This window comes from Erpetoichthys calabaricus, chromosome 9 (genome assembly GCF_900747795.2).
Source record: "Erpetoichthys calabaricus chromosome 9, fErpCal1.3, whole genome shotgun sequence".
Classification (NCBI taxonomy): domain Eukaryota; kingdom Metazoa; phylum Chordata; class Cladistia; order Polypteriformes; family Polypteridae; genus Erpetoichthys; species Erpetoichthys calabaricus.
This window is the reverse complement of record NC_041402.2, coordinates 182,897,702-182,958,649: the sequence shown is the minus strand read 5'-3', so window position 1 is coordinate 182,958,649 and position 60,948 is coordinate 182,897,702. Positions and strand designations below refer to the sequence as shown.

The 60,948-nt window shown below is 39.0% G+C and overlaps 1 protein-coding gene across 3 annotated transcripts; it reads right to left on the bottom strand.

Moving 5' to 3' along the window:
* Nucleotides 1–703: 703 nt before the first annotated feature.
* Nucleotides 704–37,694, bottom strand: LOC114656928 (gelsolin-like). 3 transcript variants are annotated; one of them, XM_028808556.2, is made up of 18 exons: nt 37,531–37,694; nt 26,104–26,311; nt 24,566–24,720; nt 24,145–24,306; nt 21,711–21,860; nt 21,376–21,468; nt 21,149–21,281; nt 19,940–20,028; nt 19,154–19,369; nt 18,379–18,512; nt 18,086–18,176; nt 17,836–17,862; nt 10,830–11,000; nt 10,378–10,552; nt 10,076–10,197; nt 9,555–9,632; nt 2,567–2,627; nt 704–1,471 (listed from the first exon to the last, which is right to left on the bottom strand). In XM_028808556.2, exons 2-18 carry the CDS (start codon nt 26,294–26,296, stop codon nt 1,302–1,304), a joined length of 2,220 nt encoding a protein of 739 aa, XP_028664389.1. In that variant the 5' UTR covers nt 26,297–26,311; nt 37,531–37,694; the 3' UTR covers nt 704–1,301. The 3 variants fall into 3 exon arrangements, with proteins under 3 accessions (XP_028664389.1, XP_028664390.1, XP_028664392.1); XM_028808557.2 differs by lacking the exon at nt 37,531–37,694 and adding an exon at nt 37,207–37,368; XM_028808559.2 differs by lacking the exon at nt 17,836–17,862.
* Between the last annotated feature and the right edge of the window lie 23,254 nt (nt 37,695–60,948).

The window sequence follows — 60,948 nt, the reverse complement described above, 5'->3', positions numbered from 1 at the left end:
CAGTCTGTACTACTGTTCTTTTCATTATGGATCCAAGCTCATCTTTGCCAGATGAATGAATTATGCAGGTATTCCTGTAAAATTTGTTAAACTTTTCACCCTGTCAAGTTAAATTCAAGGACTTCTTCCCAATTACCTCAGAGCACTTCAGATGTGTTTGACTGTCACTCCTGGACAACACACACACCTGGTCAAGTTTCATTTTACAAGCGAACAAGATGTTAACAGGCAGCCCTTGTACCCCCAAGAGCACTTGTATTGTTCAATGAACACTCCGACTTCTTTCAGACCATCCATATCCATCTAGCTATAAAATCTACACACCTTTTTAAAAATGTGAAATTCAGCTCGTGTCTACTGGCTTTATACTGCTTAGGGCCGCTAGGCGGCCAACACACAGCAAGTACTGCAGAGTTTTGCACCCTGGCACAGAAACTGCACCTCACCCATTAGCACTTTGTCACCATTTAAAACCACAACCAAGAGTCTGTCAGATCAAAAGCCTTTAAAGACGTTACGCTGATAAAAGGTATCAGTTTGGGCCCCATAGTGGTTAAGGTGTTTAAGACCGTTTAAATCAGCACCACTGTCCCCTCCCAAGAGCACTTTGTAGACATTTAAAGCATTTTATCTAAAGATCCAAACTGCTGGTAACTCGACGCCTCTGAGCAGGTCAAATACAAGACGACACAAATGGCGATGCAATTCAGCACAATATTTTATTGGGTTAAACAAGCTTCACTAGCAAAACTGTGCAAACTTGAGCAGTGAAACAAAGGTGGTCTTGCAGGATAACCTTCTCTGCTATTTAAAGAGTTTACAAGTCGATCAAAGATCATACGTGAAAAATTACTTATATGGCTTTCCTATTTCTTATTAATTGGAAGACTAGTTTTCCTACTCCATGTCTCAAAAACCTGAAGTGTTCAGTGCTTTGTTGGACATTTTTCCATAATTTATAAGAAAAGAATAGTTCTAAGTGCATAGAAAGTAGCTGGCTAAGACATGCCACTGTTTGGAGGTGTACCCCCCCACTCACTGAATAGGTACAAATTTAAAAATCGGCACAATCTAAACTGAATCACAAAAAAGTATTTTTCAGATTTTCAAATGGATTTTTGGGATTATTAACAGAGATGCCCGCCCTTATCCTGTGAAACACTGCTGTGGAAATAATTTAAATCTGTACCACATCCCTCAAAATGGTCTCGGCAGGGTTCAAATTGAAGCTCCAGGGTAAGGCAGCAGGGTGACAAGGAAAAAAAAAAAAAAAGGCAATAGCCATTTGGGGTCCAGAAAAATTACATGTGCAGGTCGGCTACAGCTCTCTCCAGGGGATCAACTGTCCAGTAGTCATAGTCCCAGCCGAGGAACCAGCCAGTAAATGTTGGTGGCTCGAAACCTTGCTGTATCTTCACAACTGGCGTGCGGGGATCTCTGTTGGCTGGGTGAGTCTCAATGTAACGCACAGCTGTCGGGAAATCGAAAGAAAAAATATTGGAACACCACAAAACATCAACTGACCACTCGGCCCAACAAAAAGACTGCTAGTCCTGTATGTGCCAAGTTTACCCTTAACAAGTTTCCATGTTTGTCCTAATGTTCTTGAGCTCATTTTGAATTAACAGCTTACATCCACTGCACTCATTTTTACGATTACAAAACTTAAGTCATGTGACCTATTCATCTCAGATTCCTTCACTCTCCTCAGAGCTCTCAGAATCAGCTCAGTTGCTGTCCTCTGGCTGCTCTACCACCATTAGGTCTTTTGTGGCCTGGACATGAAAACTGCACAGTACTTCAGGTGAGGCCTCAGCAGTGCGTTATAAAGCAGCACCTCCCTCGACTTGTACCACATACATAGTGTTGTAAGACCCAACATTGTTTGTCTTCACAAGGCTTTGGACTCTTACATTATTGTCATAAGGGGGTACTTTCAAGTTCCAGACGTCCTATTCTGTATTTCGATCTGACATGGACTTCCTATGTGTAACGCTGTATTACATTACATTAACTATCCTCTGTATAAATCAGGTCTGTGTGCCATTCAAGTCCATCTAATGATTCAGCAGATTCTACTGTCCGTTATCTGCCATTCCACCTACTTTGGTGTGAAATTTAAACCATGTAATTTATATATGCTCCTTCCCAGATCACTTATTTCTTTTTTATTTAAAATGGCAGCAGCCCCAACTCTGACCCTTAAGGGGCACAAGTTTTATAATATCCATCTCTATATCTTAGATATCTCTATCTTCTCCCTCTCATATGTTTTATCTCTATATAAAAAAAATAACATTCTCCAATTCTATAAGGGCTCCTCGCACCATAACCCTTTGCTTCCTTGTGGTTGAGCCAGTTTTTCCACCCCCATCTATGTATAGCACCCTGAATTCCCAGGAATATGGAGTGCAAAAAGAATCTAAAGATTTAAACAAAAAGGTCATTTGAGTAGGACATTACAATCCAAGATTAGGGGGAAAAAAGACCAGTAAATTTTTTTTTTTTTTTTTTTGGAAGTCTGGGACAAAAAATCTAGCAGAACATTTCCAAGTCAACCGATTACCTGATGCCATGGCCTCTTTCTTTTCTTCTTCCTGGGCTTCATTTCCAATCCACACAAATACCTAAACAGAGGTGAAAAGGAGACTGGGTAAGCCTTTTTTACAGAATCTTTGTAGAGCGCAGGTTCTGCTCCCCCCTCACACAGCAGAGTGTCCCAACATCTTCTGCCAGGTTTCATATTCCAGGCAACACACATTGGAATGCTACAAAGGCCATTATTTCTTTACTTTGAAAAATAGCATTACTAAAACCTAACAACAAACTCTCAAATGGTTTTCATCTAATCAATATTTCTAAACTTGATACTGCAGACCCCTATAGAAAGATTTTTGATAATTGAAATTATAAAAACAAGTAAATGTCTGAAACCTTGATTAAAAATGATAATGTAAATGCAGTCTTAATGAAAAGAATGTACTTGCATTAAAACACAAATCAACATTTGATGCAAGGTTTGTTAGTCCATGTAAGCGTCATATTTAGCGCACTTCAGTTTTTTTTTATTTGGTTTCAGGGACAGTCAAAAATCCACAGTAGTAGTATTTGGAAGCATAGCATAGTAGGAAAAGTCCATATTTATAATAAATTTTAATCCAAAGTTTATCAAGTAGTAAAAATGGTCTAATTTTTCAACTTAATCTCTGCCAACAGATCTTAATTGTTAGATCATTCTTTACTTGTTCATGGAGATGAAGTAGGCCCAGAACTCTTGGGTTCAGATATGATTAGTAAACACACACATACTTTTATTAAGGTGTGTGTTTGTAGTTCAAAAGGATTTTAGGTTCAGGACAGGGGTCTCCTGTGGCTGCAAGATTTTTGTTCTAACCAGTTTCACAATTAACAAATTTTATTGACCTCCATTTAAAAAAAAAAAAAATGTATTTTGCATTCATAAAAGTGCATTATTGGTAGATTTACATTTAAAAAGTGTATTTTTGTCCTTTTTTGGATGCCTAATTTTGTAGTTTTCATGTAAATTCACTTTTTTTGCTCTCTTAAATTGTATTTGAATACAGACAGTTAATGACAAGCATAGCAGGCAGCAAGGCAAGCTACCCAGACTGCTAGTGGGCAGTATTTTAGCGTTACTTGTGCAAGTACAGGTACTCGTCGACATACGACCTATGCAAGTTACGACTGTTCGACTTTACGACGCGATTGACTGTTTCCCCTGCCAGCTGTTGGCAGCGCCAGTTTCCTGCACTCTCAAGTCTCGCTACGCAGCAGTAAAAATATACGCAGCAGTGTTGCCCCACGTGTGTTTGTGTCTTGTTGTTTTGGCAATTTTCGATAATAATATAACCCTAACATATAACCCTATAATATTAGCACTAATAGCAGCTTTCTACTCAAAACGGCAAACTTGAGAAGCTGCCAGCATCAAACCCAGAAGCTCTTGATTGGGCAGTTCTTAGAATTGCACTACGCAAGCAGTCGCATCAACTGCTTACCGCAACCTGCTTTCTTTTTTCTTCTTGAATAAAAGCGCACTTGTTCTGTTATACTTGTACTTGTGAAAGTGTTTATTTGATATTTGGACTTCAGGCTTCACACCAGTCATTCTCAGTCACACACACCACTCACATCCACATCCACAGTTATCCCAGTCTCGTTCATGCACAAGTTTTATATACAATCATCACATTCAAATGTTAACAGTTCCCACACACAACTGCTGACTCCCAATCAAGAGCTTCTGGGTTCGATGCTAGCAGCTTCTCGAGTTTACCGCTTTGAGTAGAGAGCTGCGGTTATTGTTAATATTATACAATAAAAACATACATTTGATTTACGTCTAACCACCATTGTAAATTTATAGTGCTTGTCAAAGTTAGCGTTCACACTCGCCCCGATATGACACTGCTCTTTTCAAATAAAGACGCGCTATAACAGAGGTGAACTCAGATCAGAGAAAACAGAAGCCCTCCCCGCAAGAAATGTCGACTCACAGTGTATGAATGGCGTATGGAAGAAGTGTGTTAAGCGTTATGTAAATACTTTTGCTGGATTTAACAGTGAACAAGAACTTGATGAGATTCGTGAAGAAATAGTGAAACTGTCAAAAGACCTTTCATTGGAATGTGAAATGGAAGATGTCGAGGAGTTGCTAGACCGGGAATCAGGTGAACTTATGAATGAAGAGCTGATAGAATTGGAAGAAGAAAGAGTGGCGGAAGAAGAAACAAGAGAATTGGAGTAAGACGAAGAGGAGGAGGTGCCACAAAGAATGTTCACCACAAAGGGATTGTCAGAAGATTTATCTACTGAATAAACTCCTCGCTCATTTTGAAAAAATGGACCCAAATATTGAACGATTTGCGAGGATTGAACGGATGGCACGCAACACATTTCGTCCTTATTGCGAAATTTATGAAGAGAAAAAAAAAAAACAATTCAGACGAAGCTCACTATGTTTATGAAAAGAGCAACTCCTCCCATCACCCCGTCCGCAGCCTCGCCTGATCTGATGAAGGCGATATCGACAACCCGCAGCCAAGCACCAGTGGTGCCAGGAATTAAATGTACAGTACAGTATTTCTTGTTTTGTACGTTTTCCACATATTAAACAAATTGTACTGTAGTATGCTGTGTTTGTCTTAGAAAGTAAGAAAATGTTGATAAAATATTACTTTAAGATGATTACAATATTATTACCCAGTCTAATATTCTTACCTTAAATTAACATAGGCCGACTTACGTCCAGATCGACTTACAACCAGTCAGTCGGAACCAATCGCGGTCGTAAGTCGACAAGTACCTGTACTAGTAAATAATGCAAAACTAACCAGACAACCAATTAGTAAAAATTCTTTTGCCTCAATTCCTGCCTCATTCACTAAAAAATTCAGAATAGCCAGTCTAACTTCTGGCTTGATTAAAATATAAAGAAAAAAAAAAAAAAAAAAGACGTTTTATTTAACATAGGAGTCCAACTGAAAGAATAAGTTAGGTTGAAGACCTGCAGCCACATGGAGCATCCAGGACTAAACCAGAGGACTGCCAGTCTAGTGAGCGTGCGGTGATTAAAGCAACACTGCAGGTGTGAAACTAAAAAGAGACGTTTAGTAATTACGATGGCAGACAGTACTGCACAAACTTCATAGTGAATGCTGCTCTCCAAATTTTTTTTAAAATATCCGAAATACTGATATAAAAATTACTTTAGCCACGACACGGTGTTAAATGTTTCTTGTAACATAGCACCAAGACATAACTCAATTCTTTCAGCCCACATCAGTTTATACCTACAGTGTATATTCATTACCTGTAACTTAAGGGGATTTTCTCATGAAGTGGTTTATAAATCGAACAATGGCTTTAGGGAAAAAACACACCACATACAACATTCTGAGATCCAGATATGTTCCGGTTATTACTAGAAAATGGCACCACTGCCACATGCTCCAGTTCTTAATCCCTCACTTCTTACTTTCCAGCTTTTCTTTGCACAGGCTACTCTAACGTGACTTTTCAAAGTCATTCTCAAAAGGTGCCCAAAGCCTTCAATCAGTATCGATCTGGTTGGTGCGGAGGTGTTTCACAGAAAAGAAACCAAATTATCACTTGACAAGTGTGGACATGAAGCTCCATGGACTCGCACCCCATTCCCATTTCAAGGCTTTTAATTAATGTAATTGGAATCCAAGGAGGTAGGCATTACTTCTTCTGGAAACAATATGTACCGATACTATTAATAGGAGGATGCAGTTCGAACTATTAGCATTATTGGGTGACTGATCACCATTCAAAAAAAAAAAAAAAAAAATCTGCCATTAAACATGCCCACACCTAAGATGGGGTAAACCAATCCATTTTCAGTTTACAAAGGATATGGTGGTGGTTGGGATAGAGGACCACCTTTCAGGAAGTGTATACAATGAACAGCGGATATGCACCAATTACAACAGATTTTTGAAAGCCGTGACCTCAATATAGGAATTCTAAAACTGGTAAGCAAACAGTTTTCCTGGAGTTTAGGGATTTCATCCTTGAAATGACATGACAGCAATTCCAGGAAATTGATATTTGAGGGGACTTTGCTGTAATGCACTGTACATAACCAGTTTTAAAAATAGTGTTCAAGTCACACTTTGTTCTATCAGAACAAAACTAGCCATTTAGAAAAACCTCCTATTTCCAGCGTCATCAGGTTTAGCTCCTTTATCAATGTTATGGCACCCAGGACATAGGCAGTACTGAGGATGGTAAAGAACTTTTTTTTTTTTTTTTTTTTAGTTTGTAAGCAAAGTAGGAAAAAAGCAAGATGGCCAATTGGCCCTTTGCACAGATTGCTAACAATTAAGAAAACTTAGGATGTCTACAGCCAGACTGCATGCCACTGCCCAGTCCTGCCTGCTTTCATTCACATTGGTTTGGTTAGGTAGCCATGCATGGCCAGCCTGCCCTGTAACGGCTGCATTGATTCCTGGGATAGTAGTTCTTCTCATAGCTCAGTCTCTGGTCCACTCTTTCCTTAAAATTTTCACAAAACCAGCACCAACATTTTTTTCAAAGCTACCACAAAAAAGCACTTTTCACAATCAGTTTTAAAAATGTGGTTTTCCTCCTTTCATTTCTAAACTTTGGATATATTCAAATATGCATTACAGTTACAAATTTCAACTTCCACATATGCCAAGACTTTGAATAACTTGCTTTCATACAGTCATATGAAAAAGTTTGGGACCCCCTCTCAGCCTGCATAATCGACTCTCCTTTCAACAAAAATGATACCAGTGGTCTGTCTTTCATTTCCTAGGAGTACTGCGGTGTTTTCCGAACAAAGATTTTTAGTGAAGCAGTATTTAGTTGTATGAAATTAAATCAGATGTGAAAAACTGGCTGTGCACAAATTTGGGTCCCCTTGTCATTGTGCTGATTTGAATGCCTGTCACTGCTCAATGCTGATTACTTACAACACCAAATTGGTTGGATGAGCTCGTTAAGCCTTGAACTTCATAGACCGGTGTGTCCAATCATGAGATATAAAGGTATTTAAGGTGGTCAATTACAAGTTGTGCTTCCCTTTGATTCTCCTCTGAAGAATGACAGCATGGGATCCTCAAAGCAACTCTCAAAAGATCTGAAAACAATGATTGTTCAGTCTCATGGTTTAGGAGAAGGCTACAAAAAGCCATCTCTGAGGTTTAAACTGTCAGTTTCAACTGTAAGGAATGTCATCAGGAAATGGAAGGCCACAGGCACAGTTGCTGTTAAACCCAGCAGGTCTGGCAGGCCAAAAAAAATACAAGAGAGGTATATGAGCAGGATTGTGAGAATGGTTACAGACAACCCACAGATCACCTCCAAAGACCTGCAAGAACATCTTACTGCAGATGGTGTATCTGTACATCGTTCTACAATTCAGCGCAATTGGAAACAAAGAACATCTGTATGGCAGGGTGATGAGAAAGATGCTCTTTCTGCACTCGCGCCACAAACAGTCGCTTGTTGTATGCAAATGCTCATTTAGACAAGCCAGATTCATTTTGGAACAAAGTGCTTTGGACTGATGAGACAAAAATTGAGTTATTTGGTCAGAACAAAAAGCGCTTTGCATGGCAGAAGAAGAACACCGCATTCCAAGAGAAACACGTGCTACCTACTGTCAGATTTGGTGGAGGTTCCATCATGCTGTGGGGCTGTGTGGCTAGTTCAGGGACTGGGGCCCTTGTTAAAGTCGAGGGTTGGATCAATTCAACCCAATAGCATCAAATTCTTCAGAATAAATGTTCAAGTATCAGTCACAAAGTTGAAGTTTGCGCAGGGGTTGGATATTCCAACAAGACAATAACCCAAAACAGTTCAAAATCTACAAAGGCATTCATGCAGAGGGAGAAGTACAATGTTCTGGAATGGCCGTCACAGTCCCCTGACTTGAATATCATCGAAAATCTATGGGATGATTTGAAGCAAGCTGTCCATCACATTGAACTGGAGAGATTTTGTATGGAATTGTCAGAAATGCCTCCATCCAGAATCCAGACACTCAAAGGCTATAGGAGACATCTAGAGGCTGTAATATTTATAAAAGGAGGCTCAACTAAGTATTGATGTCATATCTCTGTTTAGGTGGCCAAATGTATGCACCTGTCTAATTTTGTTATGATGCATATTGCATATTTTCTGTTAATCCAATAAATTTAATGTCACTGCTGAAATACTACTGTTTCCATAAGGCATGTCATATCAAAAGGAAGTTGCTACTTTGAAAGCTCAGCCAATGATAAACAAAAATCCAAAGAATTAAGAGGGGTTCCCAAACTTTTTCATAGGACTGTTTATTATTCACATGCACACACTTCAAATGAAAAGGTTTGATTTCTAGATTGCTAGTCCATGAATTTCTAGTATCAAAAGCACAATTGGCAGATGTTTAAAGTGTTCTTTACTTAATTTAAGAAGTTCTGAATTCTCCACAAACAAAAGGCAGATGTGATAAAAGAGAAAGTGGAACTCTAAGTATTTTGCTTTTTACACTCGGGGAGTCTAAAATTTAGGTAATACTTGCCCCAATAATACAAAATTGCTTGCGTTTGGTTAAGCACTTAACAGTTTACTTGCATCTCCATTGGTGCTGACAAAATCTAAATTAAAAAAACATTCCCCGTTGTTAAAATAGTTTATCAAGTTTGGGATTTTTTAACCAGCAGGCTGTCGATATCTGAGCATCACAGTCTTCCATTGCACTCTAAGCACTTGACCGTGAGAATTGCAATTTTCAAAATAGGTTAAAATGGCCTTCTTTCCCTTCAAGGTACAAGGTAGCAGAGTCGTCATTTCTAACATTCTACGTTTATTAAGCAGTCACATCAGTATTGCAATGTGTGCCCTCAACTGTTTTGCAGTGCAATTATTACTGGTTAGTGACAAAATTATAAAAAACGGGAAAGCAAGGAAAACCGACGTACAAAAGCCCAAATCTGTCACGGACGTGTGGATTTGCTCAGCTGGGTTTTCTTAGTTAGTTAAAACAGACCACTTACTTGTTCCCAAGTATCGAGAATCATTACATCATCTGTTGCTAGGTCATCTTGTGTCATCTCCCCAGGCACCTCTTCAATCTAATAATCAAATAAAATGAAATCCATTAAGTAAGTCTAAAGCAACCAAGGTAAAAAAAAATCCAATAGTAATCTTTCAGTGTTGATATTTAAACAAATATTCTAAGGTTTTCTAGCGTCAAATACATATGCAGCGGATTATAGCAGGTCTTATGAATGCTGCCCACCCTCCACCACGTTCTTTTTGCCATGGCATATTCCTCAGTGATGGGATTGGCGTTTTACTTCAAACATACTTGCTCTCCAAAGTCTCTGCATGGCACTAAATTTAGCCTGTCTATTCCTACCAAATGCAGACTAGAGTTGTCCAAGCCTTAAAAATCACCAAAGTGGCCACATTGGCAATTGTGACTACTCACAAATGTAAAAAGTGGTCAAGACAAAAATTCAACTGAGACAGGAAGGCAGATTTATAATAAGATAACAAAATACATCACACTCACTATGAAGCGGCCCGTCTTGTTGGAGCAGGCAAACAGACGAGGAGGATGGGTGTCCATTTTGTCCTTCAGTCGTGTGGAGGTACGGTATTCAGCTTTTCCACCCAACACCGCCCAAAACTGATCTGAAAGTAAATAAGTAAATGGGATAAAGTGTAGTGTAGGAATAGAGCACACAGTTTTTTTTATGTCAGATTTAAGAATTGTGCCATAAGACATTCCATGTAGATTTAAAATGACTCAAATCAAACAGTTTTTAAAAGGTTTGCTGGCCTTTGGCTGGTATAAGAAACGAAGACACCTACTAGTCTCTCTACCCTCAGAGAGTTCAGAAGCAGATATTCCTAGAATACTCCGAAGCTGCTGGGTACCATTTCTCTCTGCATCACTGGCACCTTTCCCATACCAGGTAAAGGAGGCATCCGGAGTTACAAGAACAAAGGCATCATTGGAGTTCAAGTTGGAAGCCGTGGAATCCACCTGACATGCACAAAATATATTTTATATTATATATATATATATATATATATATATATATATACACACACACACACACACACGACCGCAAACTGGATTAGAAACCAAAGACCGTGTACCCAACAGGCAATTAAAAAAAAAAATCCATTTACCACATATACACCCCTGCCCCACACACACTTAGAATAGCAAATGTTCTAATCATTCCATTCTATTTTGGGTGAGAATTAAAATACATTAAGTCTGAACAGATCTAAAAAACAAAAAAGGGTATATTCACCTCTACTGCACGAGTAAAGCCAGTAGAGTTTGATCGCACTTGGAAAAGACGGGTCTCAGCTGGGGGAGACTGCCCTCCATCACGGGATGTGCCTCCCTTGTACACCACCATTGGTTTTCCACCAAAGATGCTCATCAGGTGTGCAGGTTCTTTGCCCTGGATCACACGTACCTTTCAGGCGGCATTGGGGGGGGGGAAGAAAGAGGGTAAGATTACTAAAAGTAAAATGACCAAAACATTGTTTACTAAGTGCACCAACAAAACTCCCTTTACTCTAAAAAGAAAAAAAAAAAAATTAAAGCACAAAGAATGTGGAAAAATAGACCGGTGAATGAACTCAGTGCGTCCAAATCATGAAGACAATACCTTGGGTTCTGCAGGAAGCAAGTGACAGTTTCAAATTTGCAGACTTTATCCTTCCAGTTCCAACATGAAGTCAATATTGCATTGTGTTAACAGATATGAGTGTGTTCTTAGCTTACACGCACAGTCTATTATACTAGTATTAACTTTATATATTAATGCCATCAGCTGCAAGATGACTTCTCAAAGTGAAGCCACACAACTGGAGCTTAAAGGTTAGTGAAGGGGAGGACGAGCAATGAGGTGAGGCACAGCTGCGTCTTTATAAAAAGAAGGCCAACCTCACAGAAACATGTGTCGGTGTAATCTCAAGATGCAGATTAATACTTACTCTGCTTGAAAAGTGGAATATCCTTTGTTGGATATTTTTCCACAATTCAAAAGAAAATAGTTCTAAGCGCATAGAAAGTAGTTGGCCAAGACATGCCACTGTTTTGTGATGCAGTTTAGATATTGCCGATTTAAATTTGTGCCTATTTAGTGAGTGGGGGTACATCACAAAAGTCTTCTGTTTTTCAGATCTTCAAATGGATTTTTGGGATTATTAAAACAAATGTCCACTCTTATCCCGAGAAAAACACTGCTGTGGAAATTTAAATCTGTACCACCTCCCTCAACTGGATTAACCTTTATTAATGGCAGCTTTTCATAAATTAATGTATTCTTCAGAAGAAAATTAAATGCAGATGCTGACAGCCAAGCTCACATGATGCAAAGCTGCACTAAAAATGTGCTAACCCCTCATAACAAAGCTACCAACATGTGGCAATTGAAATCTTCCAAATAGAAACACTACTGTGGTCGCTGCCATTTTTATATAGTAACACAGAGTCTGTTCTAACTCTGGTTTAAGTCAGACAGACAGGGTTTTTAGGTAAAACAGAAGTTGGGATACCAGTGCAAAACTGTTTGCTTCAACTTGCAAGACTTAATTTACTTTAATTGCTGCAGAACATCTGTGGGTTGTAACCTATTAGTTGTTCCCTGAAGAAGGCCCATTTGGAAATAACGGAAAACTACTTTTTCAGTTTTTGCTCACCTAAAAAAACAGTTTAAAACTACAAGCAGTTTACTGCTCATCTTTGCTCCATTTTAGGTTATTCATTGCATTTCAAACTGATTAAAACATGAAAACTGAAGTGTATATATACACACACACATATATACATACACACACTAGACAAGTCAGTGGGAGCGCTGGATGCCATTGAGGGAGCATACATACTGTGAGACCATCTCATTCAAAATGACTGAGCGAATACAGCAACGAATCTGCATCAAAATTTTGTATTAAGCTTGAACATTCGTCTGCAGAAATTCGGACGATTCAAAGGCCCACTCATGCATCATGTCTCGTGCAGTTTTTTGGAGAAACTGCAAATCACCCAGGTGATTTGGCCCCCGCCCCCCAACTTCTAGCTTTTCCCAAAATTTCAGACAGTCCTGGAAATTCAGGAACACAACAAGGCAGCTGATTGCAAATTCCTTTGTTGGAATCGCCGAGTGTTTTGAAAGGTGGAAGAGACGCTGGGAGAACTGTGCAGGGTACCAAGGTGCCTACATTAAAAGGGGACCAAGGCATTGTTTTATGGGCAATGTTTTGTGCATCTACTTCAATACATTTATCCATTTTTCATACTACATGGCTGGACACTTTCTGGACAGACCTCATACATATATGTATACACACACACACACACACGTATATAAAATTGTATTTTCCTTAAATATTAGGCAGTAAAGGCTAGTAGAGGAGACATTAAGAAACAAGGTTGTAGGACTAAGTCTTCAAAAATATTTGCTTTGTTGATAAACCATTGATAACCATTACCATCTAAACTCTGCTATCCAGCACACAAGGTCACCTGAAGCCCAATCCTATACCAGCATCATATTAGGCACAAAATAGAAAACCATCTAGTCTCCTGTAACTCTCTCTCCCACTCAACCCTCACCGTTGTTAAAGCTATCTGCATTTGTTGGAATGCCCTGTGTACTTCCACTAATGGACACTGGTCTCTTTCCAATGCCACACTGACAACACAAAAGGACTAGCTTGACTGGGAGCAGATAAAGTATGCAACACTCCTGCGTTTATCTGCCAAAAATCCGAGGACATCCAAGATCAGCAGTCAAAACATATGGATTCACGACAGCAGTTCTCATAAAAAGGAAACCCAAATATCGAAAGAGCTCAAATCTTGCCTGGTAAGCAACTACGACCAAGTAGGAAATCCAGGATATTTACAGTGTTTCCTTGCTACCAAGGCAGAGAGAAAATACTTTGTTCTGTAGAAAGGAGCACTCCCTTTGTGAAAGCCACCAAATTCTTGTCCTTGTGTGGACTTTCTATTGAGAGAGAAGACATTTCAGAGGGGAGAAAAGCCACAGTGGGCTTCATTTTAAGGGATGCTTCAGAAGAGAAGATACACCTTAGGGTTTCAAGCACATCCCAAGAACCAATGTGAATGGCTAAATAATGCAATCAAACCACCCTAGTCAGTTTATCCTCTTCACAAAATTCACAGACTGCATTATAGCCAACATGCCATCTGATCACGTACATCTCCAGTCTTTCCAGCAACAACTGCTTTCATCAACCAAGCCCACAGAATAGTAATCCTCACACAGCTTTCATAAGATTTACCCTTCAGCGACAGTGCCACTCATCATTAATACCTCTACTGTACATGCCACACAGCTGTGTGTCCATTTCTTTCACACCTGCTGTCCTTTCACTGCCAATCAACAACATTGGTCCTTCCCTGCAGAGTATTTTGGAATCCAAATTAGCTTTCTATTTCCGGGTGTTGTGCTCTTTCCACTTCACGTCGTCATCAATAAAGAGTTCTCATGACAATCTTTTACATATTTCTCTGGTCACCATCGTCATTCCAATCATGCACAGCAACAAACCCAATACAGATCTCTACTTCAGCTCCATCTTCACCAGACCTTTCACTTTTCCCCATCCACATTCTCATACATGGAGAACACCACTGGATTTTTTTTGGTTTATATTTTACACACCCCCCCCCCCCCCCCCCCAACTTTCTTAATGCCACCCTACGAACACTAGCAGCCTCAGACATCACACACTATGTCATTGTCAATGGTCTAAACTCTCCAACTTGCTTTCTCAACTTTGTTCCTTTTGGATGGTAACAGGGCATTTGAATATGGATAAAAATACTGTTGCAAACTGTATTAAAACCTACTCACATTCACAGAACCTCCTCTACCCAATACCACTCTGTTCAGAGAAGCAAAATGGCAAGTACAGCTCCCACTTTGCGATTTCCCACAAATGTATACACAAAAAAATAAAGTGCTGGCAACCACAGTAATGGTCAATGGGATGCCATATACAAGTCTTACATGGCATCAGAAACACCTCCATGACCATGCTGTTGAAAAACCATGCACAAAATACAGTTAGCTGCCACAAAACGAGTTATTTCTCTTTAAGTTCAACAAGTAAATAAAAATACCTACATAGCAAGCAGGCAAGGAAGGTACTTCTAAACAAATCAGTCAATCAAAATTAAATGGTAAAATTTCAAGTCGGATTCATGCAGTACCCGGACCCTGGGTCCATATATATCGAGCATCATAGGATTACTCCCAAGAACCACATTAAAATCATACCAAAATAAGAATTTGTCCTACCTCAGAGAACAAAGTGTCTCAGCCCTAGTGGGGAGTAGGAGGCCATGTCCGAGAATAACCGACGTCATGACTTTAACACAAGTCACAAAGTGGAAAAGGCTATTGCGTTTTGTCATTTTCCCCTTGATACTAATGCTAAACCATAAGCTAAATATTCAAAGGCAACAGTAGAAGCAGGAACACACAAGACAGGATATTGCACTAAGCAGCATGTAATTGTTGTCAGTTCACTACAACACACACACACACACACACACACACACACACACATACGCACGCTTCAGTGATTTCACCTTATGCTTGCTTGGATAGGCTGCAGCATCCCTGCTAACCTGCTCAGGATAAAGTAGGTTTAAAAAAAATGGACAGATGGGTTATCCAGTTATATTTTCAGATGAATCATCTTCCCGCAGGTTTTGAAGTCTCATTTACTCTTCCATTGTCTCAAAACTTCCATGGTGTGATCCCATTCTTTAATTTTCTGGAAGGTTCTATTTATCCATACTATGGGAACCTCCAGCTTCCTTTCTTTCCAAAGTGTAACACGTTTCAGGGATTCAGGGAATAAAGAGCTCAGTGTACCTGTGTCACATTGTTGTCAGTCACCAATCCTGCCCTGCTTATTATCTTCAGGGTAATATGCTGGCTATATAAATAAAGTCTGCATCTGTGACCACCTGTGTGTGGATATACAGTGATCCCTCGCTATATCGCGCTTCGCAGCTTCACTCTATCGCGGATTTTATATGTAAGCATATTTAAATATATATCGCGGATTTTTTGCTGGTTCGTGGATTTCTGAGGACAATGGGTCTTTTAATTTCTGGTACATGCTTCCTCAGTTGGTTTGCCCAGTTGATTTCATACAAGGGACGCTATTGGCAGATGGCTGAGAAGCTACCCAACTTTCTCTCTCGCGCTGACTTTCTCTGATCCTGACGTAGGGGGTGTGCGCAGGGGGGCTGTTCGCACACCTAGACAATAGGGGCGCTCGTCTAAAAATGCTGAAAGATTATCTTCACGTTGCTACTTTGTGTGCAGCTGCTTCGTGAAGCGACATGCTGCAAGGTGCTTCGCATACTTAAAAGCTCAAAGGGCACGTATTGATTTTTGACTTTGTTTTTCTCTCTCTCCCTGCTCCTGACGCAGGGGGTGTGAGCTGCCGCCTTCAACAGCTTTGTGCCGTGGTGCTTCGCATACTTAAAAGCCAAAGAGCCCTATTGATTTGTTTGCTTTCCTCCGTTTCCTTTGAAGAGGAAGATATGTTTACATTCTTTTAATTGTGAGACAGAACTGTCATCTCGGTCTTGTCATGGAGCACAGTTTAAACTATTGAAAAAGAGACAAATGTTTGTTTGCAGTGTTTGAATAACGTTCCTGTCTCTCTACAACCTCCTGTGTTTCTGCGCAAATGTGTGACCCAAGCATGACAATATAAAAATAACCATATAAACTTATGATTTCTACTTCGCGGATTTTCTTATTTCGTGGGTGGCTCTGGAACGCAACCCCCACGATGGAGGAGGGATTACTGTACAGGGATATTGAATGCAATTAAGATATGCATGCTAATACACACTTGGGGCCATGATCTTGTGTGCCGATTTGTATAATTTAGCTTGCTTTGGGGATGAACCTGCATATTACCACACACATCATCAAGGGCTTTCAAAGTCTGGTGCAAAATTAGAAAAATTGTTTTGACACATACCCAAATAATCACAAATGCAAAGCAGCATTTTACATGTAACACATTCATTTTAACCAACGGCACATGGCTTATCCGTGTAGATAGAGATGAACTAAATCGGTTACACGATTGCTCCGTCAGACTGATAACATTTTATGATTGTTGTCCAGCATTCCTAAAACATTCAGCCTTTCCCAGGATGCAAGGGTGAATCTCTGGCTGAATGGCACCTTCTGGCAGCACCTAGCAAGTTAGGACCACGCACATGCTCTCCTAAATCCTGGTGAACTTAAGTTTTCTAAAAATCAGGCAAAAATGATAAAAATGCTTTTAGTCCTGCTCTCAAAATCAAGACCAAAATTTGTATCACTGACATTTGAGCCAGTTAAGATAGTTTTTCCTACTTGGAGATGCTTGATAAATACAGGCTCTGGTCTTGTTCCACAAGATGTGAACCAAGATGCACCTGCGAGTTTGTGGTGCAGAGAAAAACTTGCATTTTGGTTTTAATTCTGCAATCAAAAAATAAATGCAGTTCAATAATTAGGTTATGTACTGTCCAACTCCTGGTTTTCTCAAAGCCTTCTAGCTTATGTTTGCATTGCATTGTTAATGATAGTAGTGCAAGCTTTGTGTGAAACTTGCCTCTCTAGGTTAGTAACTAAAAAAACGAAATGAGAAACATGTAGGTGATTAATATTATTAAAACAGGCTTTAAAAATACACTTACAAGCTGAAGAAAGTGGTGGGTTAGCTGCATGCAGTGTAGGGAATTCCAAGAAACTTGCCAATGCAGATCTCCACTGTGCATTAGTACAGCTGACCTATTCCATAGTCCCATGTAATGTTCTTTATAAATGGGGGCCTCAATATAAATTATTGCATCAGACAGCAAAGCAGACAAGTAGACAAGGGTGCATCATCACACCCAAAAGGATAATGACATGGTTCTATTAAACACATTTCTAAATCTTATGGGCTTAACCCTAAAGCAGTCACTCTAATGCACAGAAAAGTAACAAAAAATGCAATTGCAAGGCAAGCAGAAACCCAGAAGTCACTTCCACAAAGCCTTATAAAAGATAGTAGGGCTGAAGAACGCAGGCATGGGATCACAGCCCATCAATCAGAACATTTTATATTGTGCAAGTAGTAATCAATTTTTGGTTTAAAAATACACCATCCTCTTTAAGCTGAGAATATTAAGATGCTCCCCAATTTATTCTTAAGAAAAAAAAAGGTACAACAGCACAAACCATTACCAAATGAAGAGGAAACGAATACCTGAGAAGTAAAACGAGAGCCTTCAACCTAAAAGAACACAACAGTATGAAATGGAGACCTGCACATTCAGAAAGAAAAGTCTGTTAAAAAACAGCCAATTTAAAATAAATAAATAAATCCCAGGGTCATTTAGAATAGCAAGACACGCAAGTACTAGGGAAATTAAGAAATTACACAAGCTACTTAAAACTATGTAATAGAATTTGAACACCAGCCGAAGATTGCTCAATTTTAGTTCATGTATAATTACCTGAACAGGTCCGCCACCCATTTCCTCATCAAGCTGAGCAGTGAGAATGGCCGAAGCTCCAATCTCATCCTGGGACGAGTCTGCACCCTGCCTGCATCATTGAAAGAAGTCTTCATTAGAAGGTTTCAAACAAACAAAAAGGTGCCAGGAAATAATCTCAAAACTGCAGCAAACATCAGTAATAGCTTCCTTTGCTACATTGAAACCAAACAAACAATTTGGGGCCAAGAACCTTTACTCCCAAAACAAATGTCTGCAAACACTTTAAACAAAAGCTAGAGAAGCATGCTCACCAATTGTAAATGATATGGCCCTGTCTGCCACCATGCTTATAGCTATACAGAATGATATAGCAGTCTCCACCATAAAATTGTCCATATGTAGAAGGATCTACAGGTACTTTGTCAGAGCTCTCAACCCTCCATATCTGCAAAGACAAAAATATTTAAAAATCAGAGGGAAAAAAAAAAAAAAAAAATCCAAAAAGACAAAACCACAGAAGATATTAACATCTAGCACAATGACAAAACTACAGCTTTCCATCTGAAAATATCCATGCACATTTAAAAAGCCTTATAACCAAGAGAATCTAGAATTATTCAGCAGGTATGCACACATTGAACCTACTATTTCACCAGTTCAATTTATATTTAGCATTTAGATAGTTTGACATTTAGTAATGAAACTCCAGGGCTATATGGTTTAATCAAAATGCTGCATATCCCTGCTAAATAAATTCAGTTTTTGACACAAGGACTACAGTCTTTAATAGCATCAGTATCATAAGAAGCCATTTAGTCTGCTCCTTTAACATTTTGCACTGAACATACATTCAGCATTAAAAGCACAGGGTGAACCTCCTATTATCAGCATCAGCGGTTTATTACAAAACCTGGACAGGCTGGAAACTTACAAATCTAACATTTACAAATACTGTGATTCATAAAAAGGCACAATTTTCCTTTCCACATTTTCCCCTCCAAGACTTAATGTAAGGAACATAAGTATTTTTCCTCCTGCTTATTACATCTGAATAAAATTACTCTAAAACGTGTAAATGCTACTTACCTTCTTCTCACCATCACCTCCATCAACCATACCATGCTGAGCAGCCATAGCATGAGAGTCGTGTAATGTGGCGGCATCAAATGGCACTTTCTCAATTTTGGCAATGTGACCAGAAACATAGGCGACACCCAGTCCTTCGGTTTGGTACAAGTCACGCCAATTCTTAAAGAACTGCTTGAACAGAGGCGTTTCACCAGTCTCTGGTAACACTTGAATCTTAAGTGGAAATAAGAACAAGATAGAGGCAAGATAAGGGGTTTACTAGATAAAAGACTAAAAATACGATATAATTCAACAGCAGAACAGAATAAATCCTGCCAAAATGATCAAGAGACAGGTGTCCTGTAATTTGGCAAAGGTACTTTTCAGAATTATCAAAGCATTTAACTAAAAACACACGTTTAATTGACTTGTCTCTGACATTTTACAAAGGATGTCTGTTCACACACCGTATTTAGCCTGTTGATCCAGTTGCTCTGACAAAAAGTACAATTAAATGCAAACTTGTACACACTTTCATACAGAACACCTGGGCCATTAACAGCATATATTTCATATTCAAGGCCCAGTTCCTTCATTAATTTATTTCTATCTTGATTGTATGGGCAAAGTAACACTAAAAATCAACCAACTAGAAATGAAAAGGGAAACATTATAAAGTACCAGGAGCTACACTGTACTGTATATAGTTATGAATTTAAAAAACCCACACACCAGCATAACAACTTAGCTCTTCAAGAAATATTTCCTTTTACCCAATTAAAAGTCTCGTCTGTAAATACTCACTTGAGTGTATTTGGGATAACCCATTTTAGTGATAAAATCTTCAGCTGCTTTAAGTGCGGCTTTCCTCTCATCAGTATTGGCTTGCATCCCTTGAAAAAGTATAAGGGACACTAGGTTAGACTGACTATTATTCCATTTCGTTAATTCACAATGCGGTTAAGGGGGAAAAAAAAAAAAAAGTTTCAGAACCTAGACACACCAAGAGAATAAAGACTACTACTAACTAAATCAGTTACTACGGCTGAACAAACATTGTCAAAGTGGACAGAAGCATAGCATAAAATGTGAAAAAGCCTTCAGTCACCAACTACAGACAATCAAGTTTTGGACACCATAAAATGACCCATTTACTAATCAGACTATCCACTGAAACCTGTTAGAAATACATCTGTCTAATCAAAAAACAAAAAACGTAGCCACAAATGTGGTGTCCAGGATATGTATGTACAGTAGGAGTCACTGACTAAGATTAGCTTAGCACAATATTCCTATTTTTGTAAATACTGAGGATTAGAGGGAAACTAGTTTAAGTAGTTGCTTAAACTACTGTGCCCCTTTGCACTTTGGTAATCTGTTTCATAACACATTAATGTTTTTCTAGTTAAAACCTAATTTAGCCTTAGGAAAGCTGATATTTGATATATGTTGCATGCCTTATCTACAAATAATTTGGTACTGCATATCATCCATCCATAGTCTAGAAGCTTATCCTTATGAAAATTTTCATAGGCAAGGTCAAGCACTAATGAATATCAGTGAACCAGGCTTTGGTTGGATCATGACACTCCTGGGGAGTATCAGATTATACACCATCGTTTAAAGAACAGTGATGCAAATCAGTGCCTCAACTTTCAGAAGCTAGAAATTTCAGGAAGATGCTCACTGGTCATTCCAAAGATATACGGTACTGTACTGAACAGGACTCCTTAGAATTGACTCTGATCTAGCATAAAAGGCTTCATATTTTGATGGTTATCCTGGAAATGCATGGGAACTCCTAAGAAGATGGGCTCTTGCTAAAGCTGGAGAATTCTAGTCTGCCCAACTTTGTTACCACCATAACCAGGGGAAAAACATGGAAGCAAAGCAAAAAAATATTAAAAATGAGGGAATTATGAAACACCTGATCAAATAAGGCAAATACTGAATCTATACCAAGTTTATAAAAAAGAAAAAAAAAAAAAAAGAAAAACCAATTTCAATCCCAACCCTTCCAGACGAATATCTTGTTGTCAGAGCCATGGTCCAATATGAAGCAATCGCCACTCTCCAGGGTGCTCTGAGTAAAAGGATTCTCTGCTGCTACAAGTGCGATGCTCATTGCTCCGTGAGCATTAGACACCTGCATAAGAAACATTTTAAAATATTTAACATGTACTTTTCATCTGAATGAAGCCAGTTACAACAGTCACAAGACGTGATATTTACAGGCCTACCTTGTAAAGCTTAGCCAATTTTCTATTGGCAGCATCAGCTTTTATATCCTCATCTGAGCCCCCTTCCGGCAAATCAGGTTTGGGACCCAGTACCTAAGAGTAGATCAACCAATCAGCACTGTATTTTACAGTAAAGCAATAGGAGGGATTTCTAGCATTCACTCCAAGCATGCCAAAAAAAAAAAAAAAAAAAAAAAAAAAAAAACAGCAATTATGACCATAATCATTTTCACAATCTTTCCACCAAGTCAAACATCTCCAACTTGGAGTGGAGATATCACAGAGCCCATAACAAACCAAGTACAGCTACACACAAATTAAAGTTTCCATTTTACCTCAATCATCTTCTCACGCTCCATGCCTTCCTCAGACACAAAGACCCTAGCCCGGCCACTACGCTCATTATCACGGATTCCTTTGGCAACCTGGGTAGCTTTCAGTCGCTCAAAGCGATTTGACTTTGATCCACACCATTGGAAGATCTCCTGTAAACAAAAAGGAGACCGAGTCAGAAGATTCTGTAACTTTTGGGTTTCAGATGTTTAATGTACATGAACAAAAAACCGAATACACTAATTTTCTGAGCATAGGCAATAATTACTAGAAATAGGAACATTTGAAATGTTTTGTGAAGCTGAATTTAGATATTGGTAAATCCTAAAAATCCCCTTATTTAAAAAACGTCTTTGTAACCATTTGAACTGGTAAGTCCGTTACTAGTCAGTCAGTCTCTCCACAAACTCATTTCAGTTAAAAAAAAAAAAAAAAATTATATATATTCCAACGTCTGCTCACTTATGGCGTCTTCAAGCCAGTCTCCAAAATACCGCTTAAATCTTGCCAATCCCTTTTACTGAAAGATGTTCAGTTCCCACTAAATTAGATTACCCATTTATCTGCAGTTATCTTAATTAGTGCTGTACTGACCCACTTCTGGTGTTCTCTTCCCACTGGAGTGTTTGCCTAGTTTGGGTTCTTAAGAACGATGGCACATCAAAACATTAACACTGCTTATATGCTTCCCATACCAAATGGCATAACACAGAGACCTACACATTGCATGGTGCACTACAAATTCTAACAAGGAGGTATACGTTTATTAGATTTCCAGCCATCTTGGACAGGTAGCACAGCTAGTATAAAGACAGACCTTTTTTTAAAAATGTGGGTAATTACCCTTAACTCAGCATTTAGGTTGGTTTTACTTAGAGATTTAATGCAGGTAAACAAAAATGCTCCCTGGGAATTTTTTGAACAGGACACAAAAGGAGAAATGGATTCTGGCCTATCTGCAGAATAAACCAACTGTTTTTGATCAGATCTTTGAGGGATCATGGGATATCTTTTGGGTCAGGGCACTAGCACACCATGGACTACTGGGACAGCTACAGTGTGCAATTCAGTCTCTAAATTTGCTCAAGAATAGATGCCACACAAAGACATCAATGAAGGTATAGGGCTCTTGGCAAACAGCATCTCTATGAAATTCGTGAACTTGAGATGCAATCAAGACACAGCAGTTTCAAGTAGTCCGCTTGAGAAGCTTCAGCATTGCACCTTCACCACTTATGGTGGAGGTCTTATTGGTAATCATCTCTGGAATGCCTGGTGTAAACCAGTGTAATGTACCCAAGTAAGAACAAAACCTCAAGTTGAGGGTCATAACCCTACCCCACAACATAAAAGGACTTTTCCTACTTTTGTTAAGGGGTCACAGCAACGACAAAAAGGAGGAAATCAATTACCTCATGGTCTTATTCACATACATGGGTAGAAATGATTGAGACTGAACAGAGACCAGACCACAGTGAAAGCAGTTTTTGGTAGTTGTAAAGCACAAACCTATTTGGAAGGCTTGACTCTTAGTTTATCATCACATCAGCCTCTCCCATGAATAAGAGTTCACTAAAATCTATGTAAAAAGGAACTGGGCAGGTGTATAAAAATCCAGTGTTAATAACATTTTCTTAACAGGCTAATACAGTGGAGCACTTTAAAAAACTGCTGAAAACACATTACTTTAACATGGCCTTCTCATAACTTCACTGTAATTTAATCCTGATACTCTGTATATCTAATTCATTATAATAACTATTCATTCAAAATCTGTACTAACCCCTACTCTCTCTTCTGTTTCCTTTTCCGGTGTCCTATTGGTGGTGGCTTGTGCCACCACCATCTACCCAAAGCACCATGATGTTCCAACAATGATGGATGGATTAAAAGCCAGAAGTCTGTATAACCATCAGCATCAAGTGACTCCGTGAGAACCCTAACTACAAAGAGGACTATTTCATTTATGTTAGGTAGAATGCCCAAAGGGGACTGGGCGGTCTCGTGGCCTGGAACCCCTACAGATTTTATTTTTTTCTCCAGCTTTCTGGAGTTTTTTTTTGTTTTTTCTGTCCACCCTGGCCATCGGACCTTACTCCTTATTATGTTAACTAAGGTTGTCTTATTTTAATTTCTTTTTTGTCTTTTATTCTTCTTTTCTTCATTATGTAAAGCACTTTGAGCTACTTTTTGTATGAAAATGTGCTATATAAATAAATGTTGTTGTTGTTAAAATCGAGACTCCAAGTAAATAGTTCAAAAGCTTGAAGGGCACCAACAAAAATGGGAAGACTCTGCCAAAACATTGCTGCTCCATATAGAAAAAATTCAAAGACTGCGACTAATCTAATGCAAAAAAATGTTTTGTTGTTCATTCCTAGTTTGAAAATTACATGCTTGTGCCTCACAAAGAATGAAAAAATAAAAGATTCTCACATCGCCCACATCCAGAATAAAGCAATCTCCTTGATTGAAACTGTCCCAAGTGACTGGAACTTCTGTTGCTCGGACGACTCTCCGTCCCTTTACATGCAGTAGTCTCTGAACCACCACCTCGTTTGTAACAACATGCTTAAATCCAGATGCCACACCACCTTCCTGTATCCAAAAAAAAAAAAAAAAAGTCAGAATTAAAGGCTTAACTTTAGTAAAATTTATGTAATACGTATTTTTTTTTGTGGGCATTATATACTATTAGGTAAAAGTTTACACGATCAACAGTCAAAGCTAAAATCCAAAAAAGTTACTTTTAAGAATTTTAACCATGAATTTACAGTTAGTATGCTAGCAATTTATTGCAAGATATTGATAAAAATCCACTCACAGCTCAGGTTGTAACTACAGTAAGTTTGCTTACCTTGTACTTGATGCCAGATTTGAAGTAGCCAAGGAACACATTGGACTCGTGGCCTTGCACTTCTCTGTACTGAATTGGCTTGCCCCCAAGGTGGTCATCCAGCTGAATAGTGAAGATGGCTGCTGCTCCACTCTCATCCTGGGAGCAGAAATCACCTATAATAAGATTTAAACAAGACTAATATGAATGACCACTAAACTGAATTTTACATACTAGACCTTGTTAAGGTCCAGCTAAAAACCTCTTTTCTAGTTCAAGCACCACTTTGTGCAGGCTTTAGAAATGCATTACATAAGAGATTCCTTCAATTAAAAATGAAATTGTGATACAGACATGTGCATTATTCAGCCAAAAAATGCTTCAAAACGTATATACACTATATAAAGCTCCATATTACATGAAGTATATTGAACAGGAACTGCACAGAACTTCAAATCTGGTAATATTTCAACATTCTTCAGGGCTTTTCTTCCATATCCCAATATTAAAAACAGCTTTTTGTGAGGTAAACACCTCTCCTAAAGTCACTCCAGAATGCACAGGAGATTCCCCGGGAAGGGAGAAGTCGCTGTCCATCTAAACTTAGAGCCATCATCCGTTATCCCAGCAGGTGTTTTTGGTATTCTAGGTTATGACACATTTTATAGTTGGCAGCTCACCGTCTTCAAAAGTAACAACTCTCTGCAGGGTTTTATGGTCTTGAGCAGAGCAGGTGTGGTACCAGAATGTAAGCCAGCGAGGATGCACCCATCGAAGTTATGGAGAACAGATTGAGATGTCTGAGGAAGTAGGTGTTGGACAGCCTTCTTGACATCAGTCAAAAAAAGGGTGGAGTTGTACTTTCAATTCAGTGATAGACACACCAATAAAATTTAAAGCTGCTTACCCTCTCCACAGCATCCCTTTTAAGTTTGATGGGGTATTGTAGAGAGAAGGTTTTGCACTGCTTTGTCAATAGCTAAACAATTCAGTGCAGAACCAACATGGGTCATTATGTATTACACCTCACATACAGCATTGTGTACCATTTGCTCAAATTTGTCTTCATTAACTTTGTACAATTATGTACAGTAGCAATCCCATTCATACCTTGCTTAACAGACTGTAGGGTACGGAACGTATAAGACCTGCATTTTGTCAATTTCACTTATTTAAAATTGTAATTTTCCTGAAACAAAAAACTACAGAATTCATAGAGGGAAAATTTTTTTTTTTTTTTTTAAAATATGGGTAAGAGGTCCCAACACCACATTTATTAGTTCTAGAGAAATTACATGGCAACTAACTGGGCATTACAATCTACTGCATTAGCATACACATGTTTCTACAACCTCACCATTTTACAAGACATGGAAAATTGACTTAAAGTATACATCTGGATCCAAGCAGCATTATTCATATGGTAAGAGGTTCAGTTAGAAAGACAAGAGCACTTCTAGAAATACTTCTAGAGACTGAAGCATTAGCTACATTGAGCTACGACTGCTAACCAAGATATTAACATCCAAAAATGCAATACTAGAAACAATGTTGCCTACCTAACCAGAAGTGCAAGTCATACTGCAGATTGCCAGACCGCTGTTTGATGGTGTTCAGAACTATATAAGCATCTCCAGTGAAAAAGTCACCATACAGTTTCTCAGGGACAGGAACAAGGTCCATCTTTTCAATACGCCAAACCTGAAGCCCAGCCTTCTGGCCAGCCTTGTCAAATTCTGGATGTTGCACCATTGTGGCTAATCAGACCTGGGGAGATAACAGAACAGTTTTGTTGAAAAACACCATGTCAATTAGTTTGATACGCTGGTGGTGGTAATGGTAACTGCTGTAAACCACTAGAAGAACTAATCATGTTAAGTAACATTTAGCAAAAAGAAATAAGATTGCCAACTGGTACATTTAAAAGGATGTTACAATTAAAAAAAAAAAAAAAAAAAAAAACAGTAACTTATTCAAACATGTTCATTTTTCATTTGCTTCTAGTCTTTCACCCTCTCTCCCCAAATCCAAATCAGAAGTCATTGGATATGCTCTCATGCCCAGAAAGTGTTAAGCAAACTTTCAGAGGTTTACATGCTTTACTGTAAGTGTACAATTGGCATTGATACGGGCAGTGGCATGCTGGCATCTATTTTTTGCCAGTGTGATAGGGAGATTCCGAAGAACTTAATTTGGAATCGAGTTAAAAAGTGCAGTATGTATACTGTCAGTTTTTACAAGCTGTAAAGAGGCCGGTAATGTGAGCACATCTCAACTACAGAAAAGGAACGTCAATTTTTGCAGCTTTACTTTTAAAACAGATTCACATTAGCTTAAAACTAGATTTATCAAACTCAGCTTTAATAGGGAAAAGACAAGTACATAAAATCAACTTAAAGCATCAATACAGACAAATTGTAACTAAAGCGAAGTAAATTCGATTATAACGACATTAAGCATAAAATGATCAGGTGGCACTTTAACCAAATATAAAAAAAAAAAGCAAGTTACAATGCAATATGAAAAGATAAAATGCACACCACAAACACGGGACTGACATTTTTAAATCTGCATCATCACAGTGTAATTCAATGTTGAAATAGAGGTCTGGGGGGTATTTTTCGTACATCGCTTAAATCATCGGAGATCAGGTGCCTCATCTTGGATAAGTTAATGCTGGTGACACTCATCCGGGATAGGTCGGTTTTTCAAACGCAGCCGTGTATTAAATTAGTTTAGCTGGATCTAATCATACGAGATGAATGCGCATGCCCGCCCGGAGTGAAAAACCCATATATATTGATTGTAGTAAACATGATCAGCAAGTCTTTGATAGGCTGTAACAAAATGACGAAAGAACGGGTGCATTTTATTTATTTTTGTTTTTTCACACACGCGGCGCAAGAACCTTTTATTCGAAGGACATGAAGAATTTCAAGATTTAATAAGCACAAGGGGTAACACTGCAAAAGCAGCCCAAACCAGAAAAGACGGCTGACAAAAAGTGGCCGCCAAATTAAATGCTAAGTAGTGTGCATTGTACTTACTGAATGCAGCGTTTCATTTCCTGTGTGTCAGATTAATTCTTTAATATGTCATAATTCCAGATCAAAACGTGAGCACAAGGAGAACATGGGAACAGGTTAAAGTACAAGAATATACTTCGAACTGGTAAATATTGGTATACAACTATATAATATAAAAAAACATTAAATTTTAAAAGGTAATAAGGCAGACAAGCAAAAAACAGCTGGAGGTCCACGCGGTCCAGACCTAACCCCTGCAGAAGAGTTGGCTCTCCAGCAAAATGCCCATCGCCCAGTTTCTGAGGGCATTCCAGGGGGAAGCTCCTCCTCAGAACCAGTGGCAGGATGCAGTGGTCACTTCATTTCAGGTAAAGGATGGTCACTGCATATATTTGTCCTCCATGTGTGCCATAGGTATGTTCCATATAGCCCTTTTTTTTGTTGGGTCAGTTGCAGGGAATGTCATATCCCTTGAACCTGTGTCTGACCAACAAGATATTGACGAAGGTCAAATATTTGATGAAGACACTGTCTGATTATTCATCAGGAGGAGAGGTACATTTTCCAAATAATGTTTGATCAAACTCCACTCTGATCAGTCCCATGTGCCCCAATCACATTTGGAAATCCTGGTAATGAGAATGTTAGGCTGATTGAGATTCTTCATGGAACTATGGGTGTTTTTGCCTGTGTATTACCTACCTGCAATGGCATGATACGCCTCTTTTATTGTCTGCACACGCAAGTGTCCATGAAACACTATGAAAACCTGAAAGAAATATTTCAGAGCCAAACAGACTTTACCAATTGTCTGGCAAACTGCACTTTTTCGTGATGCGGAAAATCTAACAGAGTATATAAAAAAAAAATAAAAAGTGCCGCTTGCAAAAACCCTCAAAGCAATGCATACTGTCTGTGTGGTTGTGAGAGCCCGACTTCGCCTAGTTTAACTTCGAATACAAGGTGCTAATAAATTTTTGAGGTACAATATTCCCCCTCAGCTAAAGCGGTATCTTTCGAAAAGAATTTCCTCCAGGAGCAATAAAGGATCTTGCAAAACCCTCTCTATATGAAATTCTCTTTGTATAATTTGCGCACCAATATCAATTGGTCGCTCATTCATGAACAGCGAAGCCATGACTGGATGACTTCTATGCACCATCACTGATCACGTGTGTAAACTAATTCTTGTTTACGTAGAACAAACCTGCTCTGAGCACGTTTGCGGATTAGGATGAGTTGCTATGACAACACTGCTACCAAGAGTTTCGAAAAGCCGGCAGATCCAAGATCAGGCCAAATCATCAACGATTACATCCGGCTAAACGACTAATCCACGTACGAAAAATACCCCCCTGATTGATCTACAATACAAAGAGCTCCAGTTAAACATTTGTTTACCTTCAACTAGCAACCTAATAGTTACACATTAGGTTAAAATTGGCTACAGAAAAATTAACATTTTATAAATGTTTTAAAAGTACTGTTATGGCATAGTCCCCAGATAGTATAGCATTTACCTACTACACTTGTGAATTTTATATTAAAAGCACATTTTCTACAAAGATTAAATTATGAAATATGATCGTTTTAACAAAGAACTTTAGCAGTACTGGTACAGTAAAATGAACAACTGCAAACAGAAGCATTACTTTACTGAGTATTCAGTTTAAAACTACATTTTGAATGTTCAAAATGATCAGCAAAACATCTTTAGCATTTGGTCACCCCAGAGGTCAGGAACTAGTACCGGTCATAACTTGGACAAAATTACACCACAAAATGCATTAAAAACAACAGCAACACCACACACACACATTTCTTAGCTTGACACAAAGCTTACAAAGACTTTCAGATTTTAGTATTGTACAATCCTATTATTCCATTTTAGCCAACTAAATGTACAGTTTTCTGACCTGTGATGCCTAGGAAACACCATATCCACATCAGGAACTAAAACATCGCAGGAGGCAGTAGTTAAAGTTGCCCTAATATTTGTGTGCTTTGCAATACTTACCAAGTAGAATTCTACAAAAAGAAAAACAAACAAAAAAAAAAAAAACACTAAAAATGAACATCTTTCACTCATGCTTAAGGAGAAAAATGAGAAAAAGAATAAAACGGTCTTCAAACTTAAATTGTGCAGCACATGGTGCCGGAGACAGAGAGGTTTCATTTTTGTCCACAAGGCAACAAAAGTAAATAGTAAGGCTTAGTCTTTCCAGCCAACACATCTGACCAAACAAAGCCCAACAGTTGTAAAAATTATCAAAAGCCAGTCCAGAGAGATGAATGTAAATTGACAGACTGCAAGAGAACAAAAAGGCGCAGAAAATTTACCCCTAAACCACAACATTACCAAATTTATAGTATGAGGAGCAGCAGATCTGCAACAGATCTTTGTGGAACAGAGAATTGGTTATAAAATTTAATTCCCCCCAAGACAAGTCTACTTTATTTGTGCACGTGTTACCACACTACACATGATATAAATGTACATCAGATGGGAATATTCTTCTTTGTTCAGTTCACTACCCCCAAAGCGGCTGTCAACAACAAGAGGGGCTTCATAGGTTTATGAGAGCCATGCAAACCTCAAGTTGCTGAGATTTATCTTGAGCTATTGTGGCAATGGGCTCCCACCAGAAATTCAATCCTATGCTTAACAATGAGAAAGAGAACCTAATCCCCATGCTCTGGGATTACAGGCCCATAGGGAGTGGATTTATTGGTATATTCATGGTTAATAGGGTATCAGACAAAGCTAACAGCACAATGCCCAATACATTTTCCATTTATGTTGACATCTTCTACGGCCAGTCTCTCTTTAAACAAATCATTATATTACCAAAATTGTCTCATGTGGTTTCAGGGGTAGGAAGGAAAGAAATTCAAAGAAAAGGACTGCCTAATTTTTGCAAAACAGTGAACATTACTAGTCAGTGAAATCACTAAGGGGGGTGGGGGGCATGTAATTGAACACCTTATTGGTATGCTTTTCCAAAACATCATGAAACCTGCAAAACTATTAGCCACCATGAAAATCAAGTCACAAACTGAAATATCCAGCATTTAACCAAAACAGCCACACCAGGGGCCTAAAGGACTTTTTCAAATTTCAGTTTTAAATGGTTTACCATTTAACTGTATAGTACTTTAAATTTTTTTTCAGCATCGTTTACTTCCACAATCAGATTTTGGTGGTTATTTAGGCTAAGGAATATTTCATAAACCCTAGTCAAAACCCATTCAGTGTTCCTATTACTACAAAAGTGACTGTGCACTATAGCCTCTCCCTCAAACTCTGTCCCATTCCAGAGAAAAAAAAAAAAAAAAAAAAACAGTGGGCAACAATGTCAAAGGTTATTAGGTCATTCGCTTCCAGCGTTGCAATAATTGTGCATATACAAATTTTCAGTGGTCTGTTTTTACACAGGCATCGAGTTCACTCGGAGACTGCAGTTTGTTTCATTTAATTCTACAAAAACCTCTTGACGGAGACTTGATCATAAAATGGGGAAAAGGAGGAGGGAGAAGAAAAAAAAAAAAAAGGAACTTGAATGAGTCACATTCTCCATAGTGGGATGTTAATGTGCATACTCATAGCTTCCTAGGATTCCTTCATCCTGCCCTGCAAACAAACTTAAGGACAACTGGAAAAAGCACATGCACGCGCACACACACGCCCAGGCACCACTGCACAGTATGAGAAGCAAATCCAGATTTTTTTTGTGGTGTATTTTAAAAAAGAACTTAAATTAAAAGTAATGCAGATGATTTTGTTCCAGGGCCTCATATCATACCCCCTTTAGGACAAAATAGGAAAATGGGTATTGGCTATATTTCCAACTTGATATCAGGAACTTTGCGGAGCTCAGTATATTTTTGCTAATGATAGAGATCTATCTTCAGCAATATCACAATCCTTCTTAAAAGGTTCTCTTAACTCCTGCAAGGGGTTTTTATTTATTACTAGGCCTATATAAACAAAAGCAGCCCTAAAAAGTTTCAAATAACCTCAGTGTAGAGCGAGGACACTGATGTAAGGGAGTGTAGGTGGTTTACAAATTTGAACTTGAAAGACAAAACTGAAAAAGTATTGCCAATTGAAAAATGTCAGGTCTTTCACAACTTGAAAACCATTTCTAAGCACTGGCAAATGCAAAGTTATAAAAATGAGGACAAAATCATAACCAGAGATGCCTAAAAAGTCTTTGCACCATGACTTGAAGTAGTGGTGGGGACACACAGGATAAACAGAGTGGGCCCTACAATATTCATACGGTTGATTTAAGGGTACATTCTATGCATACTAGAACACCCTAAAACAAATCAAAGAATGCTGAACAAATGCAAAACAAAAAACGACACATCCCTCCCTCTCAAGTCTGGGTTCACAAGGTTTAAAAACATGCAGACATTTTCAAAATGTTTCAGTTTCAAATTCTTTGATTAGAATCTTTAATGTCGACTTTAAGGTAGCATATTTGAATAGATGGAGTTAGTAGTACAGGAAATGGGTACTGTGATGGCACTGAACACATTTCAAATAACCTGGCAAAGGCAAGGTTTTACACACCCAATTAAGATTCCAGCCCAACAGCACAGGGATAGAAGGAATTGCCTCGCCACTTAGTTGTGCGCTTACAAAACAGCTTTCTGCATTGATAACCAAGTTAAATTTAAAATGTGACAGCATATAATAGAGCATATTTAGGGCATAGGGAATAACTCAATACTACACATCACTCAAAAAAAGATCCTACAATAAAGCATCTTAAAATATTTCAAAGATACCAAAAATCTATCCACTCATTTCATCTACGTAATGAGCAAATCAACTTTTGTTTTTTTTTGTTCTTTATTTCGCCTTATACAATTTCTTGTGTTAGGAATTTGTTTTCGCATAAAACCTGGGGTCAGAGCTCAGGGTCAGCCATTGCACAGCGCCCCTGGAGCAATTGCAGGTTAAGGGTCTTGCTCAAGGGCCCAGCAGAGTAGGAGCTCTTTTGGCAGTGACGGGGATTCGAACCGGCAACCTTCTGGATACCAGCACAGATCCTTAGCCTCAGAGCCACCAACTTTCAGCCACATGAAAGTACAATTGGCCCCGATCTATAAAATAGCAATGAACTTCTGTAACAAATTTTAACACAGTACACAAAATTAATTCTGCCACCTCTTCATTAGATGCAAGATGCCCATTATTTTGAGATGGTAAACTACTACACAGTATGTTTACATCACACCATGTCTCAGACTTGCAATATTCAAGAAACAAGAGAAGACTGGCGATTCAAATGTTGGTTATTGCTTGAATCAAAGCTACTCATTCACTTTTAAATTCAAATGAACACTAGATGAAGTCATTAAGCAATACAACAAGCAAACCAGGCAAGTTATATGTAAACCTGGTGCAGACACCAGGAGACCATGAGCACAGAAAGAGACCGGAATGGGGGGAGAACCCTCACTCGATCGGACAAAATTTATTTAAAAGGTTTACATGAACACTATTGCAATAATGGGATCTTTGATTTATAAAACTCAAAACCAATATAAATATCTTCAAGGCGTTAAAATGTACTAGATTTTACATGTTTCACTTTCTCTTAAAGTACTCCAATTATGAAATATTTGGAGCAATTTCTTCATTGTCTGCTACATATACTTTGCTGTAACTACCATGCTGCATTTCAAAACGGCACAACTGTGTGAACAGATGCAAACATTTCAGACTAAACGCAGCTCAACGACAATACTCAAATGACTTCCTTAAAATTTCTTGATGTGGGTAAGCAAATGCTTTTTTGAACACTGACACACAAAATACTATACCATGCTATTTCAATCTGTACTGCATTTTAAGAGATGGGATCAAAGATAAGTAAAAATAGTTATTACAATTGATCATGCACAAAAGACCCAGGTGTTAAATCCCATGAATGCAAGGAACAGGTTTGCCAGATGCTTTAAAAGGGCAAAAAAAAGCCACTAGTATAAAGGCAAATTAGTCATTTACAATACAATACCAGCTTGTTCACTGTCAAGCAGAAAGCATGGCATTGAAGACTACCACCAAGCCTTCTGAAGTTATACTAAATGGGGGTGGGGAAACACACAGTGCACCTGACCGCAGGCCTGGCACAGATATACCACATGACACTTTACAAAGAGTCTTGTCTTATAGTGACAGAAATATCAGATTGGTTGAGATGAAAATGTAACCATGGAAACCAAAACAGACAAGGAAGGAAATTTAAAAAATTACACACCACACATGAGTCACTTCAGCTGCTGCAGCCACCTATAAGGGAGGGCAAAGATCTGTGGGTTATCCTGGCCAGTATATGCAAGATTGGTCAGCCATAAATCACAACAGTAGGGAAGTGTGAAACTGCATCTTGTTTAATGGAGAATTTCCAAAACAACATGGTCTAAAAAGTATGCTAACCGAATATTGTTCTCCTCACATTACCTGTAAAAGGTTTATTTAAGTAGTACAAATTATTCCGACGTATACAAGGTCACTCAGAAAACCCTATCCAATTCATCTGCTGTTCCAGCAGGCCTATAGGCAGGTTACCTTTAGTCAATTTTAAAAATATACTGATAAGTGACCACTCTCTAAAGCACTGTTCACCTTACTAACAAAACAAAAAAAAAAAAAAAAAAAAAAAAAAAAAAAAAGGATTACCAACCCTTCCAAATTACATCCTGCCTGAAGAAGGGACCCGAGTTGCCTCGAAAGCTTGCATATTGTAATCTTTTCAGTTAGCCAATAAAAAGGGGTCATTTTACTTGGCTTTTCTCTACATTCATAATGGCTAACACGGTACAACACCCTAGTACTACAACCCTTCCAAAGAAAGTTCTTTGGTTATTTCAGTGGTCTTCCTAAACATTATTACCAGTGAGCATAATGTCTTTAGGTCTTCCATTACACTTTTTTTTTTATCCTATACATGTGCAAAATCGGATTGAAGCAGCTTTTTAAAAAAAAAAAAAAAAAAAAAAAAAAGTTTAAGAGGTGATGGCATAACGGAGCATAAAATAAGCTACCTTACAAAGCTTAAGGCTCAAAATACATTACTTTTGCCAAGTGCATTGTGTTTATATGTCCACATGGGTTTCATCATAAAACTAGACTTTCCTTACAAACAGAAATGCTGTTTGATGACTGACTGTAAACAGACTGAATATATACCAGGTTAGAAACGGTTATCCCATCAAGAGCTGCTTTTTGCTTCACACCGCCTGTTATCAGGAGGGCTTGTGGTTCAATTTAAAGGAGATGGTAGATATATAAAACAGATGACTGATCGCAACATTTGCAAAAAGACATATCCTGAGATTTGTAGGCAAGGATCATTTTGATTCTTTTTATAAGATTGGTCCATGGCTGTCCTCCCTATTTTTCCAAGAGTTTGTTCAATGGTTCCTTTTTACAGCTAAAAATCTTGAGCACCAAGGATATGGCTGTAGATTGTTGGTGTTCATCTCCTCCCATTTCCTCAACAAAAGAGTGGGAGGGGTAGAACACCACAACCCAAGGACAAATCACCGAGAACAGTCTAAAACTTTGATCTGAATACAGAATAAATTTGTAAGGATAGGCAGACACAGCTACTCTCTTAGGAAACTCAACTGTTATAAAGTGGACAAATACAAAATGATTGTGTTTTATTGAAATTATTTGCTTTTATATGTTGGTTTAGCAACCACAGCATTACAAATATGCGATCTTAATGTAGAAATTAGTGGTAAAATTTGTTTGCAGAATCAACTCCCCCCCCCCCCCCAAATATCGCTGAGCCATATTAAAAAGAGAAAAAAGATAGACAACTTGATTGTCAGTAGGTAGCTGTTCATTTCAGCTGTTGCCATCAAGTTTGACTTGGGTTCTCAAGAGTAAACAGATTTAAAAACTATTTTCCTAGGGCTAAGCATTTTGAAATGTTACTCATATGGGTGGGAGCTGAACTTGTGTACATTTAAATTATTCTTCCTTTAGAAATCTTCTGTTTGTGTGTATTATATAATATATACACACACACACACACATACATACATATATATACACACACACATACACACACAACACTGGTGGTCAGTTGTGTCTTGGCTTATTTTCTTCTGTCAATTTGTAACAATACCTTACCTGCTGCACACAAATTTTCCTCTCAGATAATAAAGTCTGCCTAACTTAGCCAGCTCTTAGCTATATTCACAACACAAAAACCTGTGTGTATACATTTACTGTCGCATTACTGTAAAATTTCCCTGCCATCAAGTCACCCACTATATCCTAACACAGGGTCAGCTGAAGCCAATCCCAGCCAACACAGGGCACAAGGCAGAAACAAACCCAGGGCAGGGCGCCAGCCCACTGCTGGTCTCTCTCACACACACACTCACACTAGGGACAATTTAGGATCGCCAATGCACCTAACTTGCATGTCTTTGGACTGTGGGAGGAAACCCACGCACACACGGGGAGAACATGCAAACTCCACGCAGGGAGGAAGCGAACCCAGGTCTCCTTACTGCGAGGCAGCAGCGCTACCACTGCGCCATCAAGTCGCATTTCAATTTAAACACCAGGCTCATCATGCAGCTTACATTAACTCAAGTGACTCCCCCTACAATACCCCTGCCGTCCTTAACAAAGAGGGGCAAACTTATTCTTTTATGGTGACACAGACACAAAAGGAAGCAGAAACAACTACAATTTGAAGCCCAGCTCTCAGTTTTCATCCCAGAAAAAAATGACAAAAGACCTGCCAAATCAATCGCAAACCCGATTCATCCAAAAAATCAGGCTTCCGAGAAGCCAGAGGCAATTCTGGAAGCACTGGGCACAAGGCAAAAAACAACTGGACAGGGAAACCCCAACTACCGCCAAAGAGCAAATTTAGAACCTATAATTATTTTAACATACGCATCTTTGGGGATATGGGAGGAAAGTCGCACATCTTGAAAAACAAGCGAAATGCACACGGGCCACGAGTGGGCGCGGAACTCGAACCCAAGAAGCGGGACCCGTGAGACAGCCATCCTAACAAGTGAGCCACCATGCAGCATGGGAATTGGCATCGCCAAGTTTAAAACAGGATTCTAGAAATTACAGCACAATTAGATATTAAAGATTACAAACGAAAAGAAGAATGACTTAAAAGGCCATGTTATCCGCATACAATCTGGGAATCGATAAATTCGAACAACGTACTGCAGAAGCTTACGCAGAACGGATTTTGTGAACGTCGTATCTCGAGCATCTTTTTTAAAGAGACTAAAAATCAATAGCCTCAGGTATTAAAGAAAAAAAGACTGCGTAGGGAGGCGGCGTTTAAACTTCATCAAAAGCTTAGGCTTGGTCGTCTCTTACAACCATATAAGGGGATTGCCTTCAAAGCCAAGTCCACACCTTCTTCCCTGCAATTTAAAACGGATTTGTGAGAGGAATCCAGAAAAAAAAGTATGCTCTTCTCGCTACTAAACGTCAAGGCCACGCCAAAAATAAAATTGGAAAACCACAAGCATGTAACCACCACGAGTTAGGTCTTTCACTATTATTCACCACAAGCGCCACAGTTCTCGACCAAAACGAAAAAAAGCGATGAAGTGCATACTTACGGTTCTAAACAAAAGGTTGGAATAATATTAGCGTTCACCAAAGCAAATTCGACGCACTTAGCTAGCGACAACTCTTCAGGACGAAAGGCAGTGGACGACTGTGCGTCGAGCAGCAGCGGGGAAGCGCCCTGGCGTCAGTGCCCGCGCCTTATCCACGCACACGCGCGCGCTCGTGGCCAGCTTGCACTTGAGGCTGTGCGAGACCCCGCAGCTCGCCAGGAAAGCTACATCCCTCAATCACAATGCAGACAATATAAACCGCACAGCGAGAAACGCTGCTAGTTTGTACATGGACAACACCAACGGGCCATGCTTGTCTCCTACCTGGAATTATTCCGGACTGGAAGAAACGCAGACAGATGTAGAAGTGAGGAGATTTCACTTGCAGTCACAGCGTAGGACTAATAGGCGACTCCCCTCTTTGCAAACAAACCTGCCAATATAAGCCTGCCACCCTTAGCTGAGCGATGAAGTCTGCATTAAATGAGGTAGCCACTCCCTGCGGAGAAGAACACACCCAGCCGGAGGAAGGGAGAACATATCCGGCAGAGAGTAGCGGCACCAGTACCCCGCCCCTCTCGTGTGGGACGCGGTGCGGACTTTAGTCGGTCAATTTAAGATTAATAAGATTGATAATCGTTTGTTATGATCTTGTATTTAGCTCAACTACTTCATTTGTAACTTTTTTTTAATTTAATGAAAACAGATGCGGGTTTCTGGGAATGGTCAAAATGTTAATCAGCGCGAAAACGTAAAACTAAAAAAAACAAAAAAATAAGAAATAAGCATTATTAATATAAATCATTCTTTCAGATAACAGCGTGGACCGTCACAAAAATAGCTGGGAAGTCATTATTATAGAACCATTTACAGCAGGCACCATCACAAAACTCATTGATATATTATTTTTTTTATCAGAATCAGAATTCACTGCATTTGGCAGGTATACTAACGTGTACTATGAACTTGTCTTGGGAGCATTGACGCAAAATACAAGGACAACATCAATTATAAAAGATACAGAATTAAAAAAACAAGGTCTGAATTAGCATAAGCCGCCCTAATACAGGGTGTTCATTAACAATGTAATGATTTACTTCATGAGGTAGATGTACATAATAAACAAGAATACTTGTGTCATATACTTGAAATGTTAAAATGTGTACTTCAATTTAAATGTGTAAAGTATAAATATTCTTGATTGTAATAGAAATTTGTAATTTTTCACTCACTGATAAGGGTTTATGGTGGCACGGTGGCGCCGTGGTAGCACGGCTGCCTCGCAGTAAGGAGATCCGGGTTCACTTCTTAGGTCCTCCCTGCGTGGAGTTTGCATGTTCTCCCCGTGTCTGTGTGTGTTTCCTCCGGGTGCTCCGGTTTCCTCCCACAGTCCAAAGACATGCAGGTTAGGTGGACTGGCGTTTCTAAATTGTCCCTAGTGTGTGCTTGGTGTGTGGGTGTGTTTGTGTGTGTCCTGCGGTGGGTTGGCGCCCTGCCTGGGTTTGTTTCCTGCCTTGCACCCTGTGTTGGCTGGGATTGGCTCCAGCAGTCCCCCGTCACCCTGTAGTTAGGATTCAGCAGGTTGGAAAATGGATGGATGGATGATAAGGGTTTAGAGTGGGCTAGATCCCTAAAAGAATCAAAAACAACATCATAGTCATAATCAGTAACCTTGAAATAGTCTAAAATGATACCACACCTACTTATGTTTGAAGTTTGTCATTTGTAACCTTCTGGGAGTTGCTCTTAGAGAGCTAGGATCACTGGTAAAGAATCACATATCAAAAATGTTATTTTCGTGATCAACAACCTCAAAATAGCATAAAATGACGCTCCTCGTGCCCACATTACCAATCCCCATTTTTTCCCCTGAGATTTGTAAAAAGGAGTAATTTTAACCCCTTGCATCCCATTAGGAAATGAACTCCTAGTGTCAGTTGATCTGGCCTGCACTACTTCAAGTCTTTCTGTTCATTTTTGCTAGTGATACCTACTTTTACCTTAATCTGTGCACTTTTTATCATAGTTGTGTAATTTCCTGCACAAAATAAGGTCATAAGAGCTAAAAGTACCCTCCTCTTTTCTGTTTCTCGTTTCAGTATCTTGATGTGGCATTTGGTGCCACTGCTGTGCTGCCAAGCTGCTCTCCTGTCTATAGAAAAGTTGTCTCCAGTAAAGGAGCATTGGAATCATTTGGATGGAAAGATTTTTTCATCAGATTGGATAGCCAGCACAGACTTCACTACAGATTGCACAGGAGAGGGTAGGTGGATATTTGGCTGAGGTCTCCAGGACTGTCACAGTGCCTGACTTTGTCTTTGACTTTCTCTCGTTCAAGTTTTATTTCCTCTATTGTCAATTGGCCATAGTTCACCAATTAAATAACCAACAGATATTGTTGGTTTCCGTTTATATTATTCAGTTTCTATTTTGATTTCTGTGTGTTTTAACAAAGCTATATCTTTATATGTGCTAAATCAGTATTTAGTGATTACAGTAGTATAATCTACACTTGCATTTTACCTGCAAATTTGTCCACAGCACTGGGCCCCTTCACTCACTAAAGAATGCTATACAAAAATAAGTTGCACTGTATTGTATTGTATTGTATTGTATAACTTGTCTGCACAGTGACTGGCCGAGGAAGGGGAAATATTGTACAAGCCTGCATCATTTTTAATATTTTGCTTTTTGAACAAGCTGCAGCCTTCTTTTGTAGTGATGACAGGAGGGGGGAGCTGAAAATGAAGTGGTGGCAGTGAAACCATCACGTTGCTTTTCTGCATTGTCCTAATGATTTTTTAAAATCTTTTAATTAAAAAAATAAAACATAATAACAAAGCACAAACCAATCAAATGAAAATAGCAGTACCAAGTACAATAGCGTGCTCAGAAGAAAATCAATGAAACTCTTTACTCAGCCCTTGACAAAGAGAGCTTTACATCTACAGAGCCCCATCTAAAATGGTTCTTTTTGTAAGATAAAACAGCAGATAAAATAAGGTTCAGCACAGGCCTGGCATGTTTACTTCAGAATTAATTTAGTACCATGACTACACTGTCTTCAATTGTAACAACAGTCCTAGCCTTATAAACTGCATACCTTCTTCTTCAGCTGTTATGCAGCTTACATGCCTGAAGTTCATGGTTTAATCCAGGGAATTCTATTAACACCATGCAACATCTTCAGCCGCTGTGCACATGACACATGTTAAATTTACAGTAGTTTTGCTGATGTGCTGCTAGAAGTTTCAGCACCACTAGAATAACAAAAAATGCATCCTTTTGTCAAATCTCTGAACATATTTTTCCTTTACAGGGTGTCTGGAAGCTGAAGTTTAATCCAGCAGCACTGCACACTAAGCAAGAGCCAACCCTGAACAAAATGTCAATGCAAGGACAGTCACAGCCATATGCCTAAGTTCAGTTATTCTAGATCAATGTAGAGCTGCCACTTAATCAAACTCACACTTTTTTGGGATGTGGAAGGAAACTGGAGTACCATACCACCTGAGCTTTAGAACAGGTCATCCACCTGAAGCTAAGCATGTTCGGGCCTGGTCAGTACTTGCATGGGAGACCATCTAGGAAAGCTGGGGTTGCTGTTAGAAGAGGCATTGATGAGACCAGCAGGGGCCGCTTACCCTGTGGTCTATGTGTGGATCCCAATGCCCCAGTGTAGTGACGGGGACACGGTGCTGTAAATATGGAGTGAATGAGACTTAACACCTAGTTCCTGACTCTCTGTGGTCATTAAAGATCCCTGAGCATCTTTCAAAAAGTGTAGGGTTTACCCTGATGCCTTGGCTAAAATTGCCCATCTTGGCCTTACCCATTCTGGACTCCTAATCATCCCCTGCCTATAATTGGCTATTTCCCTGTCTCCCCTTCACCACCTAATAGCTAATGTGTGGTGAGCATACTGGTGTAATAATGGCTGCCGTCACATCATCCAGGTGGGTGCTACACATTGGTGATGGTTGAAGTGGTTATCCTCTCTCAATGTAAATACTTTGAGTAGTGAGAAAGTGCTACTTAAAGTTAATTAACTATTATTATTATTATTGTCACCAATATGAAGCTTATGTGAATATGAGGAGAAAGTAAGGGACATAAAAATGGCAACTGGGCTGGAAACTGAACCAGGTCTCTCCAGAGAAAGGCAGACACACAAACACTACATATATCAATATTTGTTTTATGTGACTGCACACAGTAGTGCTGAGCTCTTTATAGTTCAAAGGATGTTGCACATCATTGTGAGAAGGATAAAGTTATGGATAGAATAAATTAAAACAGAAGGAGAAGTAATAAGTATAGTGCTAGCAGAAATGAAGACAGGATCTCAAATGATCCGACAATAATATTTATTGTCTTACACTCTGCCATTAATCAACTATTAATCAACTCCTTCATTATTTTACTTTGGTCACTGTGGCTATTCACTCTTTTAATCATTTTGGGTTTTGCTGGATTCCAGTTCCTCACGTGATTACACCTTAAAAGTCCAAACTCATGTTTCTAACATGCTGTTAACTTTCCAATGTGAAAATTCCTGTTATCAATATTTACTCTTGCATGTCAATACTGAAGCAGTTATTCTATACTTTAACCAACAAAGAGAACAAAAAAAAAACTTTTCATTGTGGGTATAAATAAATCAATTAAGTCATCAGTTGTTGCACAATAATGTGCAATAGTACCTTTGTGTACTGCCATGTAAAGCATTTTCACGATGATACCAATAGTTAATAGTTAAATTGTATTAAAGGAAGATTGACTGACTGAAATATAGCAGATATTACTCAGGAAGAAGCCATCCAAAATAAATTTAAATAACACTTTTTTGCAAACCTTTCCAGAGTGTTATAGAAATACAGTATAATAGTTTCCATAATTCTACAGTATGAGTACTTTCTGATTAAGTGACTAAGTCAGAGGCACCCAGTGAGTCAATGGTAGGAAATGATCCAGCAATATTGTGGTTTACTTTTCAGTGCCTTGGCCAGTAGGCCCCATTGCCTTCAATATGTGCTCAAATAAGCTAACTGAAAGACAAGAATATATCCCTGCCTCTAGAGTTATGATCATAAACAATATATTTTTAAAAGACACCAACTAATTGGACATTTCATAAATATACCAACCATCAAAAGGACAATAATTAAAAACCTTTGGAAATGCATCTGCTCTATAAGAATTACTCATATAATCCACCCATTCCATTAATTTCCTGAACCCACACAGTCCAGTTTTCAGGGCTGCAGGAATTCTGGAGCAGTCGTGGCAGGAATCCGCTCGGAGCAGTGCAGCATAGCCAGATTATGAGAGGGCACACTCACATACCCTACCCTGTGCCAATTGACATCAGGGAAAAACCATGAGAAAGAAGCACTAACCACTCTGCCGTCCCATTACTTATATATAACGATTGCATGATTTTTAAGTTATGTTTTTCAATGTATTCCAGAAATCCATTTTTACTCAATGCAGATATTGATCTGATTTTGACTGCACATTTCCACTTTCCAGAACTGTAGTATACAGTAAATAATAGATCATTTATTAATAAAATATGTTGCTTTTAACCCTGTCCTTGTTTTTCTTCCTATTTGTGTTTAATAATAAAATTTTAATTAACTTTTTCAGCAAGAGTGAAAGGGAAGGTCTACCGGACGGTAGTAAGACCAGCTATGTTATATGGGTTGGAGACGGTGGCACTGACCAGAAAGCAGGAGACAGAGCTGGAGGTGGCAGAGTTAAAGATGTTAAGATTTGCACTGGGTGTGACGAGGATGGACAGGATTAGGAACAAGTACAGTAGACGGTCGGTTCAGGTTGGACGGTTGGGAGACAAAGTCAGAGAGGCGAGATTGCGTTGGTTTGGACATGTGCAGAGGAGAGATGCTGGGTATATTGGGAGAAGGATGTTAAGGATGGAGCTGCCAGGGAACAGGAAAAGAGGAAGGCCTGAGAGAAGGTTTATGGATGTGGTGAGAGAGGACGTGCAGGTGATGGGAGTGACAGAGCGAGATGACGAGGACAGGAAGATATGGAAAAAGACGATCTGCTGTGGCGACCCCTAATGGGAGCAGTTGAAAGAAGAAGAAGAAGAATTAACTTTGCAGATGCATATAATATACAGTGCACATAGTAAAACAGATTCTCCGATTCTCCAAGAGCAAGCAAGATTGGAGTACAGGCAGGTGTTAAGCAGTATTTATTTTGAAAATGGAGTACACATCTGTCAAATGTGATCTTATAGCTCATTACAGAGGAACGTTACTGCATATACTCACTGAGCAGATTATTTGGAATACTATAATAATACCGCATAGGGCCACCTTTCTCTCTCTTAAAATAGTCACAATTCTGCATGGCATGGTTTCCACAAGATTTTCCTTTGAGATTCTGGTTCAAGTTGACTTGATTGTATGGCACAATTTCTGCAGATCTGTTAGCTGCAAATCTCGTGTTCTACCACAACCCAGAGGTGTTCTATTGAATTTAGATCCAGTTACTGGGAAGGCCAGTGAAGGTCAGCAAACTCATCATTGTGAAACCAGTCTGAGACAACTTTTGCTTTGTGACATGATACATTATCATGCCGAAAGTTGCCATTAAAAGATGGTAAATTTCTGCCATGAAGTAATACACGTGGTCAGCAACAACACTCAAAAAGGCTGTGGCTTTTGAACAATGATTGATTGGTATTAATGGGCCTAAAGTGTGCCAAGAAAACATTCCTACACCATTACATCACCAGCATCAGTGTGGACTGATGACACAAGGCAGGTTGGGTGCATGGATTCATGCTGTTGAAGCCAAATTCTAACTCTCATCAAGATTCATCAGACCAGGCTAAATTTTTCCGGACTTTAACTGTCCAGTTTTGGTGAGCCTGTGCCAACTGCAGCCTCAGCTTTCTGTTCTTGGCAGACAAGAGTGAAACCCAACATTGTCTTTTACTGTTGTAACTTATCTGTTGCAAGATTCATCATGTTGTGCATTTGGAGATGCGTTTCTGCTCACCACAGTTGTACAGATTAGCCCATTCTGTCAGCTCGAACCAGTCTGGCTATTTTCTCTGACTTCTCTCATCAACAAGGCATTTCCATCCACAGAGTTGCTACACACTTGATGTTTTTGTTTTTCACACCATTCTGAGAAACTCTAGAGACTGTTGTGCCAGAAAATCCCAGGGGATTAGCAGTTACAGAAATATTCAAACCATCCCGTCTGGCACCAGCAATCATGCCATGGTAGAACTCACTGAGATCATATTTTTTTCCCTATTCTGGTGTTTGATGTGAACATTAACTGCAGCCCCTGACCTGTATCTGTTTGATTTTATGCATTGTGCTGCTACCACATGATTGGCTGATTAGATAACTGCATGGATAAGCGGGTGTTCCTAATAATTTGCCCAGGCATTGTATGTTTTTTAATGTCACCTATGCCTTTAAATGAGGGAAATGACTCTGAAATTCTGTGGTTTTTCAGGACACGGTAGAATGGGAATTCAGAGATGTTACAGAGCATCCTGTAACTAAACCGAGACCTGCGGATTAATTGGTTGCCCCTTGTCAGAACGTATTCAGTCTATAGTCAGTAAGTAAGATGGGCAAAGGCTCATTGCTTTAAAGGAAGAGATGGCAGGAAGGTTTATGTTTTTTATTTAGTCACGTTCACACAAAAATATATTAAATTTGCCGTCTCAGCTGCATCCTAAGCAGACAAAAATAAAACACATTGAGACAACAGATTAAAAGTTACACAAAAAGTCTGAAATATATTCCTTTGAAATGAATACTTTGTAAACTACTTTGACAGAAAGTTTTTAAGATATCTCTATACCTCTAAATTTTTTATTACCTCAGGTACACTTTATGGACATAAGTATTGGGACAGACCTCTTAATTACTGAATTCATGTGTTTCAATTAGACTCATTGCTACAGGTCTATAAAATCAAGCACCTAGCCATGCAGTCTCCATTGACAAACATTTGTGAAACAAAACGAGTCGTTCTGAAGAGCTTGGTGACTCCAAGCGTGGTACTGTGATAGGATACCACCTGATAGATAGATAGATAGATAGATAGATAGATAGATAGATAGATAGATAGATAGATAGATAGATAGATAGATAGATAGATAGATACTTTATTAATCCCAAGGGGAAATAAGACAATTTATGAAATTTCATCAGTCAACTACTAATGGTATTATTGGAAAGTGGAAGCATTTAGGAACAACAGCAACTTAGCCATGAAGCAGAAGACCACGTAAAGTCACAGAGTGGGGTCAATGACTACAAAGGTGTGTGGTGCGTAAAAGTCGCCAGCGTTTTGCTGATTCCACAGCTGAAGAGTTCCACTGGCATTAATGTAAGCACAATTTCTTTTTCTTTTCTATCTTTATTTATTTATTAATTCATCTAGTGACTTATGTTTACTAGCTTTAAGTTTTACTCTGCTGGCCATGCTCTCTTTCTCAGGGGTGGGGGTTGATTTGTTTTCAATCCTATTTTTGTAAAAATTGATCTATTTGTATGGAATGTTGTATGACTACAATACAATCAATAAAAATAAAATAAAAATAAATAAATAAAAATGTGCAGTGGGTTGGTGCCCTGCACGGGATTGGTTCCCTGCCTTGCGCCCTGTGTTGGCTGGGATTGGCTCCAGCAGACCCCCGTGACCCTGTGTTCGGATTCAGCGGGTTGGAAAATGGATGGATGGATAAATAAAAATGTAAGCACAAAAACTGTGCGACAGGAGCTTCATGGAAAGGGTTTCCATGGCTGAGCAGCTGCATGCAAGCCTCGCATCCCCAAGTCCAATGCTAAACGTTGGATGGAGTGCTGGAAACGTGTTGTATGGAGTGACAAATCCTGCTTCTCTGTTTGGCAGTCAGATGGGCAAGTCTGGGTTACCTGCCTGACTGCATTGTGCCAACTGTGAAGTTTGGTGGAGGAGGAATAATGGTTTGGGGCTGTTTTTCAGGATTAGGTCTAGGCTGCTTACTTCTAGTGAAGGGCATTCGTAATGATTCCGCATACCAAGACATTTTGGACAATGCTTTGCTTCCAACTTTGTGGAAACAGTTTGGTGAAGGCCCTTTTCTATTCCAGCATGACTGTGCCCCAGTGCACAAAGCAAGGTCCATACAGACGTGGTTGGATGAGTTTGGTGTTGAACAACTTGACTGGCACACCATCAACCTTTGGGATGAACTGGAACGGAGATTGCGAGCCAGGCCTTCTCATCCAACATTACTGCCTGACCTCATAAATACTCTACAGAATGAATGGGCACAAATTTCCAGAGAAACACGGGAAAATCTTGTAGAAAGCCTTCCAAGAAAAGTGGAAGCTATTATAGCTGCAAATAACTCCATATTAAAGTCTGTATATTTGAATGCAATGTCATTAAAGTCCAAGTACAGTGTATTTCGTAATAAAAAAATTGAGTGGCACTGTGAGGAAAGGAATCTCTTAAGCTGTTTATGTGGGTCTTTAAAGTGGCTCTCCTGTCTAATTTGCTGAAGGAAAGCTGAATAAATGAATGAATGAATGATGTTGCGGCACGGTGGCACAGGTGGTAGTGCTGCCGCCTCGCAGTTAGGAGACCTGGGTTTGCTTCCTGGGTCCTCCCTGCGTGGAGTTTGCATGTTCTCCCCGTGTCTGCGTGTGTTTCCTCCCACAGTCCAAAGACATGCAGGTTAGGTGCATTGGCGATCCTAAATTGTCCCTGGTGTGTGGATGTGTGTGTGCTCTGTGGTGGGCTGGCGCCCTGCCCAGGGTTTGTTTCCTGCCTTGCGCCCTGTGTTGGCTGGGATTGGCTCCAGCAGACCTCCGTGACCCTGTAGTTAGGATATAGCAGGTTGGATAATGGATGGATGGATGAATGAATGAATGAATGAATGTTTATTGCTTTAAAGGTAGGACAGCAACCCCATTAGACATTTGGGGCAAATATTTGATAGTCAGACCCAGTAGGAAAACATATAGTATCTTGTTTTGCTTTTTGTTTATTTGTAGCTCTAGTTACACCCTGCAATCATTTCTTCCTCTGATTTTGTTTTGCAAAACCACTGAAACTTTACATGTGTGTACATTAAGAAATCACAATGTTAAAAAAGTGCAACAAACAAACACAAAAATAAAAAACACAAGGGCTGTCACTCAGGTAATGACATATCAAGTTCTTCCCTTTTTCTTGACAATTCAAATGTAATTACCCATATTTGTTTGCAGATACAATAACTGTCCCAATAAACAAAAGCAGTTGTCAAGGAAGTGATGTGATTTACTCAGAAAAGCACAATGACTCACTGACAGAATTTGAGGTTTCAAATCTAAGAGCATACAAGCAGTTCTAAAGAAAAGAATACTGAGAGCTGAATTTACTTTGCTCAGATTTTTCTTGGGGCTCTGGGTGTGAGCTATACATTTAGCAGGATAAGTTCTGGTTTCAATCACCTTTTTTATGAATAAAAACAAAGGGCGTCACCAATTTCTGTTAACAGCATCATAAAGAATGTACAGAAGAAGTCTTAAGTGACCGGAGATTATGATTTACCTTCTTTAATTTGACCCATCTCCAGATTTCATTGTCTTTTCTGTGCATTTTGGAGCTACACAAGTAAGCCTCCCACGAGTCCTTCTGCTCCTGAGCAAATATTCCCATTTCTCTCTCTCCCCTGCAAGCTAACAATTAATAAACAAAGTGTAATTAGCACAATAAACAAATTACAGAGAAGCACAGAACACCTGGTGCCACACTGTTCTTCGCTGAATGCTTGATATGGCATATTAACTTGTACATGTCTAACAAAACAATATAAAGAAACAACAAAAGGTAGATGAGATAATGAATAACAGCAAGAAGCATAAGAGGAAAGCAACAAAGAATGAGGAAAATAAAAATGATAAAACACAAAAACACTTTTCAGTGTTTTATATTACTAGGGGGCTCTGCCCCCTGCTCGCTTCACTTGCCAACCCCCGGGTGGGCGCTATGCGCTAGCCGCTTTGCAGATCTGCAACTCGTGTATGAGGAAGCAAATGTACAATTTAAACAGATTGTTATTTTCATGGGAACTGTTACATATGCATAATAGAACTATTTTATATTACAGCATTACAACGGAATAAATTGAAAGAAAATTTTGTTTCATGTTGCGTTAGAGGTTTTCGTTGAGTTATACGTTTTGTTCTGTTTGGCTTTGAAATTAACATGCAAATGCTTTTTAAACTTACACTTCTACTGTAAAACTTGGAATTAACTTTTCTTCAATATTGCATTGAATTTTGATTCCGTGTTTGGAAATACATCATGACAATGCAATGTGAGTGAATATCGTTTCTTTCTCTCTAATAAATAAACTGACTTTTTCGAATGTTTGTCCGTGATTTGTTAATTGTCATAGCAAAAGCTATTCTAACGGGAAACTGTAAATGTTTTAATACAAATGGCATATCAAGATCTCCTTTGGTGTCTAAAGTTATCTGCGGAAGATGTACTACATTACCTTTCTTATCTTAATGGGATTAAGGTCTGGTGAGTTTCCTGGCCATGGACCCAAATTGCCAATGTTTTGTTCGCTGAGCCACTTAGTTATCACTTTTGCCTTATAAATAAAGAATGGTGCAAAACATCCTCTTAGGGCAACTTCTCCTAAGCATCCAAGAACAGTTTGGTGGCCAACAATCAACAATCCATCATGATGGAGCACCGTGCCAAAATTTCATAGGAAATTCCACTTGGGTCCGATGATGTTACTTTCCAGGTCTGGTATCAAGATGTCACTTCCAGCTCCAGCCCTGAGGATGTCACTTCCGGTTCCTACCTGATGACATCATTTCCTGTCTGCCACATTTATAAACGCCATTTTTTTTATACTGATTGTTCTTTGTTATGGACTCATCTATACCAATTTGAACCACTTCTTTGCAACAATTTGACAGCCAATTTCAAGTATACAGGTGGCTGCCCCCAGACCTCTTTCCTGTGTTGTATGGATCATTTTACAGTGGCGCAGTCATCATGAGATAACTCAAAACTAAATGCAAAACAGTGATATGCCAGGCTCTGTTGTATGAAAGTAAATGTTGGCTTTTCAGTATAAAAGGCAGGGACATTGGCTCCTCATAAATGAAACAAGTGTGGTTAAGTGGATTCAGTGCAATATCCAAGTAAGACCATAGTGAAAAGAAGACCATCAGGGAGAATCTACAAATTGGTGCACTTTCAAAAAAGGCAAGAGATGATAGATTAGGAGGGTATGGATAGGTCAGTTGCCCCACTAAGCCTTTTCTCCCACTGTTAGCCCTGTGCAGGCTTTAATCTTGCATCTTCAGTTAGGGGCTTGGCTGATTTGAATACATGAGGCCTACTTTTTCAGCACTGACTTATGGGGGAGTAGAGGACCAATTTTCCTTTTTGATTCCTATAACCATTTTAAGTTATTGAGCAGGCAGATATCACAGCTGATATAACTACAGCATCCAGGGGTGTCTCAGAAATAAAGTGGGTCTCTGCCCCTCAGTCCTTCCTTTTATCTGTCAGAGGACACAGATCAAATTTTGAACAAAGTGACTGGGTGATGAAAAAGAAGCCAAAACAAGCAGTCAAATTAAACAATAAAGGGACAGAGCCGCCGACAGGGGGAGGCTCTCTTGCGCTAGGCCAGTATTTCCAAAACTGGGTCCTGGATACCCCCTGTGGCTGCAGGTTTTTGTTCCAACCAGCTTCTCTTTTTAATTGAACTCCTGGGCTAATTAAGCTTAATTAATTAATTAATTTTCTGCTATTAACATTTAAGGCCATTCATAACCTCGTCCCTCCATATCTGTCTGACCTTCTTCATGTTGCCATTCAATCCCGTAACCTTAGATCCTCTTCCTCCACCCATCTGACCGTCCCTCCTGCCCGTCTAACCACCATGGGGAGCAGAGCTTTCAGCCGTTTGGCTCCCAAGCTCTGGAATTCATTACCTGCGGAGCTCCGAAACATCAAATCATATTCATTTTTCAAATACAAACTTAAAACGCATCTGTTTAAAATGGCTTATTCTTTTTCCTTCTGATTACAGTGGTTTTGTTTGGTTTTAATTTTTAGATTTTCTAATGTTTTAAGTTGTTTATAATTGTGTCTTTTATTTATTTATTTATTGTTTGTTCGGTGTCCTTGAGTTCTCTGAAAGGCGTCTTGTATAAATAAAATGTATTATTATTATTATTATTAATTAAGTGAACTGATATTTCCCAAGTTCTGTGTTTAGGGAACAATATCCATCCATCCATCCATTTTTCAACCCGCTGAATCCGAACACAGGGTCACGGGGGTCTGCTGGAGCCAATCCCAGCCAACACAGGGCACAAGGCAGGGAACCAATCCTGGGCAGGGTGCCAACCCACCGCAGAGGGAACAATATAGAAATTAAAAAACTAAGTATGTTAAAAAAAATATTAAAATGTACCAAGCAGTTATACAGTATAGGAATAATGTTTTTTTTCTTTTTAACAGTATTTTCATCTTGATTTTCATTCTACTTTTCTAGGTCTTCTAAATGCTTAATTAATCCATTATTTACTAATAGTGGGTCTGACTCTAATGTAGTTGCAGCCTTAGATTATTCAGCGTTGTTTGACTGGGTGTCTGATCTGCTCGTTTTAAATTGTCATTAAGATACAACGATGGGGGAAAAACTGCACAGAGAAAGGGCAAAGTATAATGAAATCAACAAAAGAGAGTTAAGCATTTAAATCTATAGCAAAAGCAGAAATGTTTCTAAATGTCTTATAAATGTAAAAATCATGCTGCTATACTTTTCTAAATGTCAAATAAAAGAAAAAAAACAGGTAACTAAATGAGATCAGTGCTATCAGGTATTGTCACTGATTAGGAATCCGGTTGGAGCAAAACCTGCAGGCACGGGGGTTCCCCAGGACCGAGGTTGGGAAACACTGCGCTTGGCTAAAGCAAATGAAATGGAAATCTGTGCAGTGTTCAAATCAGGTCGGCGTCGAAAAAGACCATGACGTTTTATTGAGTCCGACAGATGTGACGCAGAAGCAGATGATCAGGAATCCCAAGATCCAGAAGTAAAATTCACGTTATGATGGATTCATTAATTTCAGAATTGTCTGGGCGTTTTGAAAGCCTAAACCTTTTTTTTTCAATTTTAAATTTTAGTAGCATGAGCACGGAGGAGATCTCAGCCTCTTGTGCAAATTTAGATGCAAAATATTCAAAGGATCTGTCACATCATTTGAAAGATGAGGTGATTCACGTCAAGAACGTGTATGACGCAAATGTTAAGGTCCGAAGGTGGGCACTGTGATCGTTGATATCATATTATGAGGTACACATACAGAAATAAAAACGTTGCAAAAAGATACGTTGACACTGTTAGTAATTTTAATTCAAAGCTACCAGACCCTCCACGCATCGTGAGACACGACATTATATAAATTTAATTACGGTTGCGCGAAATTTCAATGTGATTGACATTAAGCTTGAGTGTAGCATAGGCACGTCACTCGATCAGCTTGGGGATTCAAAATTATCGTAGGGGGCCCAGATGCTCAGCCATAATTGTCAGGGGCCCAAGATTTTCCAAAAGAGTCCAGCAGCAGTAAGGACAGTTTTAGGCCTCGGACAGATTCAGGGACCTGAGCAATTCTGAGGCCCGTAAGACGACGCCCCTCTCAGCAGCATATATTGGCTCCACCCACTTTCCACGCCCCCACCTCGTGTTAGCGCTACACTTTTGTGCTAAATGTAGTATTATAGTAATGGTGGCAAACTGAACGTGTGTAAAAAATATTTATTATAAATAAAAAAAAGCTTCACCAGAATAAACCGTCGTGCTAATGTAATAAACGTCTCTTCGTACTTGCTGCGAGGTCGCGAGCCATCCTCAATGGGTACGCAAAGCCGCTCGGCTAACAGAGATGGTCTTAGCTCGGCGACTCAAACGACTGCTTTATACCTCTTCGTGCTTCTGAGGGTGAGTGCGTCATTCCTCTGAAGCATAAACTCCGACACAATTAATGCATCGTTAATATAAATATTAACATTTTGTACACCAGTAATAATACAGTACTAATGATAGGACAGTACAGAGTAGTACAGAGGGGATCACTCTGAAGAGCTCCGTATTGCATATTTTGAATGTTTACACAAATTATATGATTTATTCGATTCAGAGTCTATAAGAATTTGTAGTGTTAATCTTAGGTGAGTGCAGCGTATCATTTTTTCGTCTTCTTCCTTAGCATTTCCCATTTTTATATGGGGTCAGTTTTCTGATTACCAGTATAGATTCTTAGCCACAGAGCCACTACTCCATTGAGTGCAGCATATAACTAACGTATTAAAAAGTGCAGTCTCGTGAATGAGACATGGCAAACGCAGATATAAAACGTATACTAGAAAATACAAAATGTGAATATTTTTTGTTCAATTTGTTTCAAATACATGGCACCAAAACAACTGCTTCGGATGCAGAACTGAGAAACCTCGATAGTTTCGAAGTTTAATAAATGCTGAATACGAAACAGGGGAGGGGCTTCAGAAGGGGGCGTCAATTTAAGGACCGAATAGTATCTGAAGTGCTCAGATCTGTCCGAGGCCTAAAACTGTCCTGACTGCAGCTGGACACTTCTCAGATTTTCTGACGGCAGGGCTGAAAGGGGCAAAACCAGGAAAACAATTAGAACCGAGTGACCAATACCAATGGACAAAACAAAAGTTAAGGTCAAAGTCAGAAGCGAAGCATAAGCAAACGATTAATCCTCCAACTCTGAATAAGAAATCAACTCCTGCTAAAGATTGCACAGGCATAACATCCACCATAGCCAGTCAGTCATTTTTTAACCTGCTTATTCCTGAAGAGGATTACAGAGGGTGCCGGAGCCCAACCCAGCCAGCACAGAGCCTTAGACAGGAAGAAACCCTGGACAGGGCGCCAGTCCATCACAGAGTGAACGAATGCACACACACACTCCCCAACCACACACATACACAGAACAATTTAGTATTGCTAATCCATCTAACTTGCATGTCTTTGAACTGTGGGAGGAAATCGGAGCACCCGGAGGATACCCACACAGACACGGGAAGAACAAGCAAACTCCCCGCTGGGAGGACCCGCGACGCAAACCCTGGGCTCCTTACTGCGAGGTAGCAGTGTTACCACTGCGCCACCATGCTGCCTATGTCCACACAGGCATCAAATGATATGTAATCATCCCCAATGTATAATGTTGTGTCTTGTGATGTCAGAAGTGACCAAGAAGGCATCCCATAATACTGAATAAAATGATAACAAATATTAACATTTAAATTATTGAACCAATAATGAAACAGTTTAAAAATGAAAGGTGCACATTTAAAAACCCCAAGACACATAAAAATATACATACAGTATAACTAATGCTAATTATGACACTGCCTGTCTTCTTTCATTTGTTTTGCAACTGTCACACAATGCAGGGACTGGAGACATAAAAGAGGATTCTGGGAAAGTGGCTTTGCATGTGTTATGAATTGAGCATATAAAATGAGGTATGATGCTTCAAAAAAAGTCCCACAAAGGAACATTTTGAGCATTTAGAAGATTTTTAAAAAGTAGGTTTCTATACAAATTGATTTAGACTACACTAGACTATGTAGTTTCAGAGAAATGCAATTCAGAAAGTGTTCAATGCTTTTTCGATCACAGTATATTTAAGAAGCCTGTAACACTCTTTAATGAATCAGTGTATCTTCATACCAGCAGTCCGCAAACGTTTTCTCACTATGTAGCAGCTGAATTGACGAGATTCCATTAATCCCAGACCGAAGCAAAGCGATTCAGATCTACAAAGTGGCGCAATATCGCCCTCTGCAGGCTAATTTGTTATGAACGTTAAAGCCTGGTTTCTCGGTTTCTACTCATCGCGTGAAGTTGCCAGATCTACACAAATGTAAATCAACGGGTGTTTTGCTCAAACTATATGATGTACTGAGAGTAACTCTGGATTTCTGGGGGCAGTTCAAGTTATTAAGCTAGAGGAAAACATACGAACAGTGTAAACTGTGAGGAGAAAAGCAGACACGACTACCAATGAATAAAAGACATGTTCTAAAGCGGACATGAACCTGAGAAATGTATGGGGGGGGACCTAATCCAGGTCTTCAAAATTCCAATAATGAATCAACAAAAGTTGATGCAGTACAATTCCTTGTGGAAAAAGGGAAATCTGTAGAGAATTGTGTACTTGAGGACATCTACTGGAGAATTGTGGGAAGTGCATTCACAATGGAACTCAAAACCAATTTCATATAAAACGATTGTGGGAGCTGAGTTTTAAAAAATAATGGGATGACATATTGAAATCAATCAGTTCCAGATCACATAGCTGGCAGACACTTCCGGTAAAGCCCACTAGAAAGAAATATCACCATCAAACCCCAGGTAAGTAATAAGAGAAAGCACCAAATCTTTATAAAAAAAGATCTGTTCTTCACAAAAGGTATTCCAAACACAATGAAGCTCCACGGAGTACAAAATGAAAGGCAGTGCAAATCAAACAAGTCCCAATACGTTTCAAAACAAGGTGAAAAAATAGAGCAGAAAGTTACAAAATCCAATAATTCACAAAAAATCACAATAAACACAAGTACACTCACCACCTACCTACTGTATTCAGAAATGAACTGCCAGGAACTGTGGGAGACCCTCCGGTTATATTTGGGCAGAAGGCAGTTCCTGGAGGTAACTGGCAGGTGGCCCCACCTCTTATGGGACCACCCACAAAACATATGGTACATAGACAAAACCAAAAATAAAGAAAGATGAACATGTTCAACATAAAAAAAAATCCAAAATGAACAAAAGAGACATCTCTCTATTATAAAAAAAAATCGTGGAAGGGAGACGAGGGAGACACGTGATCTTCTCGGAAGACACTTTGACGTTACCCGAGACAAGGCAGGGAGACAAAAGGACAGCTGCTGTACAGGCTTTTAAATGATCGACGCGCAGTGCGACAAGCAGAACACGCAACTCTGCAGTAACAGAAGCTAGACAGCAGCTGATCCGACCGCATCTCCTTAGCGTGTGCTCAGCCCACCTTCACATACGCACCGCAAAAAAGAGATTTAAATAAAGAAAATAAAGTACAAAGAGTATATGACAAAGTAGAACGTTGTAAAGAATTAAAAAACATTGGCGCGGTACACATGCAGAGCAGATCAGAGATAATGGAAGTACGAAAATTCCAAAGTCACAAAAAAAGGATAGTAAAGATCTCATCAGCCCAAACAAACAGAAATTATTACTCGGTGAAATAACGGAACAGCGAAAAGAGATCGAATATATTGTTCGGATTTAAACTTTAAGTCTGAGACTTGTAGATCGTCTAAATCGTGTTGCCAGCGAGAATTAAAGGATTCCAAACGTTGTTGTGGTATGAAGTCCCATGAGACAGAGACTTTTAACATGAGATTCTTTCAAGTCACGCCCTACTTACAACTATTTTCAAACAAGACCACAGTCATGTAACCTCAGTCATGTGAATGCTTTTGTCAGACACGCTTCCTGCGCTCTCAGCTCTTATAAGTTTAATCAGGACAATAATTGTATACGTTCTAGATGACACGTCAATGACAAAGCAAAGAAGAAAGAACATGGACAAACATTTGAGAAAGTTTTTTATTTATTAGAGAGAAAGAAACGATATTCACTCACAGGCAGTTATACGTTATGTTGTCGCAATGTAAGTCCAAACACGGAATCAAAATTCAATGCAATCTTGAAGAAAAGTTCATTCCAAATATTGTTTTTACAAAAATTTTAAAGTAAAAGTGAAAATAATGCATATGTAACAATTCCCATGAAAATAACAATCTCTTTAAATTGTATATCTGGTTAACCAAACCCTGGGGGTGGAGACCGAAGCGAGCATGGGGCTGAGCCCCCTAGTAAAACATGAATTTAAACCTCATGAACCCTGGCTGAGACATTACAGAAAGTGAGAGCAAAGGGTGATTTCTGTGACCCCCCAAGTAAGTGGTATGAGTTGGAGCCAGCGGCAATAATGTGCAGGCAGGGGATGTGACATTGGAGGCACATGGAAGAATCCTGTTTTTTTGTTGCTGCTTCAAAACAGTAAAACTAGACATGTTGCTTGTAGTTATTTCATAACAATTTTTTTTCTGGTTGTTCCTGATACGTTATTATTCCAACATTTACTGAACTAAAAATAAAATTCTAATTGTATTTATTTATTTTTTGGTAAAAACTTATTCTGCTGTAACATATGTGAAGTACTCCAGCTGCAAAAATTCTGAAAGAGAAATGTCTTACTTTTATTTTGAGGGGTAGAACAAGAATATTGAGAAAAGAATGATGACATTATAGCCAGTTAAATCAAAGTAGCAGAAAATGGACAAAAATGAGGCTGAGTTTAAAGGAGTAATGATAATGATGATGATGACAGCTACTGCAAGACAGTGAGGTTCACAAGTCCATATGTACTTATATGTCTCTCTATTATATAAAAAAAATCCTTCCACATGACATGACTTTTTGTAGATGAGACTTTTTGGAAGAGAGAGTTTTTCAAGTCCCACAAGACGAGACTGCTGCCTTGAGATTTTTTCAATTTACCCTCCTCTCAAACCTTTTCAAACAAGACCACAGTCCTCTCAACTCTAATTTGTATGAATGCTTTTGTCAGACACACTTCCTGCGCTCTCAGCTCTTACGTTTTCCTCACTTTAAGTTCCCAATTAAATAAGACTTATTATGTCTAAATCCTATTGAAGAATTTCATCACGAAGGGTTATCAACATAAAAAATTAGTACGTGTGCAATCCTAGCACTGAGAAACGAGGAAGTCAAACGAATTAACTTCAAAAATGTCGATCGGTTACACATCAAATTGGTTAAATGCGTATCAATAGACTCTGCTGAAACAGTTGGTGGTGATGGTGCAGAAGATGAAAACAACAACTTACAATATCACAAAGAATATCTACAACTGTTAACACCGTCCGGTCCTCCACCACAGGAATTACTGTAGAAAGAAGGATGTATCCAAGAAAGGTAATGTGTACATGATCAGCAGATAACATTAGATAGATAGATAGATAGATAGATAGATAGATAGATAGATAGATAGATAGATAGATAGATAGATAGATAGATAGATAGATAGATAGATAGATAGATAGATAGATAGATAGATTAGACAACAAAGGAGATCTTGATATGCCATTTGTATTAAAACATTTACAATTTTCGGTTAGAATAGCTTTTGCAAAGACAATTAACAAATCTCAGAGCCAAACATTCGAAAAAGTCATTTAATAGAGAGAAAGAAACGAAATTCAATCTTGGGCAGTTATACGTTGCATTGATGCATATGCAATCATTCCCAGGAAAATAAAAATCTGTGTAAATTGTACATCCGCATCCCCATATGCGAGCGCCAGAACCACAAAGAGGCTAGCTCGTAGCGTATTGTTGGCGAGTGAGGGGCAAAGCCCCCTAGTTGTATAAAAAAATAATAGGTCATTTAAAAGGGCTCAATTTTCAAGCCCCAAGGTGAAACTGAAAAACTGAGGCTGGACACCTGAGGAAAGGTATGGAGAGAGCACTGCAGGGTCCAAGGGCCTGCCCAACAAATCTGGGAACAGGCTAGTGGTGCCAGGTACTGTACAAAGAAACATTTCACATAGGCCAAAAAATATGTTTTTCCAGGCAAGAAACTGTATGGAGTATATCATGAAAAATTTAGAGAAAAGTTATAACAACTAATTTGACTTTACTAAACTTGTTGGACAGATAAAAAGATGTATTGATAGATAGAAAGGCACTATATGAACTATATGATAGATAGATAGATAGATAGATAGATAGATAGATAGATAGATAGATAGATAGATAGATAGATAGATAGATAGATATGAAAGGCAGATTTGTTGTCATTATACAAATCTCTAAATAACCCAATATGAGACACATGCCATATATTAAATGTCATGTACTTCACATATGGCATAAATAAATGATGTTTAAGTGTGCCAAGTGTTATATTAGAGTCAGGGTGCGTTCTCTAGCTTATGTTTATTTTCTGTTTTACTGTCATTTCTGAATTATTATTTTTCAAGTTCTGATGTAATTTTCATTAGGCTTGTTTATTATTTGTATTCTGTCCCTTTTTAAATTTGCACCCATCCCTTATGTTCTGCAGGCTCATTAGGCTTGACCACCCTGATGGCAGCACAGAGAATAGCAAGTATTGTTTTACATGTGCATTTACTGCCTTCTCTGACATTTTCTGCTCTGTTTTTGGATTTTTGATTTCAGATTGTGCATTGAGACTTGCTCGCTTTAGATTGTCCTTCAGGTCACTCTTTCTTTGCTCCTTTGAGCATTTTTGTTTTATTTTCCTGTCTTGTGAATAAATAAATAAGATTCTTAGTTTCATACGTCTCATCAAGCCAAGAGTTTTTCACTGTTTCTCTCCTTTGAGGGGCAACTTAAGATATTTTTTGACATTAAAAACATTTTACACTTTAAAAGCCTTTTTTTTCAATTTTAGGCCTGCTTAGACTGAAGCCTGCTGGTAGCAACTGAGGGAACTGCCTGGATTGGGCTGAGATTCTTCTGGGCAGGCCAGTGAAGGCCTAGGCCTACTTTAGTATCTTTATAAATGACTCAATACATCCCTTTCGCTAAGTTGGAGACTCTGAAACCATAACACAAAGAGTAACATCTCAGCCTTCAAGGTTCTTCACTCACATTCATAGAATCATTAATTAACCTACTGTAGCATGTGAACATTTGGAATCTGGAAAGAAACACCAAAGTGCCTGCAGACACATAGAGAATCTGTAATGTCTACAACGAAAAAGCAACTGGGTATGCAATTTGAAACCAGACTGCTGCTTCCATGAGTACCACAACTCCAAATCTCAAATAGAATATTTTACTAAAACCTTTTTTTCCATTATATGCAAGATAATGATGACACAAAAAGAAACCTGATTAACTGTCCTAACATTTCACCGCTAACTTTGTTTACTTTCAAACTGCAATACAGCTACAGGAAATATGTCAAAACCACACTGGTGCTTGCAAAACAGTGCACCCTTGTACAATTGGGGACAATGTTGACAGCATGATCTCTACTTTCAATTTTCACAGAAAACATAGAAGGTGGCTTCAAAGTAACTAAAGTTGTCCTTAACATGAGCAACACTTTGTCTGACTCAGAACTGTAAATTGCACACAACTCTCCTGACTCCATGAGCAAAGACCTTACTTGTGGGCAATGTTGTCAGGTACCTGGTTCACTGGGTCCTGTATCATAAGGAATCAATTGGAATAAAGTCTTGGCTTATTTATCAGATCAGAATTATCCCCTATTCCTTAACTGTCCTGTCTCAGCCAGGGTTCCTCCTCTGGCTAGGGTTCAAAGTCTTGTTTGATGGCCTTTCTGCTCTTTGTTGAGCCATTTATTCATGTCAGTGTTGCTTTTTGCTAATTATCTCTTCTGGCCCAGAAGTTTCATTGACTTGATGCTATACTTTGATTAAAAAGTGTTCCTTTCGTTTTTTTTAACATTTCTGCTCGTTCTTTGGAGGTTAAGCCAGATATGACAATAAACCTCTTTTGTACAGACTACAGACACCATTCCTTGACCCTCCTGAACGTTGGGGGTATTCTAAACCCTTGCAGTAATTTACTGATATGTTGGACGTGGCCTTTCACTGCATTCCTGCACCTAAATGCTTCCATTCCTTATAGGTCCTACTCGTTTCTTTTGCCATGAGCATAACACGCACCCACTTCTGTTCTATACCTTATGGGTATGATCTCTCTTAAATCCAATCCCAAGGACTATTATACCTGTTAAAAACCCTCTAATGTCATTAATGAAATGTACCCCATTTTTCTCAACTGGACTAGACCTTTCAGAGGCAGAACTGGGACAGTTTTCAATAATCTGAGGTCTGTAGCCAGTTTGTGCTTTGGGATGGTGTGTCGTCTTTAAAAGGTTAAATAAAGAAAATCCTGAAGTACAGTATTTCACTTTTTTCTGGAAATAATCACACCTGGGACATTAGGGAGAATAGACAGGTACAGATGTTTTATGGTGACATATCAAGGCATGAAACTAAAAAATAAGAAGTGTGATTGTATTAATTTGTTCAGTGTACAAAATCCTATAAATGTGTACTGCATGCACAAATATTATCTTCATATACTGTATAGTATACACACATACACACACTCACCGGCCACTTTAGTTAGGTACACCTTCATTGTCCTGGGTTGGACCCCCTTGTGCATTCAGAACTGCCATTATTCATGGTATAAATTCAATAAGGTGCTGGAAACATTCCTAGGGGGATTTTGGTCAATATTGACATGACAGCATCACACATTTTCTTCAAATGTGTCATCCATGATGCAAATCTCCCTTTCCACCACATCCTGAAGGTGTGCTGTTGGATTGAGATCAGGTGACTGTGGAGGCCATTTGAGTACAGTGAGCTCAAAAAAACAGTTTTGTGACATGGCACGTTACCCTGCTGGAAGTAGCCATCAGAAGATGGGTACACTGCAGTCATAAATAGATGGACATGGTCAGCAACAATACTCAAGGAAGGTTGTGGTATTTAAACAATGCTCAACTGACACTAAGGGGCCAATGTGGGCCAAGAAAATACCCC

Excerpts from the sequence above, each read along its gene's own strand:
- LOC114656928 (XM_028808556.2), bottom strand. The coding sequence starts at position 26,296 with ATGGTGCAACATCCAGAATTTGACAAGGCTGGCCAGAAGGCTGGGCTT. Across the intron at positions 21,282-21,375 it reads AATTGGCTAAGCTTTACAAG|GTGTCTAATGCTCACGGAGC; the intron begins GTAGGCCTGTAA and ends TTTCTTATGCAG. Across the intron at positions 10,553-10,829 it reads GCTTTACTCGTGCAGTAGAG|GTGGATTCCACGGCTTCCAA; the intron begins GTGAATATACCC and ends TGTGCATGTCAG.